Genomic DNA, 72,089 nt, shown 5'->3' with positions numbered 1-72,089 from the left:
TCTATAAGAAGCATTTTAATGTCCTGGAGTGGCCTAGTGAGCAAGCCAAATGGTGACAGTGGCAAGGAAAAACTCCCTCAAAGCTGGAGGAAGAAACCTTGGGAGGAACCAAGACTCACAAGGGGGACCCATCCTCCTCTGGTCAGAACTATTTAAACATTAATGATAAAAATGACTAAACCAGATACAACAGAAAGTTAATAGTGGTGATAATAATAGTGGCAGACAGCCACGAATCCATCTGGGTTTCAACACGGCCACCAAACAGGCAGCAGCGGCAGGCGGGAGAGCCGCCGGTCCGCCATGGGCAATCTTCCAGCAGGTCGGGCTGGGTGGCCATTTACTCGGAGAAGGTAAAAAGAGAAAGAGAAAGTTAGTTCTGAGAGGAATTTTATGGAGGGCGGACAATGTTGAGCATCCGCATCAGAGTGTGTCTGACGACTCCGGCAGGTCTGATTATAACAGCCTAATTAAAAGGAGAGAGCCAGAAGGTAACACGGACACGGGAGCACCCTGAGAACACCAGCATCTATCTGCTCCACCGTCAACAAACCTGAGTGATCGCGTGTAAGCAGCGAGACGACAGCTCCAGCATCTCAATGTACTACAATTCCCTGGGTCCGCGAACCCCTGGACCTGCAACCTTTATCTAAGGAACATTAATTACCAAAAGCTAAACTAAACATATGAGTTTTCAGCTTAGATTTAAAGATTGAGACTGTGTCTGAGTCCCGAACATTATCTGGAAGGTTATTCCAGAGTTTGGGGGCTCTTCCCCCTGTTGAGGTTTTCTGAATTTTGGGCACGAGTAAGAGGCCAGCACCCTGAGATCTAAGTAGTCTTGATGGTTCGTAGTATACAATAAGATCCCGCAGGTACTCAGGAGCGAGGCCATGTAGGGCCTTATATGTTAATAGAGGAATTTTGTATTCGATACGGAATTTAACTGGGAGCCAATGAAGTGCTGATAGAACTGGACTGATATGGTCACATTTTCTAGTTTTAGTAAGGACCCTGGCTGCAGCATTTTGCAACAGCTGAAGCTTATTTAGGTTCCTGCTGGAACAACCTGACAGTAGTGCATTACAGTAATCTAGCTTTGAGGTAATAAAAGCGTGTACTAGCTTTTCTGCGTCTTGCAGTGATAAGGAGTTTCTTAGTTTGGAGATGTTCCTAAGCTGCATAAAGGCTGTTCTACTAATATTAGCTATATGTTGCTCAAATGATAAATGTGACACCAAGATTTTTAGCTGCTAAACTAGGAATGATGGAAGCATCAGCCAAGTCTAACATTAAGTCAGATAGTTTATGTCTAGTGTCTTTTGGACCTAAAAGGAGAACCTTGGTTTTGTCACTGTTAAGAAGAAGGAAGTTATATGACATCTAGAGTTTTATCTCCTTTGCACAGTCCTCCATTTTCTGTAGTCTAAATTTATCGTCAGGTTTGGCTGAAATATAGAGCAAGTTTCCCCGCAAGTTCCTTGTGTCTGTGCAGTGTGTGTGTCTGTGTGTGTGTGCGTGTTAGCACACATACATTTGGTTAGTAGAGGAAGGCAGGAGTGTCTGTCTTCCCTGTAACTCCCCAGTTCTCTTGTTTCTTTTGGGAGATCCTTTTGCCCTTAGTTTAATTTTTTCTTGAGTTTAAAGAGACAGCCAGCGTTCTCCCCTGGCGTCCTTTGTTTGTTTCCCACCTTTTCTTTGTGTTAGACGCAATGTCTTCTTTGCCTCCTGCACCTGCGTCAGGGAAAAAGGTCGGTGGCTGATTACGCCATCGAATTCCGCACGCTATCGCCTGGATTGACTCATTGCGTTGGCCCAACGGGTTGATAACCGTCTCGAGGAGAGGCGAAGGGCACGGAGTGCCAAAGCCCCTCGAGCTCCTCATGGCCCACCTGCTGTCTCAGGCTCTTTTAGGGGGTTAGAAGAGCCTCCCGACGGTGGTGTCCAGCCCATGCAGTTGGGGCACACTCGCCTGCCACGGCAGGAGCGTGAGGCCCGCATGCGCGAAGGGGGTCTCTGGGCACCTCCGTTCTGCTTGCCCGGAGCTCTCGGGAAAAGTCGAAAAACGTCTGTCAGGGGAGGAGAGACCACTGACTGACCTGACGCTTCTCCCTCGGGCCCAGGGGGTGTTCCTCAATGCCACGCTAGCGTCAGGGTTGTTTGAGGTCCGCCTGCCTGCCTTCTTGGACTCTGTAACTTTCTGGATGCTGGCCTCGCCAGGAAGCTGGCCCTGCCGCTGATCCCCTTGAGGGAGCCCATGCCCATAGTGGCTATAGACGGCCGGTCACTGGAGCCCGGGGTGGTGTCCCACTAAACACACCCTCTTACACTGCGAGTCAGTCCTCACACCGAGCAGATAGTGTTTTTCATTATCAGCGCTCCCGACTTGCAGTTGGTTCTGGGTTTCCCCTGGCTCCAGCGGCATAACCCCTGGCTCCAGCGGCAGCTTGTCAGTTCTCCTGCCTCAAGGTCCCTAGGGCTACTGTGGCTACCGACACCGTTCCTGTAGGTTTTGACCCCTCGCAAGTACCAAAAGAGGACTGGGACCTTCGGGAGGTGTTTAGCAAATGCCTATGGCCTAATTGCTGCCCCCCCACAGACCTTTTGACATTGCCATCAACCTCCTCCCTGGCACTTCCCCACCCTAGGGGCACCAGAACGTCAGGCAATGGAGAACTATGTCCAGGGGGCCCTGGCCTTGGAGTTCATCTGGCCATCCACTTCCCCAACTGGAGCCGGCTTCTTCTTTGTGGGGAAGAAGGATGGGGGTTTGAGCCCCTTTATTGACTACAGGGATCTCAACAAAATAACCACTAAGGACCACTACCCATTGACCCTCATGACCTCAGCCTTTGAGGCACTGCAGCAGGCTTCCATCTTCACCAAGCAGGACCTGCGCAGTGCCTACAACTTGTTTAGGGTCAAAAAGGGTGATGAGTGGAAGACAGCATTTATCACCCCATCTGGGCACCAAGAGTACCTCGTCATGACATTCGGATTGATGAATGCACCCGCTGTCTTCCAGCACTACATTAACGAGGTCCTCAGGGAGGCATTGGACAGGTACGTGTTCGTCTACTTGATATCCTCATCTATAGTAAGCCTGTAGACGAACACGTCACTCATGTCCGCTGTGTTCTCCAGTTGCTCCTGGAGAACCACCTGTTTGTGAAATTGGAGAATTTCCATGCACAGACAATCTCCTTTCTGGGCTTTGTTGTGTCCCACAACACCCTGCGCATGGACCTGGCCAAAATCAAGGCCGTGGAAAACTGACCGCGTCCAACCTCTTTGCGCCTAGTCCAACGCTTTCTGGGTTTCGCCAATTTCTTCTGGCAGTTTGTGAGGAATTTTGGCTCCGTGGCAGCCCCTTTGACCGCCTTGATGAGAAAAACATCAGGGAGATTTGTCTGGTCCACGGAAGCTCAGGAGGCGTTTGACATGCTAAGGCGCCTGTTGACCATGGCCCCGGTTCTCCAATTGCCTGACCCAGAACCTCCATTCCTTGTAGAGGTGGATGCCTCAGAGGTAGGCGTGGGGGCTGTCCTCTCCCAGCAGTCTGGCCCTGGCCAGAAGCTGCACCCCTGTGCCTACTTCTCCCACCACCTCACCCCTGCGGAACGGAACTATGATGTGGGTGACCATGACCTACTGGCAGTAAAGCTGGTGCTAGAGGAGTGGAAACACTGGCTTGATGGAGCAAAACATCCCTTTCTGGTCTGGACGGACCACAAGAATTTGGCCTACATCCAGCAGGCCAAACATCCTTGATTTCAACATGTTTGATTTCATATTGTCATTCCGACCGGGCTCGAAGAACACCAAGCCTGATGCTCTCTCTCGCCAGTGGGAACCCCCTCCTCTATCAAACACACACACAACCCTCCAGATTGGCTTTATGTACCCAGGCCTGTAAGGGAACAGGTGCTTCAGTGGGGCCATGCGTCCTCCCAGGCAGCACACCCAGGGACTACACGCATGCTCGAGCTTCTGCGGAAGCGGTTTTGGTGGCCCCCCCATGGAAGAAGATGTGCGAGCTCATGTAGCCTCGTGTTTGGTGTGCTCCCAATGTTCCCTGGACAGGAGACGGGAGTCCGTTCGGCTGAACTACTGGTCAGGTGCTGCTGTAGGACCTGGCAGAAGGCCCGCAAGTCCCTCCTGTCTGCGGCAGCTGCTCAGAAACGCTACGCTAACAGGAGGCAGTTGCCAGCTCCTACCTATTGCCCTGGGCAACGGGTTTGGCTTTCAGCCAAGGATCTGACCTTACGTGGTTCCCCCGAAAGTTGGCTCCTCGTTACATCGGGCCATTCAAGATCCTTTGGCGGGTCAATCCTGTTGCCTACTGACTTGCCCTTTCCCCTTCAATGCGCATTAACCCCACCTTCCACGTGTCCCGCCTCAAGCCGGTCTTGTGTTCGTGGGTCCCATCGATCAGTTGAGCCCATGAACAGTTGACGGTGTGCTAGCCTACACTGTCAGGCACCTTCTGGATGTCCGTCGGGTCCGGGGCAGGCTCCAGTACCTAGTGGACCGGGAGGGTTATGGCCCGGAGGAGCACATCCGGGCATTTCGTCGGGGGGGGGTCCTGTAAGGGGTAGCTCTAGGGCAAGGCCTCCTCCTACCACCAGGGGGAGGCCCCGATTCATGCCAGCTAGTAATTTAGCCTAATTCACTACACATGGGCAGTAGGCTATATAGGCACACAGATCCAGTTGCCCCACTGCTGGATCTTTTGCCTCTGGTTGAGTAAGTGTGTCAACCATAGTCTCGAGCCGAAGGCTAAGTGGGTGTCATTCCCCTTCATGTGTTTCTCCCTAGTTTGTTTCCCTCTGTGTGAACCCTAAGTTTCCCCTCAAGTTCCTTGTGTCTGTGCAGTGTGTGTCTGTGTGTGTGTGCATGTTAGCACACATACATTTGGTTAGTAGAGGAAGGCAGGAGTGTCTGTCTTCCCTGTAACTCCCCAGTTCTGTTGTTTCTTTTGGGAGATCGCCCTTTTTTTGCCATTTTTTCTCAAGTTTAAAGAGACAGCCAGCATTCTCCCCTGACTTCCTTTGTTTGTTTCCTGCCTTTTCTTCGCGTTAGACGCGACGTCTTCTTTGTTTATTAAATCCACCCCTTGTTAAGTTTAATTTTTTGGCCGCTTTTGTCATGGATATCTTCTCGGAGGAGGACGTTGTTTAAAAAGAAGACTCGAGACCACTGTCCTTCAGGTGTAACAATGAAACATTTTATTCCAATCAAAGTACAGTGTGGAGAGAGTCCGCCAATTCTGGGTGCCTCTCGTCTCTCTCTCCCTCTCTCTCAATACCTTATGCTTTATACCCTACTATACGTCATATGTTGTTGGCCTATTCTCATATGCAGGATGTCTGCATTTCATCCATAAAGAATATTCATTAGCCCCCACCATTACTTACGTGGCCTACGTGCTGAAGACACAGCTGGATCTCTTAACATCTCAGTTGCGTACACCCAAAAGTATGTCCAATCTACACAACATCTTATGGTCATTCAGTTCATGTACAGTTTCTCACATTAGGTCTGGGAACGGATCTCACTCTCCTTTCCAAGTCTATCCCATGGGCCTCAACATATTGTTCCTCAACTCCATACCATTCCTTCAGGCCTATGAACAGTTGCATTAGCCAATGAATACACCACACCTTCATAACTGCCGCTTTGGTGAAACGGCAGAGCGCCGGCCTGCCAACACGGCGGCCTGGGTTCCAACCTCGCTATAGGTGAGCACCACATTACATAGCCAGTCTTCAGACCTGAACTCAATAAAAAATCAACAAATGTTTCTGTACTAAATATTAGGTTGTGTTTTTCTATTGTATCAAATACTTATTTCCTGCTATGCAAATTTATTATTTAAAAACCATACAATTTTCTAGATTTTTTATTCTGTCTCTCACCATTGAAGTGTACCTAAGATAAAAATGACAGGCCTCTCCATTCTTCGTTGGTAAGAAAACTTGCAACTTTGGGAGTGTATCAAATCGGTGTTTATGTTTTTATGTTTATGTTAAGTGTTTATGCCAAGTACTGCTTTTACCTGGTACTTGGCATAGACCACCACATACTCAGCCCAGATCCGAGTCATCTATTGTAAGGGTCTAAAAAGAATTTGAATGTCTATTATAAATAGTAAATACCATACCCTGACATTTGAAAAAAAAAAACTGTGGGTTGGTTTCCAGAGGGGATCAGAGCAATAGAAATTTCATGCATCCTGTTGTTGGTGACTTATGTTTAAGCTGTCAACAATCTTACCTATGACCTTCTGGAAATGTTTGTCTCTATTCTAACTGACCTATTTGAGATTCCCAATTCAGTATTTTAACAAAATGTGATTCAGACCTCACCATAGCACTGAGACAGTTATAGTGAAGACAACAAATGATCATCTTCTTGCCTCTGATCAAGGGTATGTATCTTTGTTAGAACTACTCAACCTCACTGCAGCTTTTAATATGATAGGCCACACTATACTTCCAGAAAGCTTAGAGAATATGGTTTGAATCACAGGAACAGCCCTATCATAGTTCAAGTCTTATTTAACTGAATGTTATCAGTTCATAAAGGTAAAGCATTTTCAAATTATATAAAAAAATATGACTATAGACTATAGAGACTATAGAGAATCAAGGACTGTGTAAAGGTTCTACTTTTGGGTCTAAAAATCACAAGAAATACATTTGTTAAATCTGGCTGATTTTTGTCTGTCATTCCTAGTTTATCAGCTATTCTTCTATTGATGTATAAAGCCCTACATGGCCTTGCTCCTGACTACCTGTGAGGTTTTATTTCCTATTATGAACTATCATGATTCCTTAGATCACATAAGATGCTAGCTTGAATTCTTTTTGGATTCTGATCAGGATGTTTACTCAATGTTAAAGTCTAGACTAATGCAGAGTGATTGGATGCCAGTGTTTCAGGGTGCTCCATTTTCTGTATTACCTTCTGGCTCTATACTGTTAATTAGGCTGTTATATATGTCAGTCAGATCTGCTGGAGTTTTTAGCCACACTCTCTGTACTCCACACATCTATTTAGAACCAATTTTTTATTTTGTTAGTTAATGACTGCCCACTTGTCTGGCCTGAAGCTGATGGAAGACTGACTGCTGGGCTCCAATTAGCTGGATTTTTATTTTTATGCTTTATGATTTACTGATCTCTTGCCAAAGAAAAAAGCTTCCCCCACATGCTCACCACCACTCTCCGGCTGGGATCCCCTGGACCTGCTGTTGACTTTTCTCATACTGAAGCAGCCGGAAGAACAGTGGCATGCATGGCCACAGAGCGCTAAGAGGAGCAACATGGTCGAGAGCCCTTACAGGGTACTTTGGCGCAGATGTGGGAGTGGATGCAGGGCTGGGCACCGGCCTCGCTTGCTTAGTTCTCTGCCTTGCCCTCCTCCACTTTGCCTCCCCTCGCCTCTTGGTTTCTGCTCCAGCCACCAAGAGGCGCCTCATCCACAACCCTGGTGGCTGGAAGCTAATGGGGGAGGATTGTGGCGCCAAAGAGGCACTGTTCACCTGTGGCCATCCACATCTAGCAAGCTTAGGTGAATGGCATTAGAGGAGCATATGTGTAGAAACTATTAGAGCCCCGCTAGGGCCGTTTTGTTCATATAAGTTTTCATTTGGGTGTGGTGGAGGGTGTTTGAAATAAAGGTATGTGAGTCACTTGAGCCCTGTGTTTGTGTTGTCGGTAGGACTCACTGCCTACCAGGTCATGGTGGCCACGACCCTTTCCCCACAAATCCTTTCAAACCTACTAGTATAGCTAAACAATGAGTTTTGCTCAAATTCTACCACTACAATGTAAATGGCCAAACATAAAAGATAAAAATGCTGGATGCATTTAGTGCTGCTGAAGGTCACAAGTTATTAAATTTAAGGGGACAATTACTTTTTCACACAAGTGATTTTGTATGTGTCATAACTTAAATAACTTCTTCTAATAATTTAAATTTTTTTTATTTAGCTTGGGAACATTCGTATAACATTCTAATATTCCACATTATTTAACGCTCCAAAGCATTTTACTGTGAGAAATCTGCGATAATGGAGAAAAACAAGGAGTTCAATTTCAAACACGACCAGATGATTTTCTTTCTTTTTTTCTACTGGTGGGGGTAAGCAGCACAATCTACATTCTATGTCTTACATCTGATTTTATATTTATCCTGTTTTATGAGACAGGTATCCAGCGTATGCCAGTTCAGAGTATTCAGTTCACTGCCTTGTGTATAGAGACCTTTTTTAAGGTGTGTTTTTACAGATGACGCAAACATAGCCTAGTTATAAATGTGTTTGATCTCCACTTGAGTTCTGCTGCAGCATCAGAAGATACTATATCAATCCGCTGTGGGTTTTACTGTCTGGTACTTCTGTTTTACTTGCTTTTTAATGTAATTTATTTTTTGTTGCAAATTTCTCTGAACCATTTTTATTTGCATTTATATGTTAATTTGAAGTGGATTAACATTTTATGTAAAATCTTTAGACATGACTTCTGGGGTGTTCCTTAACAATGCATCATTTATTTACCCTTCCACATTTTATATCAATGGACTTCACAATGTGCCAAATGCAAAGTATTACTATATATTCCTGTGCTTTGTGTATGCTGTGACTGTTTTAGGTAATTCTTTTATAATGGGCACTATTTACCTGGCTCGTACTCTCCACACAGCAAAGTATATAGCTGTCTTCAATTTGGCTGTGTCTGATCTGTGTGGAAGCTCTGCTCTTATCCCGAGGTATGCAGACATGTTTCTGTTTGAGAAGCAGTACATATCTTATGGAGACTGTCTGGTAAGCATGTTTTTTGTTTTTACCTTTATGACCCTGCAGTCTCTTACTCTGCTTGCTTTGGCCTTTGACAGGGTAATTGCTATATGTTTTCCTCTGCGGTATCATGCTATCGTCACCAAAACCACAATGACAATGATTATTGGGGTTATGTGGGTTTTCACTGTGTGTATAATTGCTCTTCTTGTAGCTCTGATAACCAGACTGTCCTTCTGTTCATCTACCACAGTTGACAGCTATTTCTGTGATCATGGTCCCATCTACAGACTTGCATGTAATGATTATTCCCCTAATCGCACAATGGGCATTTTTTATTCTGTTGTTGTGATTTTTGTTCCATTGTTATTAATAGCAGTCTCATATGGTTGTATTGGTTTTGCTTTGCTTAAGATCTCACATGGTGGTGAGCGAATCAAAGCTATGAAAACATGCACTTCCCACCTTATATTAGTGGCTATGTTTTATCTACCAATCTTAAGTGTTTACATTCTTCCTCTTACAACAACTGTACATCCAAATATTAGAATAATCAACTCTGTCTTAACACAAACAGTTCCACCTATGTTAAACCCCCTCATATATACTCTAAAAACAGAGGAGGTATTGCAGTCTATTAAACTACTCTACAAACGAATGAAGGTAAACTCTATGGAGGACCCTGTGAAAAGCATAATGAAGAATTAAACTGATATGATAACCACTGTAAATTTGGCCTGTTGTCATAAAGCAAAATGTCTCCAATGTAGTTACAAAATATGTCTATGGATGTAGTTTCCTTTAGGTATATCAATAAATAAAGGAATTCAATAAATAAAAATTAAATAAATGTGTGTGCACATCAATTTCCAAAAATATTTGTATTCATATAGTGTTTTAAATTTCCATGGTTGTTATTCAGGTTTTTGTAATAACCTATATCTTCATCTATAGACTTGGTTGCAAGTTAAATAAACACATGACAATCAAAATAACAAAAAACAAAAAGTCAAGTGATAAATGAATACACATTTCTAATTACAATTCTTTTTTTTACTGTCTATAATCTGGAAACATTTTCTTTCTTGACTGTACCACAATAATATTTCTAATGGTATTGTAGAGGCTGTCACACATGGCTCCCTCTACAGAAGTGGTGGCTTTCTCTGCTTTTATTTATTGGGATGGTCAATGACTTTGAGCCATATGTATTCTAATTACATATGGACTAACCATATGCATGCTTAGCCTGTTTAATCTCTGCCCATTCTTAGACTCTCCTGCCCCTGATCTGATCTGAGAATTTTGTTTTGTCATTTCCTGACTATGTTAAGTATAGAACAGCAAGTAATGGTGTAGGTTGTCCTCTGGGCCTCCACCAAGAGCTTGACGACTATACCTAGTGACCAGCGGGCTCGGAGTGGCTGTCGGCCGAGCTGTTCACTGGGAGCCATAGTCATTAAGCTTAAGTTTTAGGTTTAGACTCTAAGTTTAAGTTTACAGCATTTAGCAGTTTCTCTTATCCAGAGCAACTTACCAAAGTGCTTTGATGTCCATTATGGGAATAAATCTTAGCCAGAACAAAATAGTTTAGAGTCCAAACTATGCATGAATCCAGACACTGCCAGAAACAAAAGCCAGTGTTGCTAACTAGAGAGAAAGATACACAATCATGCCTATAGAGAAAAACATAAGTGCAATACTCTGTGTAATACATATCTCAGTCCTCATTTAAGTTCAATATAAAAAGATGAGTCTTCAGTCTGCATTGGAAGACTGTTCGTTACACCGCTTGGGTGCCAGGACAGAGAAAAGTGGGTGCCAGGACAGATGGATGACGGGTCAAGATGGGCTGTACTTGAAGCGCAAAGGGCTTGAGGTACAGACCGAGACCGGCCTTATATTCTATATTCAATAAGGTTGCAGTAGTCAAGCCTAGAAATGACCAGAGCCTGAACCAGTACCTGTGTGGCCTCCTGGGTAAGAAAGGGACGTATCCTCTGAATATTGTGGAGGATAAACCAGCATAACCGAGTTAGGTTTACAATATGAGTTGAGAATGTTAACTGGTAATCCAGGATCACTCCAAGGCTTCTTGCACTTTCAGACAGAACTAGCAGGGAGTTTTCAAATGTGATGGCAAGGTCATGGTGAGGCCCACTCATTCCAGGGAAGAACAGCAGCTCAGTTTAGTCTGGATTGAGCTTCAGGTAGTGTGCTGCCATCTATGAGGAAATGTCAGCCAGACATGCTGAGATGCGACTGGAGACCTGGATCTCTAAAGGTGGGAAGGAAAAGCATTGGTTGAGTATGATCAGCATATCAATGATAAGAGAAGCCATGGGAGCCACTGAAGACCACAGGATCAAGTGTGGGCTTCTTCAGGATCAGAATCACCCTGGCAGTCCTGAATGCAGATAGCACATCGTCTGACATTAGTGGCAACCTTAAGTTTTTAGCCAATTTGTAAAGTGCGGACCACAAGGAGGAGAACTTAAGTTCTGGGGGGCTTCGAGCTAATGGGACCCGAAGCCAGACCCCCCTTGCCGGGCAGAGGATGGATAAAATTAGACCATCTGGAGGAGTAGGGGAAGTGGAGTAGTGTAAATTTTTGTCACGAGAAGGAGAGGGGAGAGGAGCAGCTATATAGTGCGTAGTAATGAAGAGGAGGAGTTGGGGTGCGGTCCTTCTCCAAAATTTAAGTTATTACATAACTTAATTTTGCAAAGTGTGAACCACGCTTGACTGATTGGATGAAAAGGAGGGGGGCAATCATGAAACCCTCAAAAACTTCCTTCGCCAAAAGTGACGAGATAACATCAGGCAGAGAGAATATTGCGACATGAGAGCGAGGAAGCAGGTAACGCAACGAGGCCAGGGGAGAACCCGAAAAAGAGGACCATCCAGAAGGTAACAGGCAAAGGACGCATCAGGATGGTCTGCCAGATCAGTAACCAGGGCAGGCACATTAACAGGAGTGGAGAGAAACCGGAGCAGTCAGCTACCGCCAAACGTTGGGGGGCGCAGAGGGCAGGAGGAGCGAGAGAGCGCCTGACCACAATATGAGCAGATGTGGTGCAGCCTGCAAGAGGATGCGAAACAGCCGACTTGAAGTTGAAGTTATTGCAGACCATCTGGCCGTCCAGGAAATACACAAGATGCCTGTGGCTATCGCGAGCATTGGAGGAGGACAGTCGGGTAGTGGGTCCAGCTGCGGAAGAGGAAGAGTCAATGAGGGAGCAGGAAGAACCAGGATGGGTGGGGCAGCCACAAGCCTCACAGGAGAAGTCTCATGGTGTGGCCAGCAAAGACCCAGTAGTAGAGCTCCAAGCCCAGGGCACCCCAGTACATGGGGAGATTCCACTGCTGGAGTCGGGCCGCGGCTCTCGCAGAGAAGAACTGATGGTACTTGTAAAAAAAACAGTCCTGCCTAAACGAACAGCCAGATCCAGAATGGTGGCCGGATAATCGTCTAATCCCTGGCAATGAGAAGGGAAGGTGAGCACAGGACATCTCGGGAAAATAGAAAAGGCGAGGGCAAATTCAAGAATGAAGAGAAATTTAGAGGTGCGAAAGTGAGACGAATGCAGAGTGAACAACACATCACCCGCATCAACAGTGCGTGGAGTGGGAGAACCTGCAGACGGAGCAGCAAGGAGGAAAGAGCAACGGCCGCACCTTGGAGGATGCGCTGCCTCAAGGCAGTCTAGACGAGAGGAGGATTGAAGCAGGTGGGGTGGCCAGAGGAGCAGTGGAGAGGGTAAAAGGAGGAGCAATTGGACAATTGCAGGAAGGGGCACAAGGACGATTAGGGAGGGAGGAGGGAAGAGTAAAGCAGAGGGAAGGACGATTGAGGGAGGGGGAGAGGGGACGTTTGAGGAAGGGGAAGTGAAGGAGCATAGAGAACAGCGCCAGCAGAAGCAGCAACGGGGAGAGGAGGAGAGAGGTGAGAGAAAACAGAAGGTGCAGGCAGACAAGCAGAAGAGACAGCAGCAGACACAGGCTGCACAGACCCAGCAGAAACAGCCGAGTGGCAGCAAAACCACGTACGAAGAGGGACCAGCAGATCAAGGGACGTCAGTCTGGCTGGAGCGTGCTGGAGGCGTGATGTCATTAGCAATATTAGCAATATTGATATTTACTGTATAAATGAACATGTGAGATTGTGTGCACATTGTAGAGAAATAGATCTACTGAAAATGCTATATGTATGTATTTTGAAATGGTGAAAGTACTTTGAGTCTCAGAGTCACACATATATGATTCTCAAATTTGGTCCCAGTTGAAAAAAGTTTGGTTATGTTATTATGAGTTATTACTTAAATCATTTTTGAACCTCCACCTAGATGGATTGATTGACATGTTGTACATACTCTGGGTTTTGATAATTATTCACCTAGACACTCTACTTGTAGAGTTAAGACAAATGTTGAGATGATAGGTTGTAAATTCTAGGAGTAGTTTAAAATGTGTCTTTCTTAAACAATGCACATGCACATTTCTGTCCTTATTAACACTCTGGTTGCTGAATATAATCAAATCCTCACACCAATGCCCCAAAATCTAGTAGAAAGCCTTCCTTGGACAGCAGAGACAGTTATTCCAACACTGAAAAAAATTATATAGTAGGGCTTATTTTAAAAAAAAGTCTGTAAAAATAGTAATTATTTGTAAATTATTTGTTTTGGCAAAATTGTCAGGCTCACTTTGGTGCAGTAGAGGATATCACTGGCATGTTTATTACCTGGAGGATATTATACATTTATACATTTATTACATTATACATTATTATGGGAACAGCGATTATACCGGTCATGCTTTAATTGGTAAAGGGTCCATAACTGGAGACATGTATCTAGTTTTGTGGTGAGGATTCTAGTTTTCAAAGAGTGTGTATTTTTGCTTTCAGCTCTGCATCTGTTTCCATCAGTCTTAAAGTTCCTACTAGAAACGAGATAACTTAATAGCTTAACTTAGAAGAAAGTAATTTAATTAGCTGGGTAGCTGTTCTTTCAGAGGTTTTTAATTTTCCAACAATTACAATGCAATTATAAAATAAAATTATAGTAAGTAGGGAATGCATACTAATGCTATTTGCTCATTTACATTTATTTAAAATGTTTGCTAAATGCAATTGCATACTAAGTGAACCTAAAGTATCTTTGCTATTTTTTTCATTTACAGTAAAATAATGACAGTGAGTTAGCTAAGGTCAGTTAACAAGCATTATGTAAATTAATTTGCATTAGTTGACCTAGCTGTATAAAATGAAAATGATGCTGCTACTCTCAGTTACATACATTATTTTCTTTGGGTTTTGTTCTAATGACAATTCAGATTCATAATAGAAAGGACAATAGAAAACACATAATAAACTTACCTTCCTGCAAGTTATTTTTTTTATCAGCTGCATCCAGTTCCAGTATCCTGTTTCCAGTCAGGCAGGACTGAGGCTTTTCACCCTTTAAATAGTGAGGGTTGCCCGTTAACTTCATTAGTGAGCCACTTATGACATGCCAGGCTTGGGCCAAAATACAAAAACAGAAATCAACCAAAGGCCCTCTTCCTTCAACAACATTGCTGGGCTACAACATTCACACCAGAACTCACACCAGAACTCACAGCTACACAGAATAAAACATGCATCTAGCATTTAACATGAATTCGCTAACACAGTGTCATGATCCACTCGGTCTGACAATGACGGGAGAACACTCACAGGGGATGGACCAAAGCGAGGAGTTTATTGATAACAATAAACCATGATCGCCTGTGAGCCGTGTCCCGGGACCGCCCCTGGGGCGGGCGCAGCGGCGCGGGCGTGACACACAGTCATGAATAACTGGCAAGTTAACGAGGATAATGTAACTAAACCTTAAGCTAATAGCCAATTAGTTAGGTAGTCTGTATGTTTCATAAAATTAGCTATAGTTAGAAATTTAAGTTTCCATACTGGGGCCTTGACATTTCAGTTATTGTCATGAAACACACATCACATTACACATCACAAATAAAGTAAATGTACATAAACATGTTTGTTCAAGTATTTCACTTATTAATATTCTCTCCCATTCATCTATTGATGGCTAATTCATAAAAGCAAAACCATTACTACCTCGAGCATTGCCTATTTCACCATATCTTTAGTAGTGGCCCTCTTAAGACATGACATATATATACTGTTCACACTCTCTTACAAACACCCAAATTCCATCCATAATTTCCTTGAGCTATGGGAGCAATGATGTGAGTATAGAAATTACAGTCAATGCTGATTTGATTTTGCAGCTACAAGTACAATATTACCACGGACTGCAAACAATAGATGGTAATATGCTTATCATAAACCTCCACCCACAGGCTCCAGGATAAAGGGGCTAGCCTAAAAAAGAAACTGTCAAATTTGACATGATGGCTCATTAAGCTGATAAACACACATATGTGCCACTATTGATTTTCCAATAAAAGCAAAAATTGCCGGACATGAAGGTTCCTACTCATGGGCAAATAATGGCCAAGGCTGTCATTATCTAACCACCTGCTTATATATGACAATATAAATATATTGTTTCCTAATTTCCTATTTCGGAACTACAAGGATTGCACAACAGTGACTGCTGTATTAATAAGGTGACAGAAAGTAAAGGAAACATTGTATGGCATTAGACTGTGATATCATTTTAGTATTGTAGTATTTCCTCATTCAGTAGTTCTAGTTTTTTTTTGACTTTCGCGAACATAAATGCTCCAAAATGATATCTAATTCTTCATTGATTTCTCCTGTTTTTGCCTTTTGAGGATATGATGTTTTGCATGAGAGTGATGATATAAAGAATAATAGTCTTGGAAGTGAACAGTATTTTAGCTTTTCACTAAAAAGGTACTGAATGGGTGTGCTGTGGGTGGGGAGAAGTCTCTGTGGGTGTTGTGTGACAGCATAGGTGCTCCAGGACTTCTCGTAGTAGGTGCAGGGTGCAGAGTGTGTTTGCATAGGTAGGAGAAGTAATGATACAAATGAGATTGTGGACTGTGGATAGAAGCTTGAGGATAGAAGCTGTCTCTTAACCAACTGGTTCTGGTCTTCTGTACATGTTTCTATATTCTTCTGTACCTCCTGCCACTGGGCAGCTTGAGAACAGGCAGTGGCTTTGGTGGAAGGAGTCCTTAATAATCCTCCATGACTTCATCAAACAGTGGCTAGTGTATAAATCTAGAAGGTTTGGAAGCTGAACCCTGATGATGCGCTGGGCTGTGCGCACCACCCCCTACAGAACTTTCCACTCAAGAGTGGTGCAGGTTCCATACTAGGTGGGGATATAGCAAGTCAGAATACTCTTCACAGGTGTAGAATGTCCTGAGGATGCGGGGGTTAACACCAAAACTCCTCAGCTGACTGAAGTAAAAGAGGCACTGTTGTGCCTTCTTTGCCACCCATGTGGTGTGTACTGTCTATGTAAGTTCCTCAGTAATGTGAACACCAAGGAACTTGAAGCTGCTGACCCTATCCACAGATCTCAGAAATCTCCAGCTCATGGCTCCATTGATGGAGATAGGGGTGTGCACTGTCTCCTGTTTCCTGAAGTCGACTACCAGCTCCTTAGTCTTCCTGATGTTAAGAGAAAGGTTGTTTTCCTGGCATCAGTGTGACAGGAAGCTAACCTCCTCACCTTACTTAGCAGCTAAAAATCTTAGCAGCTAAAAATCTTGGCGTCATATTCGACTCAGATTTATCATTTGAGCAACATATAGCCAATATTAGTAGGACAGCCTTTATACAGCTCTGTCAGCACTTCATTGGCTCCCAGTTAAATTCCGTATTGAATACAAAATTCTTTTATTAACATATAAAGCCCTACATGGCCTTGCTCCTGAGTACCTGCGGGATCTTATTACATATTACGAACCATCAAGACTACTTAGATCTCAGGGTGCTGGACTCTTAATCGTTCCCAAAATTCAGAAAACCTCAGCAGGGGGAAGAGCCCCAACTCTGGAATAACCTTCCAGATAATGTTCGGGACTCAGACACAGTCTCAATCTTTAAATTTAAGCTGAAAACTCATATGTTTAGTTTAGCTTTTGGTAATTAATGTTCCTTAGATAAAGGTTGCAGGTCCAGGGGTTCGCGGACCCAGGGAATTGTAGTACACCGAGATGCTGGAGCTGTCGTCTCGCTGCTTACACACGATCACTCAGGTTGACGGTGGAGCAGATAGATGCTGGTGTTCTCAGGGTGCTCCCGAGCTTCTGGCTCTCTTATTTTAATTAGGCTGTTCTAGTCAGTCCTGCCGGAGTCGTCAGACACACTCTGATACTGCTCAACATTCTCTGCTCTCCAAAAAATTCCTCTCAGAACTAACTCTCTCTTTTTACCTTCTCAGAGTAAATGGCCACCCAGCCCGACCTGCAAGAAGATTGCCCGCTGAGGTCCCCTCTACCTGCGTCAAACCAGCTGCCACCTACCAGTCCAACCAGCAGGGCCCCACCCACCACCATCCATAGCAGACCAGCGGCTTACCTGTCTACCACTGCTACCTGTTTAATGACCATGTTAAAACCTAAATAAAATGTCTGTTGTATCTGGTTTGGTAATTTTTATCATTAATGTTTAAATAGTTCTGACCAGAGGAGGATGGGTCCCCCTTGTGAGTCTTGGTTCCTTCCAAGGTTTCTTCCTCCAGCTCTGAGGGAGTGTTTCCTTGCCACTGTTGAACTGTGGCTTGCTCACTGGGGGGGGGGGGGGGGGGGGGGGTCTTTGATCCATCATGTTTTATGTTATTTTCTTCTTTTTTCTTTGTCTCTGTCTTTTATTAATTACTATTTATGTAAAGCTGCTTTGTGATGACAACAGTTGTAAAGAAGTGCTATACAAATAAATCGGACTTGACTTGACTTGACTGTAGTCCGCCTCATCAGCCTGGAGATTCATTGCCAAGAAGCATTGTTACAACAAAGAAATAATCTACCAAACAAAATGTTCTTACTTTTTGTGCTACGTTTAGATTTGAACACAGAGTTCAGAGAGATGCGATGGGTTTTAGGGATCCTGGGGGATACTGTGGGGACAAACCGTTAAGTGAATTATGAGGGTCAAATATTTTAGCCCTAGTGAGCACTCTAGCAGCTGCATTTTTTAATGGTTTGCAAGAACCCCCAACCAGAAGGGCATTGCAGTAATCCAATCTTGAAATTATAAATGCATGCACCAGCTTCTCAGCATCATTTAACGAGTGTATATGACCCAATTTGGCAATATTACGTACAGTGAGGAAAATAATTATTTGAACACCCTGCAACTTTGCAAGTTCTCCCACTTAGAAATCATGGAGGGGTCTGAAATTTTCATCTTAGGTACATGTCCACTGTGAGAGACATAATCTAAAAAAAAAATCCGGAAATCACAATGTATGATTTTTAAATAATTTATTTGTGTGTTACTGCTGCAAATAAGTATTTGAACACCTGCCAATCAGCAAAAATTCTGGCCCTCAAAGACCTGTAAGTCCGCCTCTAAAAAGTCCACCTCCACTCCACTTATAATTCTAAATTAGAAGCACCTGTTTGAGGTCGCTAGTTGCATACAGACACCTGTCCACCCCACACAATCAGTAAGACTCCAACTACTAACATGGCTAAGACCAAAGAGCTGTCCAAAGACACCAGAGACAAAATTGTAGACCTCCACAAGGCTGTAAAGGGCTACGGGGCAATTGTCAAGCAGCTTGGTGAAAAAAGATCAACTGTTGGAGCAATTATTAGAAAATGGAAGAAGCTAAACATGACTGTCAATCTCCCTCGGACTGGGGCTCCATGCAAGATCTCACCTCGTGGCGTATCAATGATCCTAAGAAAGGTGTGGAATCCGCCCAGAACTACACGGGAGGAGCTGGTCAATGGCCTGAAGAGAGCTAGCACCACTGTTTCCAAGGTTACTGTGGTTAATACACTAAGACATCATGGTTTAAAGTCATGCATGGCACGGAAGGTTCCCCTGCTTAAATCAGCACACATCCAGGTCCGTCTTAAGTTTGGCCATGACCATTTGAATGATCCAGAGGAATCATGGGAGATAGTTCTGTGGTCAGATGAGACCAAAATAGAACTTTTTGGTCTTAATTCCACTCGCCGTGTTTGGAGGACGAAGAATGATGAGTACCATCCCAAAAACACCATCCCTACTCTGAAGCATGGGGGTGGAAGCATCATGCTTTGGGGGTGTTTTCCTGCACATGGGACAGGACAACTGCACTGTATTAAGGAGAGGATGACCAGGGCCATGTATTGCAAGTTTTTCGGGAACAACCTCCTTCCCTCAGTTAGAGCACTGAAGATGGGTTGTGGCTGGATCTTTCAACATGACAATGACTCAAAGCACACAGCCAGGATAACCATGGAGTGGCTCCATAAGAAGCATATTAAGGTTCTGGAGTGGCCTAGCCAGTCTCCAGACCTAAACCCTATAGAAAATCTTTGGAGGGAGCTCAAACTCCGTGTTTCTCAGCGACAGCCTGAAAACCTGGCTGATCTGAAGAGGATCTGTGTGGAGGAATGGGCCAAACTCCCTGCTGCAGTGTGTGCAAACCTGGTGAAAAACTACAGGAAACGTTTGACCTCTGTAATTGCAAACAAAGGCTACTGTACCAAATATTAACATTGATTTTCACAGATGTTCAAATACTTATTTGCAGCAGTAACACACAAATAAATGATTAAAAACATCATACTTTGTGATTTCCGGATTTTCTTTTTTAGATTATGTCTCTCACAGTGGACATGCACCTAAGATGAACATTTCAGACCCCTCCATGATTTCTAAGTGGGAGAACTTGCAAAGTCGCAGGGTGTTCAAATACTTATTTTCCTCACTGTAGATAGAAGAAGGTAGTTTTAACTATGTAGAAGATGTGTGCATTAACCGAGAGGACAGAGTCAAAAACAACTCCTAGGTTGTTTTTTTGGTATGACTGAGAATCCATCTAGATTTACAGCAATATTTGCATTTATGGGTTTATCCATATTCACATCTATAAGTTAGACCTCTGATTTATCTGGAATAAGCAAAAGAAAGTTGTAAGCCATCCAGTTTTTAATGTTTTTAAGACTGTTATTTTATTGAGACAAATGTTTTCATTTGGTTTGGCAGATAAGTAAGCTGGGTGTTTTTTCAAATATAACATCAGGCTCAAAGATACTGTTAGAAGCACATCATAGCACCATGCAGATTTTCATGTCCATTGGACAACCTTTGGTTGCGTGACGGTTGCTTGTTATAGCACCACCTAGCCCTGCAATTCCACCAACCTTTGACAATAATCTACGATCCCCTAAGGATTTGAACAGTATGAGCTTCACCCATGTTCCTGGGCGGGGCCTGAATGCTACAAAGCATTGAAATTCCAACATTTTTTGGATAATCATTAAATTTCAGGTTTATGTAAAATATGCTAATTAGCTTAAACTCACTGGGCAGAGCTTTATGGTTATTGAGGCTTTATTTAGGGCATGAGACAAGTTATCAGGAAAAAAAATATTGTCTCTACACCATACGTGGTAGGAGTTATGGACCTTAAAGTTTGACGCTTCCTTATAGCGCCACCATCAGGCCAATTGAGCTTAGTTTGAGCCTCTGAGTAGCAGGAGGGACTACTACCTGTTGACCAAGTTTCATGTCCATACGACTTATGGTTTGGTCTGGACACTTTGTTTTATCTGAGAAAAAGAATAATAAAAAAAATAATAAGAAGAAACCCTAACAACAGCAAAAGGGTTCCTACACCTTCAGTGCTTGGACTTTTAACAAGAATTTTACTGTGAGAAATATGCAATAATAGAGAAAATCAAGAAGGGGACAACTTATTCAAACACGACTAGATGCTTTTCTTCTTTTTTTCTACTGATGGGGTACACAGCATTTGCAATGTTTGTGACACAGCTAATGTGAGGCAATGTGACCCTATATTCTATGTCTTATATGTGATTTTACATTTATCATGTTTTAGGATACAGGTATCCAGTTTATGTCAGTTCAGAGTATTCAGCTTACTGTCTTGTGCATAGAGACCTTTTTTTTGAGGTGTGTTTTTACAGATGACGCAAACATAGCCCTGTTATAAATGTGTTTGATCTCCACTAGAGTTCTGATTGCAGCATCAGAAGATACTATATCAATCCACAGTGGGTTTTACTGTCCTGTACTTTTGTTTTACTTGCTTTGTAATGTATTATTGATTTTGTGTTTTGTAAAATTATCTGAACCATTTTTATTTGCATTTATATTTTAATTTCAAATACAGAACTTTTAACTGCTCAACATTGTACAAAAGGTTCAAGGTTATTCATCCCTGTCTCTTTCAGACATGGCTTCTGTGGTGTACCTTAACAATGCATCATTTGTTTACCCTCCCACATTTTATATTAGTGGATTTTATAATGTGCCATATGCAAAGTATTACTATATATTTATGTGCTTTGTGTATGCTGTGACTGTTTTGGGTAATTCTTTTATAATGGGCACTATTTACCTGGCTCGTACTCTCCACACAGCAAAGTATATAGCTGTCTTCAATTTGGCTGTGTCTGATCTGTGTGGAAGCTCTGCTCTTATCCCGAGGTATGCAGACATGTTTCTGTTTGAGAAGCAGTACATATCTTATTCAGACTGTCTGGTAAGCATGTTTTTTGTTTTTACATTTATGACCCTGCAGTCTCTTACTCTGCTTGCTTTGGCCTTTGACAGGGTAATTGCTATATGTTTTCCTCTGCGGTATCATGCTATTGTCACCAAAACTACAATGGCAATGATTATTGGGGTTATGTGGGTTTTTGCTGTGTGTATAATTGCACTTCTTGTAGCTTTGATTACCAGACTATCCTTCTGTGGATCTACCACAGTTGACAGCTATTTCTGTGATCATGGTCCCATCTACAGACTTGCATGTAATGATAATTCCATTAATCGCGCAATGGGCATTGTTTATTCCTTTATTGTAATTTTTGTTCCATTGTTATTAATAGCATTCTCATATGTTTGTATTGGTTTTGCATTGCTTAAGATCTCACATGGTGTTGAGCGAATCAAAGCTATGAAAACATGCACTTCCCACCTTATATTAGTGGCTATGTTTTATCTACCAATCTTTAGCATTTACTTTCTTAATTTTATAACAAACGTACATCCAAATACTAGAATAATCAACTCAGTCTTAACGCAAACAGTTCCACCTATGTTAAACCCCCTCATATATACTCTAAAAACAGAGGAGGTATTGCAGTCAATTAAAGTACTCTACAAGCGAATGAAGGTAAACTCTATGGAGGACCCTGTAAAAAGTATAATGAAGAATTAAACTGATGTGATTTACCACTGTAAATTTGTCCTGTTAACATAAAGCAAAATGTCTCCAATGTAGTTATAAATATGTCAAATAGGTTATGATTGTAGTTGTACAATTTCCTTTAGGCATATAACTAAATAAAGGAATTTTTAGAAATGGATACACATCTTCAATAATTTCATAAACTTGTTTTCAAACAAATATTTCTGAATTTCAGAATTTGTTTTAAATTCTCATGATTGTTTTTTTAGGTTCAGTTTTTGTAGTCACCTATATCTTCACCAGTAAAAAAAAAAAAAAAAGACACATAACAATCAAAACAACAAAACAGAGAGGTTGTGATAAACTGATTCCCATTACAATTCATTTGTTTATCTACAATGTCTATAATTCATCTATAACTGTCTTAGAGACATATTCTTTTTTTACTTTAAGAGTTATTATTCCTCATTGTATTTAAGAGGCTAGTACATATGGATCACTCTACAGGACCAATTAGTTAAATTAGACAAGACAAGACAACCATATTGACCATTTGTGATGGACACCGCTTTTATCCCATCCGTGCTGTGAACACACACATACACACCAGTGAAAAACACAGTAAACAGTGAGCACATGTGCCCGGAGTGGTGGGCAGCCATTGCTGCAGCGCCAGGGGAGCAGATAAGGTGAAGGGTCTTGCTCAAGTGCCCAACAGTGGCAGCTTGCCGAGCCTGGGTATCGAATTCACAACCCTGTCATCAATAGTCCTGTCATCAATGCTGTCCCCGTGTCAGCAGTTTGATATTTTCTTGTCCCTATGCCCCCACACCCAGCACTCAGGAGAGAAATTAAACTACTGGCCGACAACAAAAATTGTGCCAGCGCCACCTGGTAGGAGCTTAGCGTGAAGCCCTTTAAGGCAGTGTTTCAGCGCCCCTAAAGGGGGGCTCACGCCAGACGACCTGCTGCTGTGGCTGGAGCAGGGTGACAGGTCGGTAGCCCACTATGCGCTGGAGTTTCGCTCCCTTGCCGCGCGTAGTGGGTGGAGTCATGCCGCACTTGTCGCCATGTTCCGCAACGGGCTGGCACCCGTTTGCAGCAAGAGTTTGCGTGCCGAGGTGAGGCGTTTGAGCTAGACGAGCTCATAGCACTCGCCATCAGGCTCGACCAGCTCTCTGGTTGTCCCACCTCCACCAGGCCCCGGGGTGCTGGGGGGCCAGGTGCTGGTGGAGTAGGGCTAACCCCTCCTGTAGTTTCTAGTCATGCCACATTCCCTAGCCATGCCACGTTCCCTAGCCATATCTCGTTCCCTCGCCATGTCGTCCAGCCCGCAGCCACCACAGTCAGAGGACCTCTGGACAGCGAACCCATGGAGGTGGGCTTGTGCCACCTCATGCCCTTGTCCGCGCCCATGGTCCCTACCCCAGTGGCAGCGCCCAGCACCTCTGCCAAAGCCATGGCGGCGCCCCTCGCGCCCTCCGAAGCCATGGCGACACTCCTCGCGCCCTCCGAAGCCATGGCGATGCCCCTCGCGCCCTTTGAAGCTATGGCGGTGCCCAGCGCGCCCAGTCAAGTCACGTCCACGCCCAGCGCGCCCAGTCAAGTCCGGTCCTGGGTGCATGACACTCTGCTGTATTTGCAGAACATTTTATTTTGCCTTTTTATTGTATAACACATAGAGAAATGTATTACATGCTTAAGTTTAAATAGTTTAGTTGCATTTATTCTAAAAGTGCTTTTTTGTTACTGTATTTGTGTTTATTTTGCATTCTAATATACAACAAATTTTATTATATGTGTTTGCAGTTATTCTAAAAGTGTTTTACTGTTCTAATAGTTTTATTAATACCATATTTGTGTTTATTTTGTATTCTAATAATATACTGTGTTTTCCACTGTATTTTTGCTTATTTGCATTTATGCTAATTATATATTATGTTACAGGGTATAAACTTCTCATGACCAAACCCACACATTGTATTTTCCATTGATACCATCATATAGGTTGAGAAAGGTTGTAAAAGTACTTTTTTTCAAATAAAGGAAAAATGTCATTAGTGTCATGGTTTATAGTTCCAGGTTACTGGAAATGTTTTAGGCCAAAAAAATAGAAAATAGTACTGAATCATTTGACATTTGTTATTTATTTAGAACTAGCTAAACGTTTAGAAAGTTTTCATGTACAAATAATGTCATGTCAAAAGTGTGAATAGCATTGTTTTACATAACATTTATATGCATTATGTAAAATATTCTTAGAACACTGAGAAAATGTTTTTGTAACTACAAATAAAGTTATTCTAATGTTACACATTGAACGTTTTAGGAACTATAAGATGTAATGTTGAGAGAACGTTCTTCTGATGTTTTAAAAACATTAATAAATGCAACATAAAAATATTCTATGTTAAAAAAAATACAATTTTAATAACCTAAAAATGAAAAAGTTGATGAATGAAAAATAAAATAACAAATACAAAATGAAACAAAAATAAACAAATAAAAAAAAAACAAATGTATTAATTAAAACACTGTCCAGAAAGCTTTAGTTCAAACATTCTAATAACCAAAACATGTAACTTTCAGAAAACGTTCTACACCTGGTTAATGTTCTATTGTTAGCTGGATATAAGGCTACTAAAGCCAGGGACGTGAGCTATCCCTAGTCAAATGACTTTTACCATCTCTTCTCTCCAACATCTGCCTCAGAAAATTACACTAGACTGCCTCAGACTAGAGCAACAAGAGAATACTGAGAGGACAGGAACAATATCTGGTTAGTCCTTAGGCCTCCAAAAAATTACAGTGTTCTTTTTACAGGGTTAAAAAAAAGCTATGATATGCACCTGTGAGTTGTTACAATGACTTAAACTAGTCTTTTTTTTAATAGCCCACCATAAAAGGAATATTTGTGGAGTTCAACCTTTAAGAGTGTAGTAAGGAAAAATATGTTCAGGCAAATGGGAGCAGAACAGTTTCCCTGTTTATATTTGAATCCTGCAATCGTTTTAGTATGATGGTGAGCTTAATAATGAAATTGTGGTGCCTTCTTTCCAGACGTTGTACAAAAACAAAAAGAAAGAAATACATTCTATCCTGTATCAGAGAATTCTTAAGCAGACTGTTTATGTGTCCAACCACTGAAGATGAAATGTTTATTGCTGATATTAAAATACAAAATGTTGGATACAGTTATTACTGCTAAGGTCAAAAAGTTATTTTACTAAAGGTAAAAATTATTTTATTTTAGAGAGACACTGCTAATGTAACTCAATATGACCCTATATTCTGTCCTGTATTTAATTTGATATTTATTATGACTTCTGAGAGAAGACTACAATATACTCTTGATCACAGTATTCAGCTCACTGTCTTGTGTACAGTTTTTTTCTGAGGTGTGTTTTTACAGATGACGCAAACATAGCTCAGTTATAAATGTGTTTGATCTCCACTAGTTCTGCTGCAGCATCAGAGAATACTATACCAAACTATTGTGGGTCAGTTGTGTTGACCTGTACTTCTGTTTCACTTGCTTTGTAAGGCATTATTGATCTTGTGTTTTGTAAAATTTTCTGAACCATTTTTATCTGCATTTATATTTTAATTTGATTTGTGATTTACTGCTTAACTCAACATTGTACAAAAGGTTCAAGGTTGTTATTCTTTCCTGTCTCCTTCTGACATGACTTCTGGGGTGTACTTTAACAATGCATCATTTATTTACCCTCCCACATTTTATATCAATGGATTTTACAATGTGCCACATGCTAAGTATTACTATATATTCCTGTGCTTTGTGTATGCTGTGACTGTTTTGGGTAATTCTTTTATAATGGGCACTATTTACCTGGCTCGTACTCTCCACACAGCAAAGTATATAGCTGTCTTCAATTTGGCTGTGTCTGATCTGTGTGGAAGCTCTGCTCTTATCCCGAGGTATGCAGACATGTTTCTGTTTGAGAAGCAGTACATATCTTATTCAGACTGTCTGGCAACCATGTTTTTTGTTTTTGTCTTTATGACCCTGCAGTCACTTACTCTGCTTGCTTTGGCCTTTGACAGGGTAATTGCTATATGTTTTCCTCTGAGGTATCATGCTATCGTCACTAAAACCACAATGACAGTAATCATTGGTGTTATGTGGGTTTTTTCTGTCTGTATTATTGGTCTTCTGGTAGCTCTGATTACCAGACTGTCCTTCTGTGGAGCTACCACAGTTGACAGCTATTTTTGTGATCATGGCCCTGTCTACAGACTTGCATGTAATGATTATTCCCCTAATCGCACAATGGGCTATGTTTATTCTGTTGTTGTGATTTTTGTTCCATTGTTATTAATAGTATTCTCATATGGTTGTATTGGTTTTGCATTGTTTAAGATCTCGCATGGTGTTGAGCGATTGAAAGCTATGAAAACATGCACTTCCCACCTTATATTAGTGGCTATGTTTTATCTACCAATCTTAAGCATTTATATTCTTGTTCTTACAACATATGTACATCCAAATACTAGAATAATCAACTCTGTCTTAACACAAACAGTTCCACCTATGTTAAACCCCATCATATATACTCTGAAAACAGAGGAGGTATTGCAGTCCATTAAGGTACTCTGCAAACGAATCAAGATTAACACTGTTGGAGACCCTGTGAAAAGCATTATGAGGAATTAAAGTGATACCACTAAAATTGACCTGTTGGCATAAAGCAAAAATTATCCACTGTATTTTTTAATTAAGTCAATAATTGTAGTTGCACTGTTTCCTTCAGGTATATATCTATTTTTTTTAAATAAATGTGTATACACTTCTTAAATAATCCACATACACACGCACACACACACACACACACACACACATATATATATATGATTTCATACAGTGTTTTAAATTACAATGTTTTTTTCTAGTCACCTATACCTTCACCTATAGAAAAATGATTAAACATTAAAGAACCAGTTGCTAGTGAAAGAACCACAAGACAAAAAGCTAAATTCCAGTGATAAATTGCTACCCATTTCAGATAATTGAATATTTAATTGTCTAAACTTGACTTTAGTCAAGTCAAGTCAAGTCAAATTTATTTGTATAGTGCTTTTTACAACTGTTGTCATCACAAAGCAGCTTTACATAATTAGTAATTAGTAAAAGACAGGGACAAAAAAGAAATGTAAGAAGACATGAAGGATCAAAGACCCCCAGTGAGCAAGCCAACGGCGACAGTGGCAAAGAAAAACTCCCTCAGAGCTGGAGAAAGAAACCTTGAGAGGAACCAAGACTCATAAGGGGGACCCATCCTCCTCTGGTCAGAACTATTTAAACATTATTGATAAAAGTTACCAAACCATCTATACTGTTGAATGCTCTGTTCATAATCATAATATACTAATCATGGTGTAGGTAGTTAATAGTGGTGATATTAATAGTGGCAGATAGTTAAGAGTCCATTTAGGTTTTTAAAGAAGACATATTCTTTGTTTACTGTGATATTTAATAATTTCCCATTATTTTTGCATGACTGTCACATATTAAAATCAGGTTAATTCTGAGTACATGTCACAATGGCTCCCTCTTATGGCTCTTGTTGGGATGGCCCATGGCTTTGAGCCATGTGTATTCTATTTACATGTGGACTAGCCACTTAAGCCCCTTTAAACTCCATCCATCACCTAAGGGAGCGCTTGCTCTGAATGTTTGGTCAAGTATGAAATTATTTGAATATAATAATTCTGTGTAAAAATAAACTAGCAATAATGAGCCACTCCCAAAAATTAGTCCAGAACCATCCCTGGGTGTGGACATGCATTTGGGACATGTGTAAAAATGGCCTTAGGCACAATTTACACCTGGTTACTTCATGTGACTAGTACCTGGATTGTATCCATAACTCAAAGAGGTAATAACTTCACTGTCAAAAATTGTAACATTCAAATGGCAACAGAACCACCTCAGATCTAAAGCTTAGTCTGCATAATATTATATCACTAGACATTCTAAATTAAATTTCAAGTTATCAGGAATTAGATTGTCTCACTAAAACTTGGATTAGACCTGATCAATATTTAGGACTAAATAAAACCACCCCCGCAGGTTATAATGATGTACATAGATTATCAGATTATCAGGCAGAGGAGGTGGAGTATGTGTAATTTACTAAACTACTTTAGATGTTAATCAGAAACACTGCGACACCTTCATTTCTTTTGAGATTCTTTCCATTAACATATCCAATCCAGTTACAAATAGGAATGCAGTCTCATTAATTAACATTTATTGGTCTCCAGGGCCCTACTCTGAATTTAAAAAGGATTTCAAGATTTTGCCACAGGCTTATCAGTGTGCAGTGACGAGGTAATAATTGTATGAGATTTTAACATTCATTTTGAAAGTAGCAATGATCCATTATCAAAGACATTTACATCAATCTTAGATTTTGTCAGCATTACCCAAAACATAACTGGTTTGTTTGTTGTTGACACTGGCAGTGTTGCATAGGTATTTACCACCTTCCCTTAGGGTTGGAAAAAGGGGCTGGCCCCTGGCCCCTGGCCCTTTTCATTCATTATGGCATGGATTTCTTGAAGGTCTTTTGAAGGAAACTGGAGTGGAACACCTTTAGTTCTGTCTTTAGCAGGTCCTCATCTTCCTTACTGAGACCCTCACTTGAGATGCTGTAGGTCTTTGTTGGAAACCACTGGCACTTTTCGTTTGACAAGTCTTTACAATATGTATTGCAATGTTAAGGCTCTATGCCTTCTCTTCTTGCCTCTTCCAAATATTTTCTCCAACCTCTCAGACATCATTGTTTGCAATGTGTGCGGCACAGCTTCAATTACCGTCTACAAAGTGGAGTCACCCAAGTGTTAAAACTCTGGGGTGGTCTACAAGTTATTACTTTTAAGAGCACAATTACTTTTTGACAGGAGTTTGCATGTGGGATAATGTTTCTTAAATATGGTAAATAATTAATTGTAAAATGTTTTTGGGATAAGGTCCTTGTTTTTGTTGTGGTATAATATTGAATGTTTAAAATTCCAATGGATTTTACTGTGAAGAATATGCAATTATAGATCAAATAAAGAAGGGTACCTTTTCCCAACACTGGCTTTCTATGTTGCCAAATGAGGATGCTATTTAGGCAAACATCAACATTAAAACATGACTAGGTACTTTTCTCCCATTAAATACTGCTGGATTAGACAACATTTGTTATTTTGAAAAGACAAAGCTAATGTGACCCAGTGTTTCTCTACATTCTGTCCTGCATTTGATTTTAAATTAAAATTTAATATTTAAGAGAAGAATGATGTATTACATTTCCGAGACTTTTTTTTGAGGCGGGGTTTAAAAGATGACGTACATATAGCTTAGTTATAAATATGTTCAAATGTGTTATAAGGAAATGTGTTCTGCTCCAGGATCAGAAGGTACTATATAAACCATTGTGGGTCAGTTTTATTTTCCTGTACTGTTTATTTTCCTGTTTTACTTGCCTTGTAATGTATCATTTATGTTGAGTACTGTAACATTCTCTAAAACATTTTTTGTTTTATTTTCATTCATGTTTTAATTTAATTTGGGATTAACTGATCAACATTGTACAAAAGGTTGTTTACTTATTTTTTCTAACATTTTATGTAAAACATTCTACTGACATGACATCTGTGGTGTACCTTAACAATGCATCATTTATTTACCCTCCCACATTTTATATCAATGGATTTTACAATGTGCCAAACACAAAGTATTACTATATATTCCTGTGCTTTGTGTATGCTGTGACTGTTTTAGGTAATTCTTTTATAATGGGCACTATTTACTTTGCTCGTACTCTTCACACAGCAAAGTATATAGCTGTCTTCAATTTGGCTGTGTCTGATCTGTGTGGAAGCTCTGCTCTTATCCCGAGGTATGCAGACATGTTTCTGTTTGAGAAGCAGTACATATCTTATGCAGATTGTCTGGCAAGCATGTTTTTTGTTTTTCTCTTTATGGCCATGCAGTCTTTTACTTTGCTTGCTTTGGCCTTTGACAGGGTAATTGCTATATGTTTTCCTCTGAGGTATCATGCTATCGTCACCAAAACTACTATGACAATGATCATTGGTTTTATGTGGGTTTTCGCTGTGTGTATTATTGCTCTTCTTGTAGCTCTGATTACCAGATTGTCATTCTGTAACTCTACCACAGTTGACAGCTATTTCTGTGATCATGGCCCTGTCTTGAGACTTGCATGCAATGATAATGTTCCTAATCGCATCATGGCTTTTGTTTATTCTGGTACTGTGGTTTGTATTCCATTGTTATTAATAGCATTTTCATATGGTTGTATTGGTTTTGCATTGCTTAAGATCTCACATGGTGGTGAGCGAATCAAAGCTATAAAAACATGCACTTCCCACCTTATTTTAGTGGCTATGTTTTATCTACCAATCTTAAGCATTTATATTCTTTCTCTAACACCTAACCTACAACCAAATACTAGAATAATAAATTCTGTCTTAACGCAAACAATTCCACCTATGTTAAACCCCATCATATATACTCTGAAAACAGAGGAGGTATTGCAGTCTATTAAAGTACTCTACAAGAGAATCAAGGTGAACACTATGGAAGATCCTTTGAAAAGCATTATGAAGAATTAAACTGATATGATAACCACTTTGACCTGTTTGCATAAAGCAAAAAAAAAATCCACTGTATTTTAAAATAGGTCCTTGATTGTAGTTATACTATTTTCTTTTGGTTTTCCTTCGGCTATATAACTAAATAAAGGACTTTAAAATAAATGTGTATGCACTTCTTAAACAAATAAAAATATTTGCTTTTATACAGTGTTTTAAAGTCCCATGGTTGTAAATACAAAAAAGTTGCTAGTTAAAGAACCTTCAAAATAACAAAGGTCAAGTGATAAGTTGATACCCATTTCTGATTAAAATTGAGTTTTTTGAATATTGAACTGTGTATAATCTTCTTGAAGGAGACATTTCCTTTCTGTATTGTCATATTTTATATTTCCCATGGTATTTGAGAGGCTGTTATGTTAGCTATTCTGCTGGCTCCTATTGGGATGGCATGTGCACCTTTAAGCCATGCCTATCACCTGAAAGTAATCTTTAGACTTATCTGCCCATGATCTGAACTCATAAGCCATGGTATAAAGTTTTTGTTTTTCTGTTTGTTGACTGTTACACAAACACGGGGCTCAAGTGACTCACCAACCTTACTTACCCTCCACCACACCCAAACGATGCATGTATGAAGAGGGCAGACAGCTGACCTGTAGTTGGTAGCCCTCTGACAAGGTCGAGAGGCCCAATGGATCTACAGCTGACAATCCACCTGATCCATTGGGCCTCTCGACCTTGTCATAGTACAGACGAGACACAGAGTGCAGGATACAATAAATAAAGAAATCAAACTGAAATTGTAGAAGGAAGTGAGGTTGTGCAAATAGAATGTGCATTCTTTGTTATTGTGAATCTTCCTGGACAGAACTGCGCTCCTATTCACTCTGAATGCAGTTGGCTTGTCTAGTTGAATGGCACTGTCTGAAATGTTGTCGCAAAGCCATGATTTCATAAAGACTAAAACACAGCACTCTCTGAACTCTGGGTAGTTTGCTGGGTAGTTTGCTGGAGTTGAATGTAGTCCAGTTTATTCTTGAGGGAGCAAATGTTTGCGAGGAATAGTGATGGTATAGCCAGGGGGCTAGGGCTAGCCTTTCCGCGTTTCCACTTTCGCTTACACCATTTGCGAGATGACTTCCTCCGGATCTTGTAGTAGGCTGAGCTCTTGTAGCGTCGTCATGAACTCCATCTGAGAGATTGATTTTTGGTTGATTTCTCCACTGTAGCAGAGTCTGGTAGTAAAACATGTGTATTGATGTTCCCTTGCTCTTTTAGTGAACAAAATGAAAGCAGCGAGAAACAGTACACCATTTATCCCCAGGGGCGGTCCCGGGACGTGGCTCACAGGCGATCATGAACTCCTTCTTCAAGGTTATGTCATGTTCGGGACTTTTATGTTGACACAGACTCTTGGTTTGATATTCACCGTCGCCATCTTGTGTTTTGGTGTTTTGTGTCTCATGCCCGTTCATCGTTTGGTTAATGTGTATCACCTGTGGGCTGGTGTATTTAAGTAGGGCTAGTGTCAGCTGCCAATTGCTGAGAATTACTCTTAGTGCAACCAATGCACTCAGGATACTCAGCTAACCTTGGCTACTCTGTTTTCACCGGTCTAGTCTGTGAGTCCGTCTGTATCTAGAGGACTCTTCTGGCCGTAGCTAGTTGAGCATAGCAAGCTAACTAGCTAGGCAGTATTATTCTCAGGGTCTGTTTGGGGACTACTGCAGGTCTGTGGTGATCTCTGGCCAGGCTTCACAGTTTTAGCGAGCTCAGGTTCAAGAGCTCCGGTAGTGAGCAACTCGTACGCTCGTTTTGGCAGGTAGCTACCCCTCCGCCGGACCAGTTCGGTCGGCTAGGTTTGGCGGCTGACTCCCCACTCTCACGAGTCGTGTAAGTTCAGTGTGCCTGACTAGTGCACCTCTTTTGTCTCAGTTCAGAGTTTTCCCCAGGCTCTGCCTGGTGGTTTATGTTTCCGTATAGCAGTTCAGGCTCAGCCCCGGCAGCTAGCACAGCCCTAGTGCCTCGCCAGCCCCAGGTGTGTTCTTTTGTTTTGCCCCTTTGGTTTGTCAAGTTTGTTGTTTCTGTTCTTTGCCCCATGTAATTATTGCTGCTTTTTCTATTTGTTTTATGGTTTATTGTCACAAGCTTCTCGCTTTGGTCCATCCCCTGCGAGTGTTCACCCATTCTTGTGAGGCTGTGTGGATCATGACAGAATTCTCGGCCGAATACCCCCAAACAGCAGGTATGGATGCCAGAGATCTAGCTGCTTGCGCCCAAGGACAAGTCTTGGGGCAGCAGCACCACTCTCTACAGAGTGTTTCTGAGGCAGCAACAGGCGAACCAACAGCAGCTAGTCACCCAACTAGTGGGTGACATCCAAAGGCTCACGAAGCCGATTGTTTCTCCCAGCCACGTCACTAGTCCGTATCCGATGGACATTCCGGATACGTATTCAGGCGATCCGGAGCTTTGCAAAGGGGTTCTTGTTTCAGTGCTCAGTTTATTTATGAAGTCAAGGAACCAGCACTGACCAGACGAAGGTCGCCTTTCTTGTATCCCATCTTGCTGAAGCCTGGGCGACGGGCGACCTGTTGCTGTGGCTGGAACAGGGCAGCAGGCCGGTAGCCCGCTATGCGCGGGAGTTCCGCTCCTTAGCCGCGCGTAGTGGGTGGAGTCACGCCGTGCTGGTTGCCAAGTTCCGCAACGGGCTTGCCCCCCCATTTGCAGCAGAAGTTGGCGTGCCAAGGTAAGTTGCTTGAGCCGGATGAGCTCATAACGCTCGCCATCTGGCTCGACCAGCTCCCAGGGTCTCTGCTAGGGTCGCCTAGGGTGTCTGCTGCGGTGGCTGTGCCCAGCTCCTCGGCTACAGTCAAGGCGACGCCCGCAGCCCCGGATCACGTCAAGGCGGAGCCCAGCGCGCCCTCACAGGTCACAGAGGCGCCCAGCGCGCCCTCACAGGTCACGGAGGCGCCCAGCACGCCCCCAAAGTTTGATTTCAATTTCCAGAAGAACCAAGCATTGCAGCCAAAATGGACATAAATTCTGCAGGTCTCCATAACCACCCCTGATCTCCTCTGCACTCTTCGTGAAAGAAGAGAAAATAAGAAAAGGAGTCAGAGGACAAGGTCAATAGACAAAATGTCTCGATGCAGCCTGTGATTGTGGCAGGCTGGTCTAAACTGCTGCTGAGTTTAGTTGGCTTGGTAAGCACTAACAAAAACTCATTCTAAAACAGATAACATATTGGGTAACTGACATTTCAAAACAAAAATCATTTTGATACAAATATCACTATCATATGGTCACATGTTAAACCAATTCAACGATTTTCTTTTTCTGGGGCTGAATTTCACTACATTGTTTATGTTGCCTTTAATAATTGCCTTCAATAATACATTTAATTTTTAATTTCTCAGGATTTAGAGAAGAATAGAGTCGAGTTTAGAGTACTGAGCATACTGCATTGTGTATAAAGACTTTTTTGAGGTGTGTTTTAAAGATGATGTAAGCATAGCTCAGTTATAAATGTGTTTGATCTTTACTACAATTTTGTTCCAGTGTCAGAAAGTACTATAGCAAACCATTGTTTTATTGTCTCGCACTCGTAAATTTTATAAACCCTTTTTATTTGCACTTATATTTTCATTTGATTTGTGATTAACTGCTCAACATTGTAGAAAAGGTTCAAGGTTGTTTACTTATTCTTTCTAACATTTTATGTAAAACCTTCTTTTGACATGACTTCTGTGGTGTACTTAACAATGCATCATTTGTTTATCCTCCCACATTTTATATTAGTGGATTTTATAATGTGCCAAATGCAAAGTATTACTATATATTCCTGTGCTTTGTGTATGCTGTGACTGTTTTGGGTAATTCTTTTATAATGGGCACTGTTTACCTGGCTCGTACTCTCCACACAGCAAAGTATATAGCTGTCTTCAATTTGGCTGTGTCTGATCTGTGTGGAAGCTCTTCTCTTTATAGCATTCTCATATGGTTGTATTGGTTTTGCATTGCTTAAGATCTCACATGGTGGTGAGCGAATCAAAGCTATGATAACATGCACTTTTCACCTTATATTAGTGGCTATGTTTTATCTACAAATCTTAAGCATTTATGCTGTTGCTCTTACAACATACCTACATCCAAATACTAGAATAATCAACTCTATCTTAACACAAACAGTTCCACCTATGTTAAACCCCATCATATATACTCTAAAAACAGAGGAGGTATTGCAGTCTATTAAAGTACTCTATAAGCGAATCAAGGTGAACAATGCAGAAGACCCTATGACAAGCATTATGAGGAATTAAACTGAAATGATAACCACTTTAATTTAACCTGTGGACAAAAAGCAAAAATTCTCCATCGTAGTTTTAAAAATAAGTCTATGATCATAGTTGTACTGCTTTTATTTGGTTTTCCTTCATGTACAGATTTAAATCAAGGACTTTTGAATAAATGTGTATGCACATTTGAAATTATTCCAAAATATACAGTACATTCATTTCAATGGTTATTCTTTGGGTTCCATTTTTTTGTCACCTATACAACAATTAACTATAACATCAATACCACCAGCTTTTTTTTGAGTAGCTCCATTTTGTGCTGCCACCCACTGAAAATTTAACATATAACTATTTTGCCAAAATACTTGCACAAACTTGGCTGTTTGGCAGTAACCTGTTGCTATTTAAATAACTACACACTTTAGCTCAGTTAACACGCTTATCTCTTGATGCAAAAACACCAAAAGCTGTAAAATGGACTCTCTAATGTATAACTGCAAGCATGATGCCCTGTGTGTATCTTCATAAAAAATAAACAAAACACATGTTTCTGGAACACTTTGAAAATGAATTGCCATACTAGAGAAAACATGGCTGGTCACCAGCAAAACAAGCAAATGTTATGTTGCAGATACTGTGCTGAACATGCTAAATAATTTATTTATAAATATTTGTATGAATAACAATAATAAAATAAATTCCTACTATGCCCCTGCAGTTATATTAACTGAAAAGTCATTTAACACAGTGCTTCTCACCTTCTTCTTCAGTTGGGAGTAGGTCTGTGATATGTTGTTGCACAGGGCAGAGGCAGCTCATTTAGTATAAACAGCTGCTAAAAACATTGCCTGCATTAATTTAATGTCAGCTGCAACAGGGCTTGGAAGTAATTACTGAATGTTTTATGAAGAGTGAAATTATTTTACACCACAGACTACATCCATCTTTCTTCCTGAAAACACTACTTCTTCCTGAAAACATCCATACGGAGTCCATTTAGCATTGGGTATTGTGATACCATAGCAACCACTTTGCAACACCATAAGAATTCATCTGGGATGCAAGCACTTAGTAGCTACCACTATGACAATCACCTGAAATACCACAGAAATCACCTAACAGCACCATAGCAACCACTTAGCAACATCATAGCAACAACTTAGCAAGACCTTAGCAACCGGCAAGAAATTGTCCAGGGTTTTTTTTTCATGCTTTCACTAATTACTGATTATGTAAAGCTGCTTTGTGATAACAACAGTTGTAAAAAGCACTATACAAATAAAATTGACTTGACTTACAATATTAAAATGATATTCTTTAATAAATGACCTGATGGACATGTTAGGCATATAGTGCCGCCAAAGGGCTCCGGAGAGCACCAGCCAATGCTCACTGATTCAGCATCCACTGCTTCAGAATGCACCAGTGAGTCTGCTACTGCAGTTCCAACCCTGGTCCAGCTGTTCCACACAAGCTCCCATGGTTATTGCCGCTGAGGCCCTGCTGCTAACGGCAAAGATCCTGCGGGCCACTTGTCCAGTGGTCTTCTAGCCACCTGCTCCTGTGCAGGTCAGCAGGTCGCCTACTTTTAGGGCGGCATTAAGACATTGCCTTTCAAAACAGTGCCCAGACTGGCTACACAAACTGTTGCTGCACAGACTTTTGCCAGTCCTGGGTGCCTCTCTGTTCCTGTTTTGCCCCTCATTTTACCTGTCATTGTCCACTTTCTGACTCTTTTCCAGTCCCGGAAAAAAAAATCTGTTTTTGCTTTTGTTCCCAACTATGTCCTAATCTTTCCTGTCTTTAGTCCAGTTCTCTATTTCATGCCCCGTCCTGCATCCTGCATGTGATCTTGTCCATTCCTGTGTTCATTCTCTTTATTTACATCAACCTTATGCTGCCTCATCCACATTTATGTATGTATACCCAGCCATGCGCCCCAAACAGACATCAAAGGTTATTGTGGAATGGATAAAGCAGGCAAATATTAAGCTTTTGAAATGACCTTCCCAAAGTCCTGACCTCAACCCTATTGAAATTGTGGGCTGTGTTTAAATCCAACTAATTTATTTGAACAATTCAGCCAAGATGAGTGGTCAAACATCCAATCAGAATTCTGCCAGAAAGACCACAGTGCCAGTAAATGAAAGCTTTAAAGTTTCAAGAGTTTTAAGTTGAAAGTTTTCATTTAAAAGGGTCATTCTGTAAAACACTTTATTTAAGAAGGACATTCATGTTATTGTAGCTAAATTTATGCTTCTAGGAAAACCGTTCAGTTGTCAAATAATAAATGAGGTATATGAAGTGTAAGTCAGTCACTTTCAATTCCCATTGCATTTCGGGACTTAGTGTAGCATTATCAAGAGAGGTTAGCACCTTTTTCTTGTTTTTCTTCACAGCTCTAATTATGGGTGGCAGCAGGTGCTGCCTGTTCACACATAGCTGGCATAATATCTATTATTTATCTGGTATTTAAAAAAATGAATAGTTTGTCGATTTTAAAATATATTTTTTAAGAGAGAGAGGTATTAATTACTGTATTCATCTTTAATATTAAGAATGTATGCAAATGTATTAACTTTAGTTCAGCATACTACTTTTTCTTTAGGGGTTTGTTTTGGGACGTACTCTTGTGGATGACGTAAGAATAACTTAATTATAAATGTGGCTGATCTCCATTTATCTTCCTCGCCAGCTGCACAGAGTATTGTATCTAAGTGAGTTGTTCATCCGGCAGTACTTTTTCTTTATGCTTCTTTTAGTATTGCAGAGGCTGTGATTTATTGCTGATTGTGGTTTATCAAATGACTACATAGTTTTTATTTGCATTCATATTTTGATGATTTAGTGTGGAAAAGATTCTATTTCAAGATTCTACAGCTATTCTGTCTTACAATTTATGTAAAACCTTCTAACATGCCTTCTGACAACGCAACATTTATTCACCATCCTACATTTTATATCAATGGATTTTACAACATGCCAAATGCAAAGTATTACTATATATTCCTGTGCTTTGTTTATGCTGTGACTGTTTTAGGTAATTCTTTTATAATGGGCACTATTTACCTGGCTCGTTCTCTCCATACAGCAAAGTATATAGCTGTCTTCAATTTGGCCTTCTCTGATTTGTGTGGAAGCTCTGCTCTAATTCCAAATTATGCAGACATGTTTCTGTTTGAGAAGCAGTACATATCTTATGAAAACTGTCTTTCAAACATGTTTTTTGTTTTTCTCTTTATGACCCTGCAGTCTCTTACTCTACTTGCTTTGGCCTTTGACAGGGTCATTGCTATATGTTTTCCTCTGAGGTATCATGCTATTGTGACCAAAACTACAATGTCACTGATCATTGGGGTTATGTGGGTTTTCTCTGTGTGTATTATTGCTCTTCTTGTAGCTCTGATTACCAGACTGTCCTTCTGTAGATCTACCACAGTTGACAGCTACTTCTGTGACCACGGTCCTGTACACAGACTAGCCTGTAATGATAATTCTCCTAATTATATAATGAGCTATGTTTGTATTGCTGTTGTGCTATGCATTCCATTGATATTAATAGTTCTTTCCTATGTTTGCATTGGTTTTGCATTGCTCAAGATCTCACATGGTATTGAGAGAATGAAAGCTATGAAAACCTGCACTTCCCATCTAATATTAGTGGCTATATTTTATCTGCCTATCACCAGCACTTACATCACTGCACTTACAACATACATACATCCAAATACTAGAATAATCAACTCTGTCTTAACACAAACAATTCCACCTATGTTAAACCCTATCCTTTATACTCTAAAGACAGAGGAGGTGTTGCAGTCCATTAAGGTACTCTACAAACGGATAAAGGTGAACTCTGCAAAGGAGTCATCTGTGAAAAGCATTGTGAGGAATTAAAATAAACAACTACTGTAGTTTGGCTTTGAGTTTAAAATCATGAATGCAATGCCTCCCTTGATCATACCACTGAAATTATTTGGGTTAGTTTAACATGTCCTATTAATGTTAATATTAATGAATCTTTTCTGCTTATGACTTACAGTACAGAAATAGATGACATTTGCTTGTTATGAATTTAAGATTAAACTAATGTGTACATCGAAAGAGAAAAACGAGCATCGAAAGATCAAACAAGCATAATGAGGGTAAAACTGCTCAGAAAGTGATGCACATATAAATGTAATAAATGTTTGTACAGTGCTTCAGTGATTCCCCAACAGAGGAAACATGGATGAATGAGTTACATCTGCACGAAAATGTGATAATTTAATGTGATCATGTCTGCAATGTCATGCAATCTGTTAAATAATGTGAATTAATAATAATTAGGTTTGGCCTGTTAAGAATGTTTAGTGTACCGTGCAACTGGATAGAATGGAATTAACACAAACAAATACTCTTCTTCCACTGTGATTTGTGCTAGCGAAGTTGTTGCATTAAAAAGCATTCCTGTAAGAACCCAACTTTAATGCTTGGACCTTAAATTACTTTACATTGTGTTACTGGTGTGTCCCAAACAGACTACTTCGAAATACGACCAAGTTTAAACCTTCTGAAAATGCTTTCAGTCGTCCAAATAAATGGGCTGATTGGAAACAGGGATTTCAAAGTTTCTGCTTAGCTGCAAAACAACATAAAGAGGCTGGCAAGGTGCTTATTAGTTTTTTTTTATTTATGTTAAATAAGGCTGAATTGTCATTTATAGTTAAGTATCTGAGACTGTCACAGGCTGCATATTTCTTAGATGCTGTTACAACCATCAGCAGAAATAAGGATTACTGGACAGTTAGAATTTCAATCGGTAAACAACAGTGAAATTTACAATCAGAATGGGCACTGGTACAAATGTCCCATGTGAAAAAAAAAATGTCCCATAAGACATTTAGAACATTCAAACATCACACTGTGCAGGACTAAACTGAACTGCTTGGGTACATTTCAGTCCAGAAATGTACCCATGTGTGCATGTCAAAAGTAATCAAAATGAGAGCAGTCTGCTTAGCCAAGCCATGACATCTGAAATGGGACATTGATGAAATTCATGCAGCTTTTGGTGAGCATGGTAATCTAGTTCAAACAAAATGCCCAGCTATATATTGTATCTGTATATGTGTGGAGAGTTTTCTGCTGGAATTTTACAACTAGATTACAGCAGCTGAGCTTAAATTGTCTTTATCGGGGTTTGTGGACATATCACCATCTGTAGTAAGAAATAAAAGCATGCAGCAGATTTAGAAAAACTGCTTTTGTTGTCCTGCAAATAGAAGTGATTAACATCATGGACTTGGAACTTTAGAAATTGCTCAGTGTGAACTTTGTTGTTGTTTGAGTATTTGACTTAGGATTTTATCTCTAAGCAAGATCTGCTTTCATGAATCTATTCATTTCACCTGGAACATAAAAACCAAACAAATGGGAATTTAGAGAACAGTGGTAACAGGTCTAAATTCAGTTCAAACTCTGTGTCTTGTTAAAACACTCCAGTACTCTTTGGTGATGTGGTATCACCTGAGAATCGAATGTTCTGCTTCTCTTGTTGCAAATAATGAACATTTTAACCAAAACTGACTCATGGCATGACCATACCACGTTAACACTATTTGTAAACACCACCAGGTTTTTACTCTGTTGTATTCCAAAGTTTAATAGCAAAGTATACTTTTATGATACACTAGAAAGATACACGAAGGGTAGTGTATTAACACCCTGCGTGTCGCAATGCTCATCTTATACCCCAACAACAGCCTATTCTGCCTGTGTTGTTTAAATAGCAGCGGTGCTTGCGAATATATCTACGATGATGGGCGTGGTAGTCTCGAAAATAGGTGTGTTCTGGTAAATTTCTGGCGTATTTCTATCTTGGCAACAGATAGCACAGGTGCACCACTGACTGACAACAACCTGGGCAGATGTCAACAATCAGACGTTCATCTTGGCAGTGAATTGTCAACACAGGCCCGTGCCCATTGCACATAAACCCACTTTTGCGCATTTCGAGCTGTGCAAGACATCCTTTTCCCAATTTTAGGATAACAAAGACACACTGACACACCCTTAATCAAGCTATGCTGTGCTCGGTTGATGGCTAGCCTAAAGATCGCTATAATAGGGCCCATAAAGTGTGAGTTTTGAGGCAAAGTATAAACATATTAAGAACACACAGGTCTTAACATCATGTCAGAGGAATATCACCAGTTGTAATTAGGAAACGTCAGAGGAATCAAACTTCCAAGCCTTATAAACTCTCTGACTCTTCAAACCTTTTACTAACACTCATCAAACATGGACTCATCTTAGCCAGTGTTGAAATAAAGTACTCCTCTAGACAAACAAAGCTTTCAATGGTTCACAAACATCAACCCATCTGAAAGATGCTTACTTACCGTCTGTTCCTCAAACGAGAAAACATTGGAAGTTTTCCAGTTACTTTTCCAGACTCAGATACAAGCTCAATCTTCAAATTTAGATTGAACATGTACCTCTACACGCAAGCTTTCAGTTAACCATCTACTACTGGCTACATTTTCTTTATTACACACTTTGCCTCTTCTGTTTAAACCCTGTGTTGTATTCTTCTCTAGTTTTCTCAATACATCAAAACTGTTTAAAGTATAGACGTGTGCAAACTGTGTTTCAAAGGTTAACAAGTTGATTTGATTCATTGTTTTAAATAAATGTATGTTTAAGAATTATTCTTTTAAGAAAATTTCAGATAGAAATGAGTAGCAGAATGTTCAAAGATTCAAATTGTAACTGCTATCAATGAGTTGACTTTAAGCTCAAGATGTTTTTAAAAAAGATCTGACCAGTGGCATATAGTTCTGGGTATTTTCCCACTGTGTTAAACAACTTCTCCTCATCATTCATCACCCACAAAGGAGTTTCTTGTGAGCAAGTTGTGGTGTCAATAAGCTGTAGAGGGCCAGCTAACTCCAAGTGAAAAGTAATCCTGTGCGTGCTGAAGAAGTGCTCTGAGTCATTGAGTGCCACTGCACGTCCAGTGTGATGACCTTCAGTCTTACAGACGTAGCACACATACACACACTCACACACACACACACACACACTTTCAGCTCTTTTCAAGCACTATGTCTTTTCTTCAGGAATTAAAAATCTAGCACCTTATTGTTATGCCGCATACCTCTTATTATTGTATTGTTGTTATCTTGACTTCTTTTTCTTTTTTTGTCTTCTTCTTCTTTTTAATCCAGGATCATTCTGAAATCTGGGATCAACTCAAAACTGCTTAACATTTAATCTTTGTTCAAACTTTGTTGTGTAGGTCTTGTAAATTGTACTTTGTACATTTCCTACTTTTTAAGATATTAAAGACAAACTAGGCCAATTTTTCCTTAGAATTATAATGGGCCACTGTGACATCATCAGGTTTACACTGGCCTGAGCCGGCTTGAACTGGTTCTTCATTGCCACTAAGCCTCTCTTTCTCTCTGTCCCACTCAATATAACTGAATTCCTTCAGTCCTCAGAGCATCAGTGTGACTGTCTATCTGTACCCTACATTTTTGTCAAAGGTTTGTGGACACAGCTCTGTTAGCTAGATGTATTGGATGGACTTTTGCCCTAAATATTTTTGAGCAAAGGTTTTGGCACACTACATTTTAGCCAAAGGTTTCTGGACACAGCTCTACTTTGCCCTAGCAACACCTTAGCAACCAACTTCTATATCATAGGGACATTGCTGAGCTGCAGTCTTTAAGAGTAAGTGGCTCACCATAAGCACCTCATATCATGAATAATCTCACTTGTTGTGCAAATGACAAATTAGTCTTTTTTTCTATGCAACAACTTTGCAAACAGCCTTTAGAAGTTGACACTAACGGACATAGATAAACAGATAGATTCATTCATTGTTCATTACAGATGTGGTAGCAGGGGTCTTGGTCTCTTTGTTCTGATGAGCAACAGTCCTTCAGGGAATGACGTCACTAGACACCAAGCATAAATTTGAATGATCTTTCCATGTATACAGGAATTCCTACTGATCTGTAGAAGGTACAGTATCAAAGCAATAATGACTCCCTGCTATATATTCCAATAATGTTATGCTCTTATTAGTATTATTTTGACTAGTTTTAGTGTGACTATTCTTGCATTGTAACAAGGAATTCATTGAAGCTGTCCCAGCACAAATAAATAAATTACTGCTGTTTTTGTTTTTCATAGGTGTTTTAAAGACAGATGGCTCCTAACTTGACCTTCATGCAATCAGTCTCTTCAACAAATGCAACGTTTGTTCGTCCCTCCAGCTTTTACATCAGTGGACTTTACAATGTCCCACATGCGAAATACTACTATGTGTTCCTATGCTTTGTTTATGCAGTGACTCTTTTGGGGAACTCTTTTATAATGGGCACCATATACCTGGCTCGCAGCTTACATACAGCTAAGTATATAGCTGTCTTCAACCTGGCCTTCTCTGACCTGTGTGGAAGCTCTGCTCTCATTCCAAAGCTCCTGGACATGTTTCTGTTTGAGAACCAGTACATATCTTATGAAGCCTGTCTAACAAACATGTTTTTTGCTTATTTCTTTATGACCCTGCAGTCTCTTACTCTACTTGCTATGGCCTATGACAGGCTAATCGCTATATGCTTTCCATTAAGGTATCATGCAATTGTCACTAAAACAGCAATGACTTTGATCATTGGTGTGATGTGGATTTTGTCTTTGAGTGTCAATGCTCTGCTGGTAGCTCTGCTTACCAGGTTGTCCTTCTGTAGATCTACTACAGTTAATAGCTATTTCTGTGACCATGGGCCAATCTATAAACTAGCCTGTAACGATAACTCTATTAATTCCATAATGGGTTATGTCTGTACTGCTGCTCTGCTTTACATTCCATTGATACTTATCGCTCTCTCATATGTTTGTATTGGTTTTGCACTGAGGAAGATCTCACATGGTGTTGAGCAAATCAAAGCTATGAAAACTTGCACCTCCCATCTTATATTAGTAGCCATGTTTTATCTACCAATTATTGGTGTTTATACTGCAGCTCTTACAACATCTTTAAACACTAATGTTAGAATAATTAATACGGCACTGACACAAACTATTCCACCTATGTTAAACCCCATCATATATACACTGAAGACAGAGGAGGTCTTACAATCTATTAAAGCACTCTACAAACGAAGCAAAGTGAACCCTGTTATGCAGAGAGCTATGAAAAACAGTTTAAGGAACTAAAATGGCAAAAGAACCATGGTCTCTTGATATGAATAAGGATGGGAAGTCAAAGGTAAAAACTCTCTTCTATTTTTAATTACTTATTTTCATTTTTTTGTTTGGCCGATTAGTAGTCATTGTATGTACATGTGTTTTGCTGTTGCCTTTTTTGGCATATAGCACTCAGGGACGTACATTTGCCCTCCATAATGTTAAACTTTAATTTCAGAGTACCTTAACTGCTTTGTCCTATTTGTCTCTTTTTTTAATACACATATTTATTCACTTAAGACAGCAAAGTCTGGTTTCTGGGGAAAAAAAAAAAATTGCAAATTTTTCACAATGCAGAGACCGACCAATTTCCGAACAATTTGGCATGTTTTGCTGTACAATTACTTTTTATTTGCTGAATTTTTTCAGGTTGGACAATAAAATAAAACAAAGTGGCATTTCTGAACATTATGAAAGTGTGCAGGGAAACACTGTATGTCAGTTTCTTTCCTGTGGAGGAATTTCACATAGACAATGATCAGAAAACATATATTTTTAAGTTACTAAGTAACTCAAAATTGAAAATGAAAAAAGTACTTGCTACAGTATTCAGCTGGCTTGCTTATGCAAAAAATATACTGTTATTGTTTGATTATCAGTCAACATGTTGTATATAAAATCAAATAGATCAGCTTACGTCCAAAGGTTTAAGTAACCTAGTGAAAATAATTGATGCCATTATTATTGAACCATCATCTAAAATTAAACTTAACTTACTTAAACTAGCTAGTCAGAGGGAATGAAATGATACACTTAGATCAAGATGCCACGTTTGGTTCAGCCTGGCACGTCAACAGCCCAGCCGTTTTGGCACAGTCAAGATCACTGCACGTTGTACAGTTGCAGCATGGCAGTTTAAGACAATACAGTCAACTTATACTGTTTGAAAAGCCTATGTGCAAAGAGAATAGTAGTATTGTGCTGTACACGTATGATGAAAACAAAGATACTTTATTTTTTTTATTTTTAGAAGGACACACTTCACACATGCTGTTGGATCTAATGTAGCAATCATGTGCTCACCAGAAGGTGAAGCAACATACCCTTGGCTGGCAACCTGGGCAACCTAGATACTGATAAATTCTTAAATCTTTTTAGTATGTTCTTGTAAGCAAATAGATTTGTCAAAATAAAGAAACCAGCTTGGCTGTGATCATGTTGTGCAGCACATTTGATTAAGCTTTACTCTTTTTTACTCTTTAAGCTTTACTAAAAATAAATACATACAGTGCCTAATGTCTGTACGTACCAGACATTAGAGAAATGTGAGAACACGGGTAAGAGAGGATAGGCAAGGGGTGCAGTAGAGTTGCCTTGTCCTAAACTTTTTATTATGGGCGCAAACCAGACATTCTGCTATGTAGGCCCGTAAAACAAATGCTATACAAGGACTAGTAATAAATCATTCTTCGCTGCCATTATCAATATAAAATATATAGGAGATAGTAAGTGGGCTATGTCCTTGTCAAGCTACATCTAGCCTAACATTATGGTAGCTAGATCATGGCAGAATCCAGTTCACAACCATTGCAAACTTTAAATATTCTATGAGCAGTAACAAAACAGTAAATAATCATTACACAAAACAAGAAATACTCTAAATTATTAATGATGACAAATTTTAATGTCTGGTACGTGGTGATTTTGAATAATACTCCTCAAGACTTACAGATGGGACAAGATACCAGAGTCCAAGGACACCACTAAGGTTAGATACTGCCAAATACAAAGGTCTGTACTGATACCGATACAAGGGAATTCACTATACTCAACAGTTAGATCCATACAGTACACTATGCCTAAAGCCAAGGAAATCAAAAAAAAAAAAAAGTTCATATCACAATACTTTAGTGTTAATTGCTCTTGAAAAAGTCCACAGTTAAAGATTCAGCTGTTTGAACACCAGGAAAGAAAACAGCCTAGATGCTTGTCTTCTATACATCTTAAAGGATAGTGGGACAAGCCAAGCCGCTTGAAACTTAAAGCTTCAAGAACACTTAGTATGGATCAGGTGTTTACTGTTGCCATCAAGTAGGAATGGGGCTGGTCCATTGCTTATGGGCTAAAGTTGCCTATTAATGTTTGGTATAATGTTAACTACTTGTCACATAGAGGAATGTTACACCGTAAAACATTTAGCTACCTACAGTGTGTGCAGAATTATTAGGCAAGTTGTATTTGAGAGGATTCTTTTTATTATTGAACAACTATGTTCAACCCAAAAGACTCATAAATATCAAAGCTTAATATTTTTGGAAGTTGGAGTGTTTTTTTTTTTTTTTTCTTATCTTAGGAGGATCTCTGTTTGTGCAGGTAACTACTACTGTGCAGAATTATTAGGCAACTTAATAAAAAACAAATACACATCTAACTTGTTTATTTTCACCAGGTAAACTATTATAACACAAAATTTAGAAATAAACATTTCTGACATTCAAAAACAAATCAGTGACCAATATAGCCACCTTTCTTTACGATGACACTTAAAAGCCTTCCATCCATAGATTCTGTCAATTGCTTGATCTGTTTCCGATCAACATTACGTGCAGCAGACACCACAGCCTCCCAGACACTGTTCAGAGAGGTGTACTGTTTTCCTTCCCTGTAGATCTCACATTTCATGAGGGACCACAGGTTCTCTATGGGGTTCAGATCAGGTGAATAAGGGGGCCCTTACTGGCCAGCCACGCTGTGGAGTATTTGGATGCATGTGATGGAGCATTGTCCTACATGAAAATCATGTTTTTCTTGAACGATACCGACTTCTTTCTGTACCACTGCTTGAAGGTGTCTTCCAGAAACTGGCAGTAGGTCTGGGAGTTGAGCTTCACTCCATCCTCAACCCAAAAAGGTCCCACAAGTTCATCTTTGATGATATCAGCCCATACCAGTACCCCACCTCCACCTTGCTGGCGTCTGAGTCGGAGTGGTGCTCTCTGCCCTTTAGTCCATAAAACCTTAGAAAAATCAGTCTTAAGATATTTCTTGGCCCAGTCTTGACGTTTTATCTTTTGTTTCTTGTTCAAAGGTGGTCGTTTTTCAGCCTTCCTTACCTTGGCCATGTCCCTGAGTATCGCACACCTTGTGCATTTTGATACTCCAGTAACATTGCAGCTCTGAAATATGGCAAAACTGGTGGCAAATGGCATCTTGGCAGCTTCACGCTTGATTTTCAATTCATGGGCAGTTATTTTGCGCCTTTTTGCGCCTCAAACTCATTTCTCTCCAACACGTTTCTTGCGACCCTGTTGGCTATTTGCCATGAAATGCTTGATTGTTCGGTGATCACGCTTCAAAAGTTTGGCAATTTCAAGACTGCTGCATCCCTCTGCAAGACATCTCACAATTTTTGACTTTTCAGAGTCCGTCAAATCTCTCTTCTGACCCATTTTGCCAAAGGAAAGGAAGTTGCTTAATAATTAAACACACCTTATATAGGGTGTTGATGTCATTAGACCACGCCCCTTCTCATTACAGAGATGCACATCACCTGATTTACTTGATTGGTAGTTGGCTTTCAAGCCTATAGAGTTTGGAGTAGGACAACATGTATAAAAAGGATGATGTGATCAAAATACTCATTTGCCTAATAATTCTGCACACAGTGTATCTGTTGGTCTAAAAAATCTAAACACTGTGCCTGTGAAGTGGCCAAAACAAATCAATACACAAGTGTCTTCATGCTTAAATGCCCACTTCAACAGAGGAGAAGTTTCAGAATTTATAAGCTGAATCATGGGACAACACTCAGAAGTGTAGGACTCCAGGACCAGGATACGTAACAACTATATAAATAAATGATAAACATTACAGAAGAGCAGTCCTGTAGGGAATGATGTAACAAGAGACCAACCATAAATTTGAGTGATCTTTACAGATATGCTGGCATTGCTTTCTCAACAGCATAAAGTACAGTATGAAACCAACAGCAAACTCATTTCTCTTCTACAGCTGACATGCTTTCATTCATTTTATTCATAAGTTGCATTATAACAAGAAAATAATGAAATGCATTCCTGCACAAACTGAATTAACACAAGCTGTTCTTTTTCATAGGTGTTTTAAAGCCAGATGGCTGCTAACTTGACCTCCACGCAATCTTCAATGAACACAACATTTGTTCGTCCCTCCAGCTTTTACATTAGTGGACTTCACAACATTCCATATGCAAAGTACTACTATGTGTTCCTATGCTTTGTTTACGCAGTGACTCTTTTGGGGAACTCTTTTATAATGGGCACCGTATACCTGGCTCGCAGCTTACATACAGCTAAGTATATAGCTGTCTTCAACCTGGCCTTCTCTGATCTATGTGGAAGTACTGCTCTCATTCCAAAGCTCCTGGACATGTTTCTGTTTGAGAACCAGTACATATCTTATGAAGCCTGTCTAACAAACATGTTCTTTGTTTATTTTTTTATGACCCTGCAGTTTCTTACTCTGCTTACCATGGCCTATGACAGGCTAATCGCTATATGCTTTCCATTAAGGTATCATGCAATTGTCACCAATGCAGCTATGACATTGATCATTAGTGTGATGTGGATTATGTCTATGATGGCCAACAGTTAACAGCTATTTCTGTGATCATGCCCCTATTTATAGACTAGCCTGTAACAATAACTCCATAAATTCCATAATGGGTTATGTCTGTACCGCTGCTCTGCTTTACATTCCATTGATACTTATCGCTCTCTCATATGTTTGTATTGGTTTTGCACTGAGGAAGATCTCACATGGTGTTGAGCGAATTAAAGCTATGAAAACTTGCACCTCCCATCTCATATTAGTAGCCATGTTTTATCTACCAATTATTGGTGTTTATACCGCAGCTCTTACAACATCTTTAAACACTAATGTTAGAATAATCAATACGGCACTGACACAAACTATTCCACCTATGTTCAAAGAAGTGTAAAAAACACTAAGAAATGAAAGTATACAATTACTGTAAAACTGGTGCCTGTGGGAAATAAGCAAGGGATTTTCAATGGTTAGGTTACTACTGTTTCTATGATTAAAATGTCACATTATTTAATCAGTTTCAACAAACACATAAAAGAATTAAACATAAAAAACATAAGGGCATGTAGTTTGCAATAAAACTTTGGACAATATCAGGGACATTATTAAAAAACACTCCCGTCATAGATTGACCCCATGGCTCATATTGTTTTTACTACATTTGTAAAGAATAAAAAACTGTTCATATAAACTGTCTTCCCTTAAAAGTAAAACTAAAGGCTTAAGTGTTTTTTTTTCTGTAATTATTAATAAATATATATGTTTTTTTTGAGGAATGTAGTGCATGCAGTAAAATGGGAGCAGTTGTTAGTAGTGGCTTGATTAGTGCAGTTTGTAATCCTTTACAGTTTAAACATTTACACATTGAATGTAAACTTGCATACCTATAGAGCCACATTCAGCAAAACTGGTATGATGTTTAATTGCTGTCTGTGTGTATACTGCAAAATTAGTTCAACCTAAACAATTAGTGAACTGCTCAGATGTGTTTATTGTGGCACTGTACTTTAATAAATACGTAAATAAATATATATCAATGTACATATTTAACATTATGCTTTTTGTGTGTAACATTTATTTTAATAGCTGTCATTACCTGTTAATTTGCCAACATTTAACAGTATAGATTTACAAACATTACAGCAAGCAAAATATTCAAGCTGATTTCTGAATTTGAGTTAGGAGAACTGTGGTTTTATTTAAGGGTCCACAAAAGAAAAAAATAATATCAGTAAATTGTCCATGATGAAAAACTAACAGACAGACTTAAAGTTACAGCATCATGCATCATCAATGTCCTAGTCATGAGCGGTCAGTTGACTTTTTATGAGGCCGACTCTGGAACTGATGCTCTCTGCTTTAACAACTGCTCTTTTTGGAATGACATCATACAATCTTTGAAGTCCTTAACCTGTGTTTGGCATTTTCTCCAGTCTTGGTGCTCTGCCATGCAATCCTGAACTGCATAGTGTAGTGCAGCACAGCCTGTCCTTAAAACCATCTGTTCCACTGGATCAGTTTCGTCTTCAGGTCTTCTGCGGTCATGGGGTGAAGGTGAAGGAGGAGATGCCATTTTGGTTCAGTTCTAGGTTGGAGATAGGTGAACTGTTAATGCTTGCACTAATAGGGCCAATTGATTTACTTCAAGGCTGATATTGGTTTTGGCAAATAGAAAGTGAATAAAACATTTTATTTATTTGTTTTTTTAATCCTTACAATATACTAAGGTGAGTGAAAAACATAGGTGCATAGTCCTGCACAGTAGTTAATACACAATTTATACAAAATACAATTACAGAATATACACATTAACTTACACTATACATACCCTATTGCATTGTATTGTCAAAATGTAAAAGTGAAATATGAAGATGTTTGCATTGCTACTTTTACATATAGGCACTAGATAAAACAGGAATTTTATCTAGAAGTACAAAGGAGAGGGCCTTCTACCAGAAATGCACATTTCACTTCTATGAAAAAAGGTTTTGTGATGTTTTAGTGTGACAGGGTCTGACATGTTAGTTTGGTCAACATCAAAAAAAAAAAGAAAAGAAAAGAAAAGCCACGCAAAAACAAGCTTTAAGTCAATTTAGCCTTGATCAATGTCTGCGTCTCCTTGTTCAAGTATGTCACTTAGTGCTGTATGAAGTAGTGCTAGTGTGTTATGTAAATGTGACCTGACAAACAGAGACAGTTAGAAAATACGATATTACTTTTTACCATTTTTATCATAACCATCTGTAAAAAAAAAAAAATAAAAATAAAAAAAAAATAATAATAATAATAATAAAAAATAATAATAATAATACAACCTAACCAATTACCTGTTCCTTTAAAAAAGGAGAAATAAATCATTTTGACAGGTATTTGGGGATTTTTTAAGTTTTATTTTATTTATTATAGCCACGTTTCTGGTAGAACGTCCTATCTACTGTATTTTACTGTTGTGTGACCGAAGTGTGAGATCTGAACCATGTGAATCTCACGTTAACCTCTATAGTGCGAGCTTAAACTCGGGGAAAACTAGCCAAATATAAATATAATCACAAATATCTGGAACAATTATACAGAAACGTAAAAAAGTGACACCCTATTCCTTTATGTTGTGGTCTTAAATGTATATCTTTTAACTTATTACATTACTTACTATTTCCGCGGATCATGACTTACCTCGCTTATGCAGCCCACTTGAAACAGGGCCACCAAAATCAAAAAGATGTGATTGTGAATCAAAATTCAAGACATGGCACTCATAAATGAATTAGTTAAGCAGCGATGTTTTACCTAATTTATAAGTCGACGTGTTCCAAGTTTATCAGTGCAGTTGCATAAGTGTTTCATGGGGGGAAGAATTTCTAGGGTGAACAGGAAGCTCTGTGCCGTGAACTCTCCCGCAGCCTTGCAGACGCACTAGATGGCAGTGTTGCAGCGTTCATGAACCCAACCTACATGAGAGCGTTTCCCAAAACATTGTATTAATTACATCGTTAAACGGTCAGGTGAATATCACTTTGACATAATTAGTGAGATGATGATAGGGCTTGTGTGAAAAGTTCAACTCGACCTTATTAGACATTAGCAGCACCTCCATGTCCTCATCACCAGGAGAATCCTTCTGACTGAAAATGACCATCTGAACAGAAATAATGGCTATGTAAGTTCTTCATATTTGAATATCTAAAGAGAATTGTGTATCTGTTGCAAATATGTGTTATTTGAAATGTTCATGTACATCTTGCAATAAGAAGTCTGTAACAACCTAAAAGCTATAGCTCTGCCTTGACATTTTTGTATAAATAATCTACATTCATTTTCTATTACATTAGCATATTTCCTAGATTCTGTGACATACTGGGCTGTTGCCTGTAAGGCGGCACAGCAGTAGTAGCATTAGTGGTGCCTATGCACAATTTCATAGCTTAAACCCACCTTTAAAGGGCATGGGCTACAGATGAAGAAAATCAGACATAAAAAATAAATTTCATGTACACTCTTTAAAATAAAGGTGCTTCATTGAGTGAAAAAAGAAGCACTTTGGGTGCCTTGTAAACCTTGTAATAGAGGTCTTCTAAAGGAAAACTGTAAGTCAGTCTAAAAGGAGTCTTAAATGAAATCTTAATTTGTCAAAATATTGTACAAAAATATTCACTGTCTACATACTTTTTATTTTATTATTACACCCTGCACTACCGTAAGTCCTGGATGTAATCAGCAGATTTAAGTTCCTTGATGTTCACATTAGTGAGGAACTTACATGGACAGTACACACCACAAGGGTGGCGAATAAAGCACATTAGCGCCTCTTCTACCTCAGATGGCTGAGGAGGTTTGAACTCCGGCATTCTCAAGACGTTCTACGCCTGCACTGTGGAGAGCATTCTGACGGGCTGTATCACGACCTGGTACGGTCTAGAGGGGAAAGCTCTGTAGAATGTGGTGCGCACAGCCCAGCGCACCATGGTTCAGCTGCCAAACCTTCTAGATTTATATACCAGCCGCTGTCAAGGAGGATTATCAAGGACTCCACCCACCCAAGCAATTAGGATGCTAAATTAACAATAGCTTGTGGACTATGGACCTCATCTGTATCATCACACCTCCTCCCCATACAAACACACTCTGCACAGATTATATCAAACCTGCACATTTAAACTGCTTTTACCAGTGCAATATTGTAAATAGAGAGTGTGTATGTGTGTGTGTGTGTGTATATATATATATATATATATATATATATATATATATATTGTACTATTATATATAGTTGTGTATATTCAGTACTTCTTTGTACATTTGTACATTTGTATTATTTTTTGTACTACTGTGAGGGGTGATGCACCCAAGTTTTTTACTCACCTTTACACTGTAGTGTGATTTGATTTGATTTGATCTGATTTGTTTTGCTCCTCAGACCGACTAAAGGCATTCACGGTTACCTATTAAAAGACATTCTCAATGGAGCATTGATTGAAGGATTCATCATGGATTTGAACGAGAAAAAGCCAGGAGGGTTGTATTTTTGCATATGCAGACTGAGTATATATTCAGACGCAAAAGCAACACAGCAGCATCCGCAATGGATGGCATTGCTCTATACACGCTGTGCAGAAAGGTATGGCAAAAAAAGTGAATGTGTGAATGAGAAAATTAAATTACAAAAAGAATAGTCTACTAATTCAACATTTAGCAGAAGGAAATGCTAAAATAATGCTCAACATGTTAGTTAAAATATTACTTCATTTTGTGTTTTTATTTTTTAAACAGGATTTACTCAATCAATGTGTTATCCAAACTCCAAATGTTCCTCAAAGATCTTACACTTTTTTATTTTATCCTCCAGGCATAAGCCTGTAGTGGCATAAAAAAAATGAAATTCCACACATCAGCAGGTTTGTCTTTAACAAAGAACAAGAGAAAAGGAGAACACAATTCAGAAGATCGATAAATAGATAAATACCTCCATACCATTTAATCTTTCAGGACTTCCAAGCGTCATTGACCGCATGTGTAAACAAAATTTTTCCATGTCATTAATGTAAATCATTATAACCTTTAATTAAAAAATGTAATTCTATAATGTACTGCAGTTCACTGTACTTTACTGAATGTATGAGTTGACAGAGACACAGTTTGCAATTAGTATTTCTCAGATTAACTGCTACCTTTCTACACTTTCACCCATCTGCTTATAACAAGAGCAATATTTAATGGCAAGTTTATTTCTGTTTCATGATCTTTTATTTCCTGTAAATAGAAATATAAAAATGACAATGATATAACTTCCTTGACATTATTCTTTAGTAAGAACATTCATTGTACACCCACAGCACCTAAACCCACCTTTAACCTATATTCAAGCAGCTCAATTTATAACCTTGTCTTTGTGATTTGGAGCTTGATGTGTCACACTTCAATTTGTATCTCCAGATGGACTCTGTGTAGCTCCTCTACAGGCAGCTTGAAAGAAAGAGACAGGAATAGCATATTATGGTCAAATAAATGGAATTATTTGTTCTAAATATTTCATATATTTGATGAGACACAAATTAATATGGTCTTACTGTTCCAGGCTGAGCTCAGGACATATATGGTCCCTCACCTATGGAATCCCAGTCACATTCTTTTTGAGAATAGTCTCACACATCATCATGGCAGATCAAATGAAATGCCATGATTCACATTCAGCATATGCTTCTGTACCAGTAGTACCAGCTCCTCTGCCTATGTTAAAAGTGGTGGTGGTGGTCCCCCTTCTGTTTTAAAAGCCTCAGCCTACTGCATACTAGCAGAGCCATTGTAAACTGTAGCCAGGCCTAAGTAGGCTTCAGTTAAGAACATTAAGTGACTATGTCCTAAGTTTTATATGTTGTTTTGCCGCCACATGTGTCTATCCCACATTAAATAATGTAAAAACAGCAAATATTATAATTGAGATTGAACATTATTTTTGCATATCCTTTTGCTAAATGTTGAATTCATTTTTTTTTTAAATAACACATGCACATTGCTGCACGCTGCTGTATTACTGCTGTATTAATTTGTAAATAATAGAGAGTTATAAGAGAGGCAACAGGTTACACATCTTGGGTTAACGGGGGCTAATGCTCGACTACAAGGACAAGAAACCATCACAGATATGAACTGGGACCCCGTCTGGCCAACCATGGGTTGAGTTTTCAGGAGGCTGGGCAGAAGGTCCAGGCTAATTCGAGCTGCTACACTGTAGCAAGTAACATTCGGACATTGTGAAACTGCAGTAGATAAGCTTAACTTAACCTCTATACCATACCACTGGACTCCCACAACTGAACTGTTTTTACCACTGTACTACTGCAGTGTAGTACTATTAAATTCTGAAAAAAACATTCACATCATGTTTTTGTAGAAGTGCTATAGAACATCTGTTGACCCCAGGGTAGAAAAAGGCTACCATAACCATGGTCAGCGCAGACATTAGCATATTTTTTATGGTGAAGACAACAGCACATGAATATTGACATCACATTAAGCAACATCCATTCTGTGAGCTTATCTGCACTGAGCCGCCTTCTGAAAAGATATCAAATGCACATGAAGCAATTATACAGGGTTCTGTTTCAGCGCAACTCTGACAGGGTGAAGCAACTGCACTGAAATTGTACAAGTATGCTGTGCTATCATCTTACTAGCACTGTAATCATTGTCCAGTGCAACATGATATTGTGTACTTTCTGTCATACAATACTGTAATATTTGATTTTACATGGGGATGATGCAAGATGTTGCTGCAGTGGAACACAAGGTCCTTTACATTGATGAATCTAATTGCCAAGACAAGGTGCAGGGAAAGGAACATCCTGGGCAGTGTGGTGGCAACATCACAGCAGCTATTGACCAGAATGGTGTTCATTATGCCACTCCTGGTCCCTGCTCACATCACCTTCTTCAACACACTGCACAACATATTCATTCCCCATCACCAGGATGATTGACCAGAGCAGTCTAGGGTTGTTGTCATCTGCAACAATTTAAGTTAACACCGGGCTGCTCAAATACAACACTGGTTTACTGAACAGCCACGATTTGTTGTGCTTCACCTGTCACCATACTCTCCTATGATCTATGGTCTATGATTGCCAACCACACCAACAAATACTCCTTCTCCAAGCATTGGAGGAAGCTTGTGTTGACATAGAGGGAGCATGCCAGGGGTGGATATTGCCCACTATTTGACTATGGAGGACATTACCTGCGATGTTGATGAGATATTGTGGTCCAGGTCTTTTTAGAGTGTAATAGGATCACAATAATCATACTCCTACTCAATACTATTTCCAAAGACTGTACGAGCGCTTCTGCTGGTTAAAAGGCGAATGTAAGTTCTTGCTTTACTGATATCCAGTCCAATGCCACCCCAGTGTCTGGCAAGTCTAGCCATTTCAAAGATGTCTTAGAAAGTTCTTTATTATGTAGTGACACACCACCTTTGTCCCTAGGGAGAGTTTCATTTATTTGTGCTACTTCTGGGCCTTTTGCCCTCCCATGGAAAGCTCTCAAAGACCATGTGGATCTAGACAGTTTACAAATGTAATCTTGTTGGTTATTACAGCTGCTTTAGGACTTGCACACACAATTTCAAACCAGCTAACACATTTTTCAAAACCAATTTTTCTCAGAACTGCATACAAGAACCCAAATTCTATCCATTCTATCAAATGTCTTTTTGGCATCAAGCTATTTTGCTGCAATATGACTTAATTTGGCAGCTAAGCTATTCTAACTTTCTAACTTCTTCAAATTACTTGTTAAATACCTAGTTTTTTAATCCAACTTGATCACTATGTATGTGAGGTAGTATGCCCTCTTGGGTGAACTAAATGAAGGAGGTCATTTGAAATCAAATTCTGTTATTGTCTTTGAACCTGCTTGTTGTATTAGATACAAAATAAAATGTTAATTAAGGACTAAATCTATAACTCTGATCATTTTACAGAAGAGGTATGTTCTGCTTTCCTAGTTTGCTACAATGATACCATGTCTTGAGGGATATTAGCAGTGCTGTAGATAATGATGTCACCAGGGTCATGGTATAAAAGTGTCTGATCCCTGCTGCTATGTTGATATGCTGCACAGGCAGAGTATCAAACCATTATTTTGTATCACTTGTCAGTTTTCATAAATTCTGTGTATAGAACTGCAGTAACAAACTATTCTTTTTCACAGGTTATGATGGCTGCTGAAATAACTTCCACACAGTCAGTTTCCACAACAAATCAAACATTTATTCGTCCTTCCACATTTTACATCAGTGGATTTTATAATATCCCACATGCAAAATATTATTATGTGTTTCTGTGCTTTGTCTATGCTGTAACAGTTTTGGGCAATTCTTTTATAATGGGCATCATCTACTTAGCACATTCTCTTCACACAGCAAAGTATATAGCTGTCTTCAACTTGGCCTTGTGTGATCTGTGTGGAAGTACTGCTCTTATTCCAAAGCTTCTGGACATGTTTCTTTTTGAGAACCAGTACATATCGTATGAAAACTGTCTGGCCAATATGTTTTTTGTTTTTGTCTTTATGTCCCTGGAGTCTCTTACTCTGCTTGCTTTAGCCTATGACAGACTGGTTGCTATTTGTTTTCCTCTAAGGTATCATGCAATTATGACCAAAACGGCAATGACTCTGATCATTGCTGTAATGTGGATTATCTCTGTGTTTATTTTTGCTCTCACTGTAGCTCTAATTACCAGACTGTCCTTCTGTAGATCTACTTCTGTCGAGAGTTATTTCTGTGATCATGGTCCTGTCTTTAGACTAGCTTGTAATGATAACTCTTTAAACGTCATAATGGGGATACTTTGTATTGCCATCCTAATTGTCATCCCAGTAACTTTAATAACATTGTCATACCTCTTTATAGGTTTTGCTCTGCTAAAGATGTCACATGAAGTTGAACGAGGCAAAGCTATGAAAACCTGCACAGCCCACCTTATATTAGTAGCTATAGCTTATCTACCAATTTCAAGTGTCTACCTCGCATCTTATGTAGTACCTGTAAATACAAATATCCGGATTTTTAATACTGGCTTGACGCAAACAATTCCACCCATGTTAAACCCTATCATTTATACACTAAAGACAGAGGAAGTCATGCAGTCTATTAAAGTAATCTACAGACGTACCAAGGTGAACTCCATTTAGAACTGCTCTCACTACGTGAAATGATGAGTGAGTCATAAAAACAATAGTTGTGCCTGTAGAAATACATGAAAATTAGATTCTTAACTTGTTGATTCAGTTGGTTATTATGATGACATAATTAATAGGATTCTAAACATTAAAATATTTTAGTATGTGGTGTAGTGCTGAGAGCTGTCGTAGTTATAGCTTAATTATTATATACAAGATTAATGAATTGCTACATAGCATCCACAGCCGATTCATTATTTAGTACAATATCCTGCAAGGAAATATTGTAATTAGCATTACCGTAGTTAACTAGTGGGACAGTAATTAAGCATTGTTTTATGTAACCAGTGTGGTTGCTGCTCTTAAATAAAACATATGACCTTAAATTTGTAAAATATTTGGTTGAGCTCTTCATCATCATTGACCATTTAAATCTTTACATGAATTTTAAACTGAACTGTTGTGATCCACAAATTAAATTATATTTGGTTTTACATAATTTGTTCTACATCATAATTATTTAACTTAATATTAGTGCTTTATTTGGATGAACACATGTCCCTGAAATATAGAACAGAAACGTACAAGACTGCGTTTACAATTGGAGATTGCCATGCGACCACATAATTGTGAGTCCCAATCAAATAATCAGAGGTGGGGTTTCTTTGGGAGCAATGCAGGCAGGAAAAGGAAAATGAAGTGCAAAATCAGGTTGAGCTATAAGCTAGGCTAAGGGCTGCTCCTTATAAGACCCTGCAACATAGCAATTTTCCCGCAAACTTCCAATCTCATGCCAGTAAAATAGTCTTGCAGCAGGCTATACATCTACATACAAGGTGCACAATGTAGCCTTCAAATCAAGTGACAGTCAGCCTACCATGCTGCATGCTAACCTCAAGAGGGCATCATGACTATAGTCCAGTGTGGTTGGGGGAAAACGGTTCTAAGATGTATCTTTAAAAAATAAAAAAAAAAACAACTGTCAATAACAAATGTTCTAAAAAAGGCAAAACTCAGAACTGTGAAAGTGCAGCACCCAATGTGTGGTGAGACACAACAGAGACACAAGCTGGATGAGTGAGAAACTTTCCACAGCCTCCACCCAACTCGACAAGGGAAAAGTGAATTTCACAACTTTTATTGCCAAGATTTGCATGCATATTCAGTCATTGAGAACCTGAGATTTAGCATCCCGTCTCAAAGATATTTTACTGACACTCCACTGTCACTCATATTTTACTGTCATCCCCACACTCTACAACGAGACCAAAACTGTCATAAGAAAATGGGCAGGATATTTCTAACTTAATGATTTTGCATTTTGCAGAGGTGGGAGAGTCATCATATGACTTGACTCAAATCCCAATGAGAGATTGACACTGATAAATGAATTGACTTTGATCTGGTATTTTTTAGGTATTGTGAAGTTTCAGTTTTTTGTTTGAAAAAACTGAAAATTTCAGTGTTTTGTTTGATTTGACGATTTCTGTTGAAATGTGCACAGACCAGCAGATACCAATGTACAATGAAGCTCATATAAGCTCCAAAATAATAAAGTTTGGATACAAAGATTATGCTGTCAATGATAGTAATCAAAAGAGAACAGCAATATGCAAGGTCTGCAAAACCCACAAAGAAAGGCACATGTATTTTTAGCTAACTTATTTGCTAGTCAAACATTAGGTATATTTATTGAAAAGACAAAACTGCACATTAATATGTGAAACAGCAGTTTTATATTATTTTGGGCTTGACATGCTGTTAATATTTTCTTGTTGGTGTGCCATACCTTGACATGGAATGGAGGACTGTGCATGAAGCTGGATGCCCCTGTTGGTTTGATGAATGATGTAGATAAGGGTGAAGAGGGAGTTGAGGTGGGTGCGATGCTTGTTCAACACAGAATTGAACTGAGAACAGGGGCTATACAAGGGGCTTGAGGACCAGGAAGAGGAGTTTCGCTCATGGTTCTTCTACCAAAATTTTGTTATGGCATAAATCCACTTTGCTAGTGCGGAACAAGGCCTGAGCTGGAAAGGGAGCACTCAGAGAATATTTTTGGGTTGGCTTTCTTGTGGTATGCATGTGAAGCAGGACCCACAGCCGTTCGAAAGCAGAGCTGAGATTGCGGAAATGAGTACAGATGTAAGAATGGTAGGACCTGCATTTGAGGACTTGGAATGTGTGATCGAAGAGTCCTGGCTAGGAAGCTAAAGGCTGCTCCAATTCTGAATGAGTGGGCATAAGAACTGCGCAAAATAAAATAGAGGACATTCGAAGGTGGAGATAAAACCAGTAACATGGTTATGGATCCTAATTTGGTGATGATGGTGGGTCGTGTTGGGTAGCTCCTTGAAACAAACAAAATTGGAAGTGACTAATGGAACTATGTATGGATTTAGTTAGCCCGAGCTGGGCGCTTTGCTAGTGAGCTTTAGGTGGCTATTGAAACGAGATTGATGAAACTTTGACCATTAATTCCCTGGTGAGCAAGCCAAAGCCGACAGTGGTGAGGAGAAACTCCCTCAAGCTGGAGGAAGATACCTTGGAAACAACCCGAGACTCATAAAGTGGACCCATCCTTCTCTGGCCAAAACTACTTACAAATTATTGGTAAAATTCATGGCCCACTGTAAAGTCTAATGTTATGCTCAGATAGACATGAAAAAGTGAAAAGGTTTATTTGGAAAGTCCAAGTGCAGACTTTTATTGAAGACTTCTGCTGAATTCAGTTGTTTTTCACTTTATTCTGAGAATTCAAGTTCAGACTTTTACTGAAGACCTCTGCTAAATTCTGTTGTTTTTCACTTTATTTGGAGAATACAAGTTAAGATCTGTAGCTGTTTACCTGAGAAATCACTAATTATTTAAACGCTACATATACAGAACAACTCAATATCCTCAACAAGCTGTAATGGACCTGCTGCTGATGCAGGGTGAGGGTTAAGAATATGTTTTAGGTTTTAAGCTGAGGTTAAGATTTTGGACTGTGGTTAAGGTCAGGATTAGGGCTATTGTTGCAGTTTACTGCTTAATGGTTTTGCTTAAGTCTGATGTAATGTATCAACAGTAAATCTGCCTAACATAAGTACCGCACAAACAGAACATGCTCAAGATATTTATCTCATTGTATTTAGATGCTTCACTGCTGATACTTCACTGATATATTGTTGATGTGTTTCTGATACTTTGTGAAGAGTTTATTAATCATCTACAAAGGACCACTCCAAATAAAGTGTTACCAATAATTATCTCAATCTGAGAATCTGAGTAAACTTTATTGTGGACAGTGATGTGATTGGATGAAAATGATCAAAAACAAAGTATGGACATAGATGGGACGGTGTAGGTGGAAGCGTCAAAGCTATAAAAACTTGCACAGCCCACCTTATATTAGTAGCTACAGGTTATGTACCAATTTCAAGTGTCCATATCATCCATAGTTTCTTCTACAGCATCTTTATATCAAAAGAATCAGCACTGCTTTGCTTTCTTTTGAAAGCAAGGGTTTTCTCCTTGCACACCTCTTATGAAAACTTATACAGTCTCTGTTTGATGGTAGATGCTATACTTTGACATTCACTGTGGCAAGAGCTATTTGTATGGGGTGTACTCATACTAGGCGATCTGTACTGTGCACAAGTACGCTTTCCCCCCAAATCCTGGGTCATCTGGGTACTGTGATCACCTTGCACAGTTGCATTTGTATGCATTTAGTGTGATCACTAGCCGTGCCAAGCATCATGTTTTGACACTGCCTAAAAAATCTTCTTATATGTGCAGCAAGATTAACAGAACATCAACATTATAATAAACATATCTGTTCTGTTGAGATTTCATTCTTCAAAATACATTATCAGAGATTGTCAGGTGAGTGTGGAGAGGTAGCAGTCATACTCTGTTGTGATACAAGGCAACTGGGCCTAATGTGTGTACACCCTAGGTCCTGTGATGACATTTTATGATTGTTGGTGACAATACATCTTGTCATTTACAATTTAGTTGAACTTGCTAGGATGGGATTACTTGGGCATGTTGGCAGTTGCTTCACTTGTAAATTATTTAGCAGACAGCGGAATTGCTGATTTTGCTTTTTAAATCCCTTCCCAGACTTATATGAAGGGGCACCGTATGGGGGAAATTCTAAGGGCCTGACAGGCCCTAAAAATGTATTAATTAAGTAGTTTGGCAGAATTCTAAGTGTTGTGATTTTTTTTTAATGGGGCCAAAATAGGGAGCACCCCTGCTAATATGCGTCTACAACCTTCTTTCTTAAGGCCTCAGAGAGTGGTTTACTTGCCATGGTGATCCCACTCACTTCAACAAATAAAAGCAAGAGTGCTTGAAAATTCTCTCTAGCCATGTTCTAATTATTTGTATTCTTTAATGTTAACAATAAAATTCATCTCTTTATGAGAATGGCCATCTAACTGATTTTAATGTGCTCTAACTAGAGTTAGAGCATTAGAATTTTGTATGGCTTCTGTATGACTTGTTGAGACTTGCTTGACTTATAGCAGAGGTTTGACTTGACTTGAGTTATTTCTGTGATCATGATCCTGTCTTTGAACTAGCTTGTAATGATTACTCTATAAACATCATAATGGGGTTAATTTGTATAGCAATATTGATTGCAATTCCTTTAACTTTAATAACGTTGTCATACTATGTTATAGGTTTGGCTTTGCTAAAGATGTCACATGGAGTTGGACGAGCCAAAGCTATGAAAACCTGCACAGCCCACCTTATATTAGTAGCTATAGCTTATCTACCAATTTCAAGTGTCTACATTGCATCTTCTATAGCACCTTTAAACAGAAATATCCGGATTTTTAATACTGCGTTGACACAAACTATTCCACCCATGTTAAACCCTATCATTTATACACTAAGGACAGAGGAAGTCATGCAATCTGTTAGAGTAATCTACATACGTACCAAGGTGAACTCCATTTAGAACTGCTGTGACTAACTAAATGACTATAGTTTTTAGAGTGCCTGGTCAAGTAGGTTTAGAATAGTATTTCCCAACTCCAACTCCCTGATTTAACACCTTTATTAACTAATGATCAACCTCTTCTTGAGCTGGCATGATATACTTTCATATCTCAAAAGACAAGCTTGATGCACTATGTAGAACACAGGGTGACATGATCACTTTAAAAATATATTATGTTAATAATTAGCTATTAAAAATGTATTTGCAACATAATAAACATTACAATATTAAAGTAATATAAACTGACTAATTTCCATTAGCTTTGCATTACTTGCCATATGTTTACAAATCCCCTGTTTACTTATTTTTTTTTAAGTTAATGTAAACATGTTGAAAAACATTGATGATTTGTGTTGGTACATCATTATTAAATGCTCAAACCTTCACCTTAGAATAGCTTAGATCAGCATACATTTCATGCCCAATTAAACTGGCCTAATTTGGTTTATGCTGGTCTTGTTTACTTGGTTTTCAGCAGGGCAGTTTAAAGGACTTTAAAGGAAACTAAATAATGTCAAAATGAAGCATTTGGTGTTGCATTACATTACACAGAAGCACACTTGCATGCTAATTTAACCACAGAAAGAAATGTCCATGTGTGTAACTACGTCCATGTGTGTCATTACAAAAGAAACATTTAGCATATATGTGACATATGACTTGGATTGTGGATTTGCCAGTGATATGCCTGCCTACATGTTTTCTGACCTCTGCCTGTTCTGGCAATGAGTTTTGCCTGAGCCCAAATAAAGTCTCTCTGCACTTGCAGCCTGCATGTTACATCTTTAGAGCGAACTTTCCCTAGTACAATGTTATATTAAAAGAAATGCTCTTTAATGGATACTGGTTAAATTGGTCATTTTCCTTGCCTCTGTGAGCCTTCACCCCTCTCCTAAATACATTTGTGCGATTTGCTATCTAGCTTGTTGAGACACATGTTCTTGCTCTCATAAGTGAGTAATTACAGGATACGTTTATATCATTGCATGTTGTTGTCTAGTTAAATGTACTCCAAAACAGTGCTTGAAGTGAAAATTAAAAGTTGCTGGCATTATCCCTTATCAACATAATGCTATCTGTGTCTATTACCAGCAAATCATTCTACATTTTTATAGTGAATTAAAGATACTAGGAGATATTGCTGATGTTCATCCCAACATATTTACTCAAAGGGAAATTTTCAAAAAATAATATTTACAAAACTATTCCTACATCATTTTATATTAACTACTACAGATAATAATCATAATAATAATAATAATAATATACACGTGGGGAGTTGTGACAGTAAAAATGTCATTAATACCAATGTAGACCAAACAATGACGTTGACAGTTTTAAGTAGAGGCTCCTGGGCAGCTAGGGTCTGGGATGCCCTTAGTTTTCTGTATTGACGAGAACCCTGGGTACTATCTTTTCTCTTCGTTTCAAATGCATCACACAATCAAAGCACTTCTTCTTCACCATGCTGTATGTCCAGTTTTCCCTCAGGCCAAGTCTCTGATTGAAGAACCTTCAGGGTTGTCATCAGTTGGTTATCACCTTCATTTGAAAAGCTTTCTTGTATGCTGACATGAGAGGAGGTTGTTGAAGAGGTCCTGCATATTTTTTGTTTACCATTTCTTGACTGAAATAAGTGCCTTATAAGCTTTTAAAAATTGTAAAAATATTTTCCACTACTTATATGACAATGTTTGGTAGTATGTTTTTAGAACATACGGACAAAAATGTGTACCATTGTAGGTGTTTAGTTACCTCAAATGTTCCATTTTATTTCACATGTACTAAAAACATACTTAAACCACAATGGAAATTTTAAATATTAATTTAGGATACCGAAATAATCAAAAGTGATAAAAAATAACTTGCAGAACTGATTGTGCAGATCAAGTGGTTTTCACTTCCAGGCAATCGCAAGGCTGTTCCTATGTGGTTGCAATGGTATTCCAGGTGGTTGCTATGGTATCCCAGGGTTATAGTGTTATGGTGTAGCAATCGTTGCTAGTATATGCCAAGTATATGCTAATATGCTAATAAGTGGTTGCCATATTAACAACCTTGGATACCATGGAAACCATCTGGATACAATAAAACCCACTAGCAACACTATAGCAACCACCTGAGATACCACAGCAACAACCAAGCAAGAATAATATAAATCACTTAGCAACACCAAAGCAACCACTTGGAATACAATAGAGCCCCCTAGCAACACCATAGTAACCACCTTGTATAACATTGCAAACACCTACTAACATCATAGCAAACACCTAGCAACCACTTAGCCACACCATAGCAACCACCTGGTATAACACAGCCATTGCCTAGCAACCACTCAGCCACACTATAGCAACCAGCTAGCAACACCATAGAAACCAACTATAATTGTATAGCATCCGCATAGAAACAGCCTAGCAATTGCCTGGAAGTGGGAACCACTTCAGGTGCATCACCATTTTCTTGTCTAATCTATAAGCTTCTGCTTGTGATGCTCTTACACCATGCTTATTTGAGTTTGTCTTGCTTAACTGCCAAACAGTTCACCCCAGGCTCACTGCATTCCACAAACAAAATCCAGGGATGATTAGCTCCCATGTAATGAGTTCATATTCAGGAATTAAGCCTCATGTGTGTGCATGTGATATTCAAGCTGCCCAGACAGTTGAGTATAGATACAGTGATATGTCAGCAATAACAACCACTGAAAAGAGCCCCAAATACTGTTTAAAATAGTCACAGATGTTTGGATTATTACATGCAAGCTAATAAAACATAAAATAAATATTTAATACTTTACACTGGAGTATAAAACCTTTATAGTGAACAGAATGCAAGTTAAGAAAATAAATAAAATGTTTAAAATGGTTTAAATTGGGCTAAATCTAAAACAGCAGTATTTCATTTATTTAATTCTTTAATCTGACTTAAATCTTCAAGCCAAACTGTCCCAGTGGATTGTAGATTTCCTGACAAGCAGGAGACAGCAGGTGCGGCTGGGGAAACACACTTCAGACCTCCGGACACTTAGAACTGGAGTACCACAAGGTCGTGTTCTCTACCCTCTTCTCTTCAGACTCTACACCAATGACTGTGTCTCCAGTGAATCAGCTGTAAATATTCTAAAATTTGCTGATGACTCCACTCTAGTGGGCTTCATAGCCAATGGGCAAATCTGTGTGCAGAAAAGATGTCAAGTAGCTGGCCCTCTGGTGCAGCCCCAACCACCTGCTGTTAAACACAGAAAAGACTGTAGAGATGGTGGTGGAATTTTGATGCAACCCACTCTCCCTAGCCCCCCTCTGCATCAACGGCTCTGTAGATTCCACTGTGGAGTCACTCATGTTCCTGGGCACCACCATATCCAGGGACCTGAAATGGGAGAGGAACACGTCTCCATCTGTAAGAAAGCACAGCAAAGAATGTTTTTTCTTAAGACAGCTCAAGAAATTCAACCTGCCACAGACCCTGATGTTCCAGTTCTACACCACTGCCCCTCAATATCTTTGGCATAGTTTCTTAAATGTCTAAATGTATTGATTTTCATATGCTTTTTAAAATATACATGCTCTTAGAAACTAAAGCATAACTAAAGTAAAGCATAAATTAGCTTAAATTTAGACTAAATTATAAATTAGACAGATGGGACTGAAGTCCAAGTATAGTGGACAAATTTAAATGAAATACAAAAACCGTCCTCTCCCAAGATGAAGAAAGAGAACAAGATCTCTAATACAATATTGTTGTGTCGTCTATTGTTGTTCGTTCGAACTATGTACAAATGACCTGGGCAAATTTATTCTCAATAGTGGATCAGTGTCTTCTACAGCTCCACTGCTTAGCTCTCTGTCCATCATCCACTCAGACTGCAGTTAAGACACACTGGGTGATAAGTAGATGCTATAGGGAGGTAAATCTGGACCTTTAGTGTTTACACTACTTTAGCCTAGTTTCAGGTCAGGGTGTAAGAAGGAAAACATCGCTATCCCCTCAGAGTAGGTCAGAAAATGCACACACGACTAAGAATTATAATTACATTTTTCACAGGCATCAGTAACCAAACTTATTATAGTAACAAATATTGCCATAAACATTTAGAGTTGGCCCATATTACTTTATAACACTACTTTTTTTGTTGAGTCATCAAATAAGTGCCAGAAAAGATGTTTTTGATTTTGTGACCAATTACTTAAAAGAACTTAAAAAGCATAATATTTTATACATCAGGAATTACATTTATACTTGTGTATATATTCATATATTGAGTTGTCTTTAATTGCATGCAGTGCACAAATAATCCACCAGAGGTACAGACAGAAAACATGTATGTGTCTTTGTTTAATTAGGTAATTAATTCTTATATATTTAATGTATATTTATGTATTGTTAGTTATTTTATTTATTCATTTTTTATGATGATTATATAATTACCACACTGATGTTGACAGAATCACCAAGCATCTCTTAAATACACTACATCTCTCAGATACACTAGGCTTTTAATAAAAAAAAACATATTACTATATACTACGAGTTTAATATATTGAAAATGTTTACTTCTAATAAAAAGATTTATATAATTAACGCTTGTGTTAATATATTAACACACTGTGGGAGTAACTAAACAGACCTGGGGGATTCAGCCCAAAGTTACCTTAAAGCTCAAGTTTCCTAGCTGAGGAACTCTGTTCTGTGGTATACCCTTTTAGAAAACACTAATGCTACAAATATCCAACAACATTCTGTAACAATATAAATTCAATGAGTCATTACCATATGACATCTAAAAGGCAAAAGGTTTCAAATCTCAGCTCAGCCGGTGCTCAACAAATATTGTTTCCATGTCAGACAACAAAATAAACTGTACTTCTCAACAGTATGGTGACAATCTTCCTGAACACTGGCATTTCATGAACAAAATCAGTGCAAACAAGACCAGTGTGATACTCAGTACCATCACGTTTTACCCAACTAGTTTGACTTATTTTCATGGACAATCAAGCTGAAAGTAGTCTGAAACCAATTCACATCTTCAATCTCATTCAACTTTAATTTGGACAATTGGAGAATTATAAAGTTAACAAAAAGTTACAAAGTTCTTATTGTGTACCAGCATGACCAGTCATATTTAAAATGGTTACTTTCTTAACCATGTGTGTATATACTTACTTAATAGTTCGTTCAGTTTGCTTTGATGTGCATTTTTTACAAAAGTTTTGACAGAAACCAGACTTTCAAAGGCAAGATGGTAACAACAATTTGTTACTATCATCTAATGACTGCTCTCCTTGCTGGTCCCTGGCTGATTTCAGCAACCACTGCACCATTTTTTACCACCCTATCTTTGTAAGGTGTCCTCCAATAATTAAGCCATTTCAGTGCCAAAGAGAAGGTTAAAATCCTGAAGTATCTAAAAAACAAATAGATACCAAACAATAACTTATAAATAATAAACAAATTTCATTTTCAGTAATATGGTCTTTGTCACTAGTATTTCATTACAGCTATAGTAGTTCATTACAGCTATGGCCTCTTTGCAGAACTAATCTGGTAGCTGGTTGTCAATGTGGCTTATATTCCTTCCAACTGTTGGACCTCCAGTGTTTTCCACTTTCGGAGCATCTAACTTATCAAGCTTCGTCTTCCTCTGAATGGCTTTTAGACACCATGCCAGAAAGCCTGAGCCACTTGGTCATAAAAATGCTCCTGATAAAGATAAAAAGCCACAATCTGATTAACATATATCCAATGCTTTTAAATAACACATTCAACATAAACTCAAACAACTTAACTATCCTTCTGGAGAGAGCGGATCTTTAAGGGCAGGAAAAAAGGTGATTATGTCAAGAGCATACTTCTCCTATGTAAGTCATTGTGGGATTCTTCTTAAAAACAGCAATCAAACTTATTTACATTCCCTTTGGATTGAATATTTTGAAATATGAAGAATTAAAACATACTCCTCTGTTTGAGTCATATGAGCAGCAAGTAAATCCATGTAATTTTTCAGTAAAATGCTCCAGTTTTAAGATTCCGGAGACTTTTATTTACTATAAAACGAAAAGTAAAAAATAACCCAGGTTATATTAAAACAATGCAAAATGCAACATCAGTAAAAAATCATACAGATATTGTATTCATATAAAAATGCGTTTCTATTTACCAGCTCTTTCTTATTTGCAATTTCCGTGACTGAACTTGTTGCACCAGCTGATTAATGTAATGTTCCAAACCACAACCGACGGAATTTTACCTTCTTTACTAAAAGGTTTCTTTCTTATAATGATGCAGTACTGTCTAACACCCTTTCTAGTGCATTAGTTTGCGGTTTGGGATAAACTGAAATAAAGCAGTGAAAATGTTGAAGTAACAACATTTCAGCTTTAATTTGTCATTACTATAGTAACACACAATAACCGAGGCAATCGATGTGCCAGGTAAAACTAGTACAGTCCAAATAGGGATTTAAACCAGCTTAATGATCAATACAAATGTATATTACTGAGTGTTACTATACACTGCAAATTAGGTCTTCATAATTTAATTTAATTTTAATTTAATTTACTAAAGTGTGTGTGTATATATATATATGCAGTTGAAAATCCTGTTAATTTCCCTTTTAAATGGTACCACATATGTAATGTGGTACAAATGTACACATGCATTTGTGGGATGAGCAGCAGAGCGACCAACACAGCCAAACAGCCTATTCTGTCATTGACTCATTTTACGTTTGGTGGACTGGATGGAGTTTGAAGAAACAAAACATATAGGCAAATTAACAATTTATTTATTTAACAAACAGGAGTCTCAGCAGACTGTGGAACAACCATACACAGCCACAACAGCCTGGCACCTCCTCCTTATGCTGGTCACCAGCCTGCTCACATACTGCTGTGGGATGCCATCCCATTCTTCAACCAGCATTTCCCACAAGTGTTCGATGGGGTTGAGGTCTGGACTGCTGGCAGGCCATTCCATCCCCTCTACTCCCAAATTCTGGAGGTAGTCTCTGAAAAACGCCGCCTTCAATGACGATTGCTCGTTTTTCCAGTGTACAGATGCTGCCCCACCCCATCCCACTACCTCCAGCAAAATATGTCCCCAATCAGCATAGCATTCTCCGCGTCTTCTCCACGCTTAGATCCTACGATCCATCTGGACTCATAGCTGAACATGATGTTCTTTCACATGTTCAGGTTCCTGTGCATGTGTGGCCGAAGGGCAGTCATGGCAGGCCTCCTAGCAGCCCGATGAGACCGGAGTTTGGCTGTGTGCAGTCTGTTCAAAATTGTCTAGGCAGAAAACTGTTGGCCATATTGTCCTGCAAATATTCACTGCACATCTGTAGAAAACAGCCTACAGTATCTAAGTGCTGACAGGGTGAAGAAAACAATCTTCTTGGGGTGTCGTTTTCCTGTCTCCGACATCCCCTAACTTTGCCTTCAATTTGGAGATGGTACTAGGGCTCACTCCAAATAATGCTGCAACACCAGCAACAAGTTGCAATATCGCAAAGGCCCTATCCAGATCAGTCTAACGTGGCATGCCGATTCTTGGAGCAGAAACCTAGATACTGACCACTGTAGCAAGGCCCATGTCCACAGGCACCTAATTGGCAGCACATGGGAGTACCAGAAGTTAGTGTCAATAGCAACAGCAAAATAGGCTGTTTGGCAATGGAAGAGAAGATTTGGCCAATTTTTCCTGGGCACAACCCACATACTCAGCTCTACTGCTCATCCCACAAATGCTTGTTCCTTACAAATGTGGCACCATTTAAACAGGAAATTAACAGGCTTTTTTAACAGTATAAGATTTTTATTTATATATTGTACACACACACACAAATGCTGCATACAGCCAATCAGGAGGAAATATATTGGCGCATTACACGTAAACAAAATCCAAAAATGGAGAATTTAAGGTGGAATGACAAAGACGATAAGAAACAAACTTGTAGCACTGGAATACAATGTAATCACTGTTTAATAAGGAGGACAGAAATCCCCAAGCAGCTGAGAATAACGAGCGAATTGTATAATTCAATAGCTGCACCATTTGAGGTGGAAACTATGCTCCAGCTTCTCCACCTCTTCTAAATTTCGTTTTTTTATTTCATGTTAAATAGTGCCGTTAAATTGCATGTTAAAGTGCATGTTAAATTGCATACAGGAACTGATGTCGATGGTATGGAGCAGTCAGTCTATGCAGCCAGTATGTCATTCTTTTGTCCTTTAACCTTTTAGTGAACAACTTGTGCTATGGCCACATTAATCTACATTGTCTAATCTTGTTGCACACAGGACATGTTGTGTTTTCAAACATGTATTTTATTAATCATTTAAATAAGATATTGCTGTCCATTCTATTTTATTATGCACAATACATTTGCCATGGATTGAAGATGAGCATGGCTTGGATCCAGAGGATCTGTTACTCCAAACCAGTTGACTGAAAGTAAATGCCTTCTTCTAAGATCCTTATTCTAAACCTAAAATAGTCATTTAAAAATAAATGATAAAAATAATGTGCAATATATTTACATTACATTATACACCTTGAAATTATGTAAATATGTTGCACAAATTAATGTAAATGATTATGCATCTTGAAAACGATTTTAAATAATGAAAGTAATCTACTTGTCTATGTCATGATTGGTATGATTACAGGCTAAACTAGTAAACTAGTGATACTTACCTTGAATACTTATCCAATGTCACACTCTAGTGTGTAAACCATTTATTGCACCTAGACAGGTATTAAGGCAGAAAGTATCACTAGTAATACTTTTGCATTCACAGTAAATGCTAACGCTTATGCTTTTTATCATAGCAAGCATAACACAGACGAGTATATTGCATGTCTATAGACTTCGATTTAATGTTGTATCATAATGGATTTTTTGTTGTATCATTTGGAGTTACAGAGATTTTCCATTTAACTGGAATGTTTCTGATTGTGAAGTCTGAAGGACCATAATACCACACAAATGCAGCAGGGGGCAGTAATATTTTCGGTTTAATACATACAATATATTGCCAAAAGTATTCATCCTCCCATCCAAATCATTGAATTCAGGCGTTCCAATCAATTCCATGGGC

At 39.2% G+C, this 72,089-nt stretch overlaps 9 protein-coding genes and 1 pseudogene across 11 annotated transcripts; 9 read left to right on the top strand and 1 right to left on the bottom strand.

The window, feature by feature from the left end:
* Positions 1-8,521: 8,521 nt before the first annotated feature.
* LOC140536622 (olfactory receptor 1M1-like) lies at positions 8,522-9,511 on the top strand. The gene has a single exon (XM_072658538.1). It carries the CDS (start codon positions 8,522-8,524, stop codon positions 9,509-9,511), a length of 990 nt encoding a protein of 329 aa, XP_072514639.1.
* Positions 9,512-15,555: 6,044 nt separating this feature from the next.
* LOC140536621 (olfactory receptor 1J1-like) lies at positions 15,556-22,149 on the top strand. Of its 2 annotated transcripts, XM_072658535.1 has the most exons (2): positions 15,556-15,576; positions 21,184-22,149. In XM_072658535.1, the coding sequence occupies exons 1-2, from the start codon at positions 15,556-15,558 to the stop codon at positions 22,147-22,149; spliced, it is 987 nt and encodes a 328-aa protein (XP_072514636.1). The 2 variants fall into 2 exon arrangements, with proteins under 2 accessions (XP_072514636.1, XP_072514637.1); XM_072658536.1 differs by lacking the exon at positions 15,556-15,576 and having other exon boundaries at positions 21,154-22,149.
* A 3,655-nt stretch (positions 22,150-25,804) lies between these two features.
* On the top strand, positions 25,805-26,794 carry LOC140536560 (olfactory receptor 1E2-like). The gene has a single exon (XM_072658438.1). It carries the CDS (start codon positions 25,805-25,807, stop codon positions 26,792-26,794), a length of 990 nt encoding a protein of 329 aa, XP_072514539.1.
* Positions 26,795-29,775: 2,981 nt separating this feature from the next.
* Positions 29,776-30,765, top strand: LOC140536562 (olfactory receptor 1E5-like). Its single transcript, XM_072658442.1, has one exon. It carries the CDS (start codon positions 29,776-29,778, stop codon positions 30,763-30,765), a length of 990 nt encoding a protein of 329 aa, XP_072514543.1.
* Positions 30,766-34,487: 3,722 nt separating this feature from the next.
* On the top strand, positions 34,488-35,069 carry LOC140536365 (olfactory receptor 9G9-like). The gene is given in 3 exon segments (XM_072658116.1): positions 34,488-34,503; positions 34,506-34,728; positions 34,730-35,069. Coding segments are annotated over 3 exon segments (579 nt in total).
* Positions 35,070-37,949: 2,880 nt separating this feature from the next.
* On the top strand, positions 37,950-38,942 carry LOC140536363 (olfactory receptor 1E16-like). The gene has a single exon (XM_072658115.1). The coding sequence runs from the start codon at positions 37,962-37,964 to the stop codon at positions 38,940-38,942; it is 981 nt and encodes a 326-aa protein (XP_072514216.1). The 5' UTR covers positions 37,950-37,961.
* A 4,302-nt stretch (positions 38,943-43,244) lies between these two features.
* On the top strand, positions 43,245-44,255 carry LOC140536497 (olfactory receptor 1E16-like). The gene has a single exon (XM_072658344.1). The coding sequence runs from the start codon at positions 43,245-43,247 to the stop codon at positions 44,253-44,255; it is 1,011 nt and encodes a 336-aa protein (XP_072514445.1).
* Positions 44,256-48,178: 3,923 nt separating this feature from the next.
* On the bottom strand, positions 48,179-51,681 carry coa4 (cytochrome c oxidase assembly factor 4 homolog). Of its 2 annotated transcripts, XM_072658163.1 has the most exons (3): positions 51,597-51,681; positions 51,483-51,499; positions 48,179-50,394 (listed from the first exon to the last, which is right to left on the bottom strand). In XM_072658163.1, exon 3 carries the CDS (start codon positions 50,380-50,382, stop codon positions 50,134-50,136), a length of 249 nt encoding a protein of 82 aa, XP_072514264.1. In that variant the 5' UTR covers positions 50,383-50,394; positions 51,483-51,499; positions 51,597-51,681; the 3' UTR covers positions 48,179-50,133. The 2 variants fall into 2 exon arrangements, with proteins under 2 accessions (XP_072514264.1, XP_072514265.1); XM_072658164.1 differs by lacking the exon at positions 51,483-51,499 and having other exon boundaries at positions 51,597-51,680.
* On the top strand, positions 48,357-49,203 carry LOC140537252 (olfactory receptor-like protein DTMT; annotated as a pseudogene).
* Positions 51,682-57,020: 5,339 nt separating the features above from the next.
* On the top strand, positions 57,021-57,998 carry LOC140536464 (olfactory receptor 1E16-like). The gene has a single exon (XM_072658294.1). The coding sequence runs from the start codon at positions 57,021-57,023 to the stop codon at positions 57,996-57,998; it is 978 nt and encodes a 325-aa protein (XP_072514395.1).
* Positions 57,999-72,089: the final 14,091 nt, after the last annotated feature.

Source organism: Salminus brasiliensis, chromosome 16 (genome assembly GCF_030463535.1).
Source record: "Salminus brasiliensis chromosome 16, fSalBra1.hap2, whole genome shotgun sequence".
In the NCBI taxonomy this organism is placed as follows: domain Eukaryota; kingdom Metazoa; phylum Chordata; class Actinopteri; order Characiformes; family Bryconidae; genus Salminus; species Salminus brasiliensis.
The sequence above is the reverse complement of the archived record's forward strand: the minus strand, read 5'-3'. Positions and strand labels throughout refer to the sequence as shown.

Coding starts and splice junctions, on each gene's coding strand:
- LOC140536562 (XM_072658442.1), top strand. CDS start 29,776: ATGACATCTGTGGTGTACCTTAACAATGCATCATTTATTTACCCTCCC.
- LOC140536497 (XM_072658344.1), top strand. CDS start 43,245: ATGGCTCCTAACTTGACCTTCATGCAATCAGTCTCTTCAACAAATGCA.
- LOC140536464 (XM_072658294.1), top strand. CDS start 57,021: ATGGCTGCTGAAATAACTTCCACACAGTCAGTTTCCACAACAAATCAA.
- LOC140536621 (XM_072658536.1), top strand. CDS start 21,160: ATGGCTTCTGTGGTGTACCTTAACAATGCATCATTTGTTTACCCTCCC.
- LOC140536560 (XM_072658438.1), top strand. CDS start 25,805: ATGACTTCTGGGGTGTACTTTAACAATGCATCATTTATTTACCCTCCC.
- coa4 (XM_072658163.1), bottom strand. CDS start 50,382: ATGGCATCTCCTCCTTCACCTTCACCCCATGACCGCAGAAGACCTGAA.
- LOC140536363 (XM_072658115.1), top strand. CDS start 37,962: ATGCCTTCTGACAACGCAACATTTATTCACCATCCTACATTTTATATC.
- LOC140536622 (XM_072658538.1), top strand. CDS start 8,522: ATGACTTCTGGGGTGTTCCTTAACAATGCATCATTTATTTACCCTTCC.